The 72089-nt window shown below is 36.8% G+C and overlaps 1 pseudogene; it reads left to right on the forward strand.

Annotated features, from left to right (window-relative positions):
• Positions 1-21447: 21447 nt before the first annotated feature.
• On the forward strand, positions 21448-40985 carry LOC109269550 (probable ATP-dependent RNA helicase DDX10; annotated as a pseudogene).
• Positions 40986-72089: the final 31104 nt, after the last annotated feature.

A 72089-nucleotide genomic window follows, 5' to 3' on the forward strand; every position in this document is an offset into this window, starting at 1 on the left:
CTGAGCTGGGCACTCAGCTTTACTAATCCTTCCTTTGTCTCACTTCACTCATCTGTAAAATGAGAAGAATGATGGTAAGAAGAGGAAGTGTGATATTCCTGGGGATATAATGCACAGCATGGTGGCTGACTATAGTTAATAATACTGTGTTGCATATTTAAAAGTTGCTGAGAGAGTAGATCTTAAAAGTTCTCATGAGAAAAAAACATTGTCATTGTATAGTGACAGACATATTATTATAAGTGACTATATTTATTATGTTGATCATTTTGCAATACATACAAATATTGAATCATTATATTGTATACCTGAAACTAATATAACCATACCTCAATTTTTTTAAGTTTATTTATTTATTTTGAGAGAGAGAGAGAGAAAAGTGTGAGTGGGGGAGGCAGACAGAGAGGGAGAGAGAATCCCAAGCAGGCTCCACACTGTCAGCACAGACCCTGATGCTGGACTCCATCTCACAAACCATGAGATCATGACCTGAGCCAAAGTCAAGAGTCAGATGCTTAACCGACTGAGCCATCCAGGCACTCCTCAATTTTAAACAGAAGGAAGTGAGAATGGCCAGCGCTGTACAAAACCACCTGCATGCTGTACGGTGTTTTCAGGTTCAACGGTATAGACCCAGTCTCCAGAAGTTTACCTCCATTTACTCCCTGATGCTTATAATACTTCCATAGTAAACTTAAGGTTTTAGTACTTATTAGGATGTAATTCTCTCTAAGCAGGTAAGTTATTACTAGACACTGATAAATGAACCTTTAACTTTCATGAGAGGGATTTAGGGAAGGCTAAAACAAAAGGACTTGAGGCTTAGAGACTGAGAGAAAATGTAGGGCAACTGTTACTGACAATAGGAATAAGACAAAACACAGAAACAACACGCAAGAACCCTACAGTCTGGTGCAAGTTGAGGCTACCAAGACGAGTTTGCTAGACTAAAGGCAGAAATGGAAGCAGAAGAGTTTCAGTTGTGGCATAAAATCCCATAGTGAATAAATACCATGTGGTAGCTAAGCAGGTCACTATTTTCAGACAATTCTATTTGCTCCACTTACTCATTATTACAAATATTATTGTTGTGAATCTCCTGACACATAAAGGTTTTTTTTTTTTTTGACTCATGATTATTAAGTTAGATGGTTATTTTCTTCTCATATCTTCTCACATGCCCTCTTGAGTTGATGTATAATATAAACATATTTATCTCCTACACCTTTTTCCTCTGAGTTATATGGTGATTATTCTCTATCAGTTTAAGTTTTGGAGCTTCTGTATACTTCTGTCCTCCAGTCTTGATGATCCAGGATATTGGAGCCTCTATGATGGGCTCTGTAAATAAAATGTAGAGAAAAGGATACTAGATACCTGATAGTTTTGGTACCATATTGCACAAAACACTTTTATCAGATAGTAAATTATAGGGAGAATAATATTTTGCTTAAAAATTTGCTGAAATATCAATCCAAATCAATCCAATGAGTCCTTTCCCAATTTATACTCTCCATGGTCACTATTACTTTGGGGATCATGGTTGAGTAGAGCCTGGATAATAGCGTCCTATTCATTGCTCTCTCTAAACACTTAACTCCTCACTGTTGTCATTCAGTTCTACTCAAAATTCCCTAGAAATGCTGAGTTCTCTCCTGCCTAGCTTCTCCCACATGTAGTTTTTTTCAACTTGGATTAATTTCCCCATCCCCTCCTACCTAGCTAACTCCTGCGCACTATTCACAACTTGGTGTAGATAATATCAGAGGAACCCCCCCCCCTTGACTAATTTTCACCTTGTATTAGAGCTTCCTCTATATTTGTTTGCCTTCCCAGTTGGACAATACATTTCCATACAGTGATGAGTGTGTTAGCCATTATTATATCCCTGGCACCTAGCATGACACCTCATACCTAAAGTGCCCAATAAATCTCAAATTACAATGGATGAGGCACAGTAATGTTCTATGTCAAGTTACCTGTAGACACACACTATTGCTTATTTCATATGTTTCCCCTGTGAATTATAATCATTGTTAATCAATGCCATTCTACTCTGTAAGGTCTACATGTGAAGCCAAATTGTCCCTGCAAGGATATCAAGAGCTAGGCATTCAACGGGGAAAGTGTAATTCTGAATCCATGCTGTTAGATGTGCAGGTAGATTTTAAGTGGTATTCTTTAGATGACACTATACAGATTGATTGTTCAGGTAATGATCTTTTTTCCAGCTTTGTATATCAAACTGTTACTGACATACAACATATACAAGTTTACCATATACAACATGATTTGACAGATATATATATATTGTGAAATAGTTCTAACAATAAGGTTAGTTAACACCTCCATTCCATCACATAATTACCATTTTTTCTTTTCTTTTCTTTTATTATTTTTTAATGTTTTTATTTATTTTTGAGAGAGAGGAAGAGAGACAGAGCATGCGCAGGGGAGGACAGAGCGAGAGAGGGACATGCAGAATCTGAAGCAGGCTCCAGGCTCTGAGTTGATAGCATAGACTGATGCAGGGTTCAGACTCACAAGCCGTGAGATAATGACCTGAGCCTGTCAGACACTTAACCAACTGAGCCACCCAGACACCCCTAATTACCATTTTTTTAATGTGTGGTGAGAATATTAAAGATTGATTCCCTTAACAGCTTTGAAGTATATAATAAAATATTGCTAATTGTAGTCACTATGCTTTATGTTAGATTCCCTAAATTTGCTTTCTTATGGCTAGAACTTTTTACACTTTGACCAACATCTCCCCATTTTCCCTGACCCTGAAACTCTGGTACTACCATTCTACTTTATATTTCTAGGAGTTTGGCTTTTTAAGATTCCACTTGTAAGTGAGAACATACAGTGTTTGTCTTTCTCTGTCTGACTTATTTCACCTACTATAATGTCTTCAAGTTCCATCCGTGTTGTTGTAAAAGGTATGATTTCTTTATTTTCTTAAAAAAATTATATACTACTTATCTATTTATTTCTTCATCTGATGATGGATACTTAGGTTGTTTCCATGTCTTCCATGTCTTGGCTATTGGGAATAATGCTGCAATGAACATGAAATTTCAGATATCTCTTTGAGATGGTGATTTCATTTCTTTCAGATATATGCCCAGGATGGGGATTACTAGATTATACGGTAGTTCTAATCTTAAATTTTTGATAAAATTCCATAATGTTTTCCACTGTGGCCATACCAATTTACTATCACCAATAACGCACAAGGGGTTCCCTTTTCTCCACAGCTTCTCCAACATTTATCATCTCTTGAATTTTTGATAATAGTCTTACCAAAAAGTGTAAGGTAATAAATATCTCATTGTGGTTTTGTTTTGCATTTCCCAGATTATTAGTGATGTTGAGCATCTTTTCACGTACCAATTGGCCATTTGTATGTCTTCTTTGGAAAAATGTCTTTTAAAGTCTTCTGCCTACTTTTTAAAAAAAATTTTAAATTTTTATTTTCTGCTATTGAGTTGTAGTTTCTCATGTAGTTCTTATTAACCCCGTATCACATGTATGGTTTGCAAATATTTTTCCCCTTTCAAGATTAACTTTTCATTTTGCTGATTGCTTCTTTTGCTGTGTAGAAGTCATTTTAGTTTGATGTAGTCCTATTAGTTTATTTTTGCTTGAGCACTTCATGTCATATCCAAAAAGCCAACGCCAAGACAAATGTCAAGGATATCGTTCCTTATATTTTCCTCTAGAACGGTTATGGTTTCAAGTCTTACATTGAAGCCTTTAATACATATCAAGTTAATTATGAGAGTAATGTATAATCAGGGTCCAATGTCATTCTTTTACATGTGAACAGCCAGTTTTCCCTACACTGTTTATTGAAGAGACTATCCTTTCCCCACTGATTTTTCTGGGCTTCCTTGTCAAATTTTAGTTGACCATATATGCATAGGTTTATTTCTGGAGTCTTAATTCTGCTCTGTTGACCTCTATGTCTGTTTTTATATCAGTATCATATTCTTTACATTACTATAGCTTGTAATAAAATTTGAAATCAGGAATTATGATGCTTCTAATTTTGTTCTTCTCTCTCTGGATTGTTTTGGATATTTGAGGTCTTTTATGGTTCCATAAGAGTTTTAGGATGTTTTTAAATTTCTGTGAAAAATGCCATCAGGAATTGGCATGGTGCTGGGGTGAGGTGGTTCTGGGGACTGTGGTGAAGTTGGGTGCTCACATCACTCCCCTGCGATTGGGTAGGTGTCTCTGTACTGGGATGCTTGGGCTTGAAAGAGGGTGGGTTATGGGAATAATTTGAATCTATCTTTCTTACCCTCTTAAGTGTGTCTTGTCTTATTTCTGTGCTTTACTTGTATGCTGTAATCTTTCCCCTAGAATTTTTTTCTAGATAGTTCTTTTTTAAATTTTTAAATGAATGTTTATTCATTTTTGAAAGAGAGAGAACAGAGAGCATGAGTATGTGAGAGGCAGAGAGAGAGGGAGACACAACTTGAAGCAGGCTCCAGACTCTGAGCTGTCAGCACAGAGCCTGACGTGGGACTCGAACCCACAAATCTTGAGATCATGACCTGAGCTGAAGTCAGATGCTTGACCCACTAAACAACCCAGGAGCCCCTAGATAGTTCTTTAAACTGATGTTGAGGGGGTGGGTGTGACAGATGAGGGCTAAAACTCCTATGCTACCATTTTGCTAATGTCACTCTTTAGCCAACTCTTAAGGAAGAAAATATGCAAAATGTTATCAAGACTTATAAGCCTATTGCTATTAGTGATATTATTGATATGAGGAATGTAAAACGAAAGGGTCAAGATATGCAACATACATATTAAGACAATAAATACAGTAGTGCTTTCTGAAGAGTCAAGGAAAATGAAGTTTGATGAATGTGAAATTTTTCCACATCCTAATATTTAAATACTTTAAGATAGATTTAAGACTGAGACTTTGGGGGCGCCTGGGTGGCTCAGTCGGTTGGGCGACCGACTTCGGCTCAGGTCATGATCTCACAGTCCGTGAGTTTGAGCCCCGCGTCGGGCTCTGTGCTGACAGCTCAGAGCCTGAAGCCTGTTTCAGATTCTGTGTCTCCCTCTCTCTGACCCTCCCCCGTTCATGCTCTGTCTCTCTCTGTCTCAAAAATAAATAAACGTTAAAAAAAAATTAAAAAAAAAGAAGACTGAGACTTTGTGTTTTACAATGGGTAAAGACAATGTAGAACACCCATTATATAGCTATCTTTCTTTCAACTTATGGATGGAAAACAGAGTCATTGAGATCATTACGTTCTCTTGGGGAATGCAAAATCATCAGTGTGTGCTTCAGTGTTGATCACCAGCAAGTATAAGCATATTTGGGGTACTTGAAAAATGCATTTGTTTCACCAATTACAAATAGAATACTTAAGGGGAAAGTGTCTTTTCGAAATTATGCAACACATCCAAGATTTATTATCCTTCAAGACCATATATGAAGGAAAAAGACCCTATATGAGTGTATTTTTATATTTTTAATGATTAATGAGCTGTGACAAAGTAGTTTGAAGGAGGAGACAAAGTAGAGGTAGAGAAATGATCAATAATTTATGAGTAAAGAATAAATGTTCTGTTCAATAAGTATAGACTGGAATGGAAATTACAGAAGCGTATTCTAATTTTTGCTAACCATTGAGAAACTACTATACAAGAATATTTTCCATTTCTTACTTTAATTCCCCATTTGTAAATTTACCAAAATGTGACCTGGAGAAAAGCATCAGAACACAAATTAGGGTACTAGGTCTCAGCTCATCCACCAACCAGCCCTGGGAGACTAATCAAGCCCCTAAACCTCCCTAAGCTTCCGTTCCTTCATTCCTTTTAATTCAACGACTATTTCTTGAGAGTGTAGGGATGAGAATCTCAGATAACACAGAACACTTGCTGTCAAAAAATTTCTAGTCTATTTAAGGGACAGGTGAAGCAATTGTACAGCTACCCATAATGAGACTTTGATCAAACGGCCCATCATCTGCTACCATTGGTAAAAGTTTCCCTCATTATAATAATTCATGATGTGGACCCTCACATGCACCAAAGCAAGAACTCAGCTGGCAAACAGAATTGCTTTGAATCACTCCCATTGCCTCAGGAAAAATACATCACCTCTCCAATTCTCAGTCACCTGATCTATAAAATAGGCAGGAAGGTAACTATCTTAAGAACTAAAACAAACAAAAATCTGCATATAAAGTACACAGAACATTGGCACAAGAGATAGCAAATTTATTCTCTAAATACTGTACAGATTTGCTTGATGAAACTTATCAATCCAAAATAATGATTGAATCATCCAGTAAATTCTTGGTTCTGCTGATGACCCATCATGTGACATCAGGCATATTATTGTTTTCACAATAAGATGGTAATGTCATTTACCTTGCAGGATTGATAGAAGAGTTAAATGAGATAACACTTATTACTAACCACAATATCTAACCCATGGTAACTGTTCAAGAAAGGTATTTTATTATTATAAATATTAAAGTAATTTTGTTCCTCTTTTCCTTCTGTCATTCTTTTTTGAAAAATAACAGAAAACAATAAATGGTAGTTATTACTATTAATATTAGTAGTCTATTTATCAGCAGCACGGATTGTGGAAACTTCTTAAGGAAGGGACATGGACAACTTAACAGTAGTACTCATGATTAAGTAAGGTCATGAAAATGGTTATTATAACCTGTTGTAATCTAAACCTGAGAGCTGTTTGATTAGTTGACTTGTCCCTTTCTTACTGATGTACAATTTCTCACCCAACTGATGAGGATATTCAATCAGGAAAAGTATTCCTTTCCACGGAAAATGACCCCCTAGGATGGACAGAGTGTAGGTAACTAAATGAGAGACCTATAAATGGCAGTGGGGGGTGGGAAAGAGTCTGAAGATTTTGAAAAGCAGTAAGTAAAAAAAAAGTGACAGTTTGTGCTGGGTGGAGGAAAAGTAATACTGTCGTACAGTGAGGAAATAGAAAGTATTTCTGGGAAGTAAAGCCCCACTGATGATAGTAGGCAGCTGTGTGGAGCCTCGGAGACTATGAAGAGTGTCAAGACCATCAACATGAATAAATTGGAGGTCAGGGGATCATGCTGCTCATCAGTCAGTGTCACTGGTGATGAATGTTTCCAGGGGAAAGGTCAGTGGATGAGAGGTGACTGGAGTATTTGAGGGAACAGTGCTCCTCTGTTAAATAGGAGGCTCTTGGAATACTGACATGTGATCATTAAACCTGTCATGTCAGTAGGCAAGGGCCAAAATCAAATCAGAGGGAAGACTGCAAGAGTTTTAATAGGCTGAAAAAAATGGATCAAAATTATTAAATGTCTTTCTATTGAGCTATTTTATTTTTTGAGCTATTATTTTTAGATAATTCATGAGAAAATGCCAATTACCGTATTAGAACACACTCCTTTCTTCAAAAACAAGTACTCTATATCTAAACAATTGCAAAATAAGCCAACTTTTTGTTTTTCTGTACAATTTGTTTACATATCTCTGATGAATGTATGCTCGTAGAGCTGTCATCGGTGGATGTAATCTCAGGTCAAGAGCCCTGGGGACCAAACACAGTGCCAGAATTAAGGAAGGTTCATCTTTAAGCAGGTGCATATTATTTGTGTGAACTGGAATGACTTAATGTATAGAGTCGGTGTAGATTCATTAACTCATTTTTAGATCAAGTGCAAATACATGTATCAGGACAGGTCTGAGGATAAGCAGAATGAACTGGATGCACCCAGACCAGTTCTCAGCATTGTTATCCATATGTGTCAGTCCCTACTCCTTATTTTTTCTGAGGCATAGTTTCTAATCCTGAAAAATGGGGAGGGTAAACCCTATCTCAGATCTGCTATTATAATTAAATAAAATAATGTGCAAAAAATATTTGGTAAATTGAGAGACACATGTTAGGTTATCACTAAATGACAGTGTTTATGTGTGTTTATGTGTATAGGTCACAAAATTTGGCCTTATCCCATCTTAAATCCGAATACTGACTTCATGTGTAAAATTATTTCAGCAAATATCTGTTGAGTCTCAGGTACCATTTTCGTGCCAGATATGCAGCAGTGAGCCAAACTGCCAAAGTCCCAACCTCATAAAACTTACATTCTAGTGGGAGGGAAACAGAAGATAAAGAATACAAACTGGATGTGCAGGACGACGCTAATACATCAAGGTGGGCAATATGCACAGTGCCGTCAGGACAAAGATGGAAAGGACTATAAATTTAGAAATATATGGTCGGTGGTGATTTTAGAGGGAATGGCTGTTGTCCCTCACGAAGATGAGTGAGGGAGCCATGTGGGCAACAAGAGTAGAGCATTTTAGGCAGAGGAAGGAATCTGTAAAGTGTTGTGAGTCAGAACATGCGAGGAGAACAGTGTGGCTGAAGCAGAAGAGCAAGAGTGACTGTAGTGGGGAAAAGCCCAGAGATGTAGCCATGACTGGATTCCATGGGGCCTTGGAGGCCATTTGAGGGGCTTTGCTCTGAGCTCCGAGGGAGATGAGAACCACTGAAAGTTACAAACACAGAAATGACAGGAATTAACTGAATATTCCGGTTGCTCTTTTAAATATGTCTCCAATAATCTCTATTTGAAATTGCCACAATACCCAGTGGAGAAGTTGCTATTCTTGTTGCCATGATTCAGGCAAGGAAATGGAGGAGCAGAGAGATGAGGTCATTGACCAGTGCCACAGGGCTAGTGATAGCTGAGTTGGGTTTCCAGTCCGGGCATGTTCAGTGAACAACCTGGGCTTTTTCCATTTTCAGTTGTGTCGGTTCTATTCCTTGCCATGTCTAATCTACACCTTTGTTGGGTAATAATACTTTTATGTTCATTTCTTCTGTTTTGTAGTCTCTATTTTCAACTCATCTTCTCAGTTTAGCATGTCGTTGTGAAGCATGTATGTATGTATTTTAGATTAGAATCTTAACAAGTTCTAACCTTTTTAATAAACAAGTTGTAATCTTTAATACAACACTCCTTAAGAAGGCACACTTTTCCTTGGGTTGTCTGTTCTTTTATTTCTTCTAGACTGTGTTTTGTTTTGTTTTCTTTTGTTTTGTTTTGTTTTCTAATGTCATTTCCCTTTACTTTCCTCTCTTCTTGCCATCCCTCCCTCTATTCCTCTTTTCTTTTCATCCTCCTAATTTCCTTCCTTTTTTCCTGCCCTCCTTCCTTCTTCCCTCCCTCCCTCTCTCCTTCACTCCCTCCCTTCCTTCCTTCCTAATTTCCCAACTTTCTAACTTTCTAACTTTTTAACTTGCTGTCTCTTTTTATTTTCTGAAGTAAGTTAGGTATTTCTTATATATATTATGTAATTTATCCTACTACATTGTTGCTCACATCTGTCTTTCCTTTTTTTTATTCATCCTAACAGAGTCCTTCTAATTTGTGGTGGCTCACCTTCCCAAAGCATAGCCTCCAGCAACAAGTGCTTGGAAGCTTATTAGAAATGCACCACCTCAGGCTCTGCCCCAAGATCTGTATTTTTGCTGGATCTGTAGGTGATCTGCAGACACATTAACATCTTACAAGCACTTTCCCTGCATAATAGGAGATATGGCATAGGACTTATTATCCTTACTCACTGTCCACTGGTCTCTTAGGTAGAATATGCTTTTCAGATTCACATCTTCAGGAAAGTTTAATTGCAAATATAATCCTATAGCCATCATCAAGAAAAAATTGAACTGATGTCACTAAGATAACAGAATAGAAGTCCCCAGCCTGAGACCCCACAAAGATAGTAATTACACAGCTATTCATAAATAAAAATAGTTCTGGGAGAACTCAGGAGTCTGCAACACAGGGGAACAAAACACTGGGGAATGTCACACAAAATGGGAAGGAAGAATGCCATGATCTTATACAGAGAAAATGCTAAAGATTCCACCACATAACGTTTAGACCACATAGAGGAATTCAGTAGTTTCAGGGCACAAAATCAAGAAAAAAATCAGATGCATTTTTATAAATTAACAGTGAACAATCTTGAAAAGAAACAAAGAAACAATTCCATTTACAATAGCATCAAAAACAGTGGAATACTTAGAAAGTAAAAGACTTATACACTGGACACTATAAGACATTAATGAAAGAAATTAAAGAAGAAACAAATAAATGGGGGAAAGGTATATAGAGTTTAAACATTAAGAAGTTAGGAAAGATAGTCAATGTACATGAATCAAAAGAATTAATGAGGTTAAAATGTTTAACATATCCAAAGCCATCTGTAGATTCAATGCAATCCCTATTAAAATTCGAATGGAATTTTTCAAGAAATAGAAAATGTTATTCTAAAATTTGTATGGAACTTCAAAAGAGCCTGAATAGCCAAAACAATCCTGAGACAGAAGTACAAAGCTTCACACTTCCTGCACTTATATTACAAAGCTACATTAATCAGAACAGTGCATAGTGTCATAAAAACAAACACATTGACCAATGGAACAGAATTGAGAACCTAGTAATAAGTCCATGCATATATTGTTAGCTAATATTTGGCAAGGGAGGCTTGAATACTCAGTAGGGAAAAGATAATCTATAATAAGTAGTATTGAGGAACCTGGCTATTCACATGAAAAAGAATGAAATTGGACCCCTATCTTACACACTCAGAAAAGTTAACTTGAAATAGACTGAGGACTTAAACATAAGACCTGAAACCATAAAACTCATCTAAGAAAACATAGGACAAAGTTCCATGATATCAGTCTTAGTAATAATTTTTGCATATGACACCAAAAACATAAGCCTCAAAAGCTAAAATAAACAAATGGGATTACACATTAATAAACACAGCAAAAGAAGCAATCAACAAAATGTCAAGGCAACTCATGGACTGTGAGAAAACATTTGCAAATTATATATTTAATATTTAAAATATGTGAGATACTTGTGTTACATGGCCAAAAAGTAAATAATTGAATTAAAACAATGGGTAAAATACCTGAATAGACATTTTTCCAAAGACATACAAATGGCCAATAAGTATAGGTAAAGGCACTCAACATCACTAATCTCTGGGAATGCAAATCAAAACCACAGAGAGATACCAACTCGCATCTCTTGGAAAAGACAGATGACAAAAATGTTGGTAAGTCTGTGCTCTGATGGTGGGAATGTGAATTAGTATTGTCACTATGGAAAACAGTATATAAATTCCCCCCAAAACGTAAAAGTACAAGTGCAATGTAATTCGGCAATCCCACATCTGGATACTTATCCAAGGAAAATGAGAACAGGTTATCAAAAAGGTATCTGTTCCCACTATGTTCACTGAAGCATTATTCACAATACGTAAGACATGGAAACAACCTGAATGTCCACCAATAATGAAAGGATACAGAAAAGGTAGTGTATATGAATCATGGAATATTATCAGCCATTCAAAAACAAAAGAAGAAGGGGCGCCTGGGTGGCTCAGTCAGTTAAGCATCAGACTTTGGCTCAGGTCATGATCTCACAGTTGGTGAGTATGAGCCCCACGTCTGGCTCTGTGCTGACAGCTCGGAGCCTGGAACCTGCTTCAGATTCTGTCTCCCTCTCTTTCTGTCCCTCCTCCCACTCATGCTCTCTTTCTCAAAAATAAGTAAACATTTTTTTTAATTTATAAAAAATAATTAAAGGAAATTCTGACATTTGTAACAACATGGATAAAACTTAAGGGCATTATGCTAAGTGAAATCAATCAGATAGAGAGAGACACATACTGTGTGATTTCACTTGTATGGGGAATCTAAAAAAGCCAATTTCATACAAGCAGAGAGAATGGTCATTACCAGCAATTGGGAGGTGGAAGAGATGTTAGCCAAACCGTAAAAACACCAGGTTAAAGAAGGAATCAGTTCTAAGGATCTAACACACAGCATGGTGACTATGGTTAACAATACTGTATTTATGCTTGGAAGAGGCTATAAGAGTTCATCTTAAAGGTTCTCACTATTTGGGGCACCTGGGTAGCTCAGGCGGTTAAGCATCTGACTTGATAAAGTTATGATCTCACAGTTTTGTGAGTTAGAGCCCTGCATCCGACTCTGTGTTGACTCTTCACAGCCTGTTTGGGATTCTCTCTTCTCCCTCTTTCTCTTCCCCTCCCTTGCTCATGCTGTCTCTATCTCTCCTAAATAAATAAACAAACAAATAAATAAATAAATAAACCAAAAAAATAAAAATAGGGGTGCCTGGGTGGCTCGGTCAGTTAAGCATCTGACTTCAGCTCAGGTCACTATTTCACGGTTCGTGGGTTCAAGCCCCATGTCGGGCTCTGTGCTGACAGCTCAGAGCCTGGAGCCTGCTTCAGATTCTGTGTCTCCATCTGTCTCTGCCCCTCCCCTGCTCATGCTCTGGCTCTCTCTCTCTCTCTCTCTCTCTCTCTCTCAAAAATAAACATTACAAATTTTAAAAATAAATAAAAATAAAAATAAATGTTCTCACCATAACAACAATGAAATCGTAATTATGGGAGGTGAAAGATGTGTTGAATAACTTTATTGTTGCAAACATTTCTCAATATACACGTGTATCAAGTTGTCCCAGTGTGCACCTTAAACATATATCACACCATGTAATATTTCAATACTGCTGAAAAGGAAGAAGAAATTTATCTAAAAGTCTTGCTAAATAAAAGTGGAGCCATTTTCTACCCCCATTCTCTCATTCTTTACACATGGAAACGTGAATTTTATAAGCTGCAATCTACAGCTTTCACTATTTTTGGGAATCTTTCAGTTTTTGCTTCACTAATTATTTTTTCTGTAAATGTACATTTCAAGGATGCAATGAGCCACTGTTGTCTCCTTCCTTTAATCTTCCTTCCTATCCTGAGTTTTTAATTTTAATTTAATTTTTATTTTTTTAAGTTCATTTATTTATTTTGAGAGACAGAGAAGCAGAACATGCGAGTCGGGGAGGGGCAGAGAGAGAGGGAAAGAGGGTATCCCAAGAACACTCCGAGCTTCCGGCACAGAGCCTGACACAGGACTCGAACCCACAAACCGTGAGATCATGACCTGATCAAGAGTCAGGCGCTTAACTGACTGAGCCACCCAGGGGCCCCCTTTTTTTAAAAATATTTTTTAAAATAGAAGTCACTAAATATTCTCCTGAGAAGAGGTACTGATAGGAAGGAAGAATGCTGTACTCATTCTTTTTCAGAAAGTCTATCCAGTTCTTCAGTGTCTGAGACAAGGGCAGAAAAGGGAGGAGAAATAACATGTCTCCTTCCCCCTTCAGCCCAGTGGGTTTACTCCATTTCTGATGGCAAAATATGCATTGGAAACCAGCTGTGCTTCTTAGGTCATTGCTATAATTAGAAAATCTTTCCAGATTCTGGCAAAATCCGACACTGAGGATTAGTTTTCAGTGTTCTCATAAGACTCAGAGAAGTGAAAATACCTGCCCAAATTACTAAGTGATAGAGACAAGAACCAAGATGTTCACACACACACACACACACACACACACACCCATCTAATGCTTTTCTACTAACATGCTCTAACATTTTTTAAAAAATTTTTAATGTTTATTTATATTTGAGAGAGAGACAGAACATGAGCAGAGCAGTGGTAGAGAGGGAGCCACAGAATCTGAAGTAGGCTCCGGGCTCTGAGCTGTCAGCACAGAGCCTGCCACGGACTCAAACTCAAGGGGCGTGAGATCATGACCTGAGCTGAAGTTGAACACTTAGCCAACTGAGCCAGCCGATCCACCCAAGCACCTCTACATTTTTTAAGCAAAATCTGAGGAATACTAGCACAGGTACTCTCCAATGGCATTAGTATCACTCCATTCACACTTCACTGCATTTTCTTTTTTTTTTTTTTTTTTTTTTTTTTTTTGCAGCTAATGTGGCCCTATATCTTCTAATTACATTTCCAGGTCTCAGCCACCACAAATATCCACAGATCAACGTCTTTTCCTAAACCATGGCCTCCTTGTGGTTACATCTGGGGCCCTCTTCCTTCAGCCTCAGCTGTTTGCATCCTGCTGTGAGAGACTGAGTCCCTGGGTGCTAAACAGACACATGCCCAGGAAAAAGACGAGCACCTATCTCTGCTCCTGAAACCTTTAATTGGTCTGTTCATGTGGTTTATTCATATCAAAACAGAGAATAAGTTTGTTCATATCAGGACAGAGAATAAGGCGAATAAGTACCTCTCTTTGCAAAATAGTTGCATGTTTCACTTTTACCTCATGCCGTGGGAGTCCTAGACTTACAGAGTGTAAAGCAACATCCACCTTATAAACTCGGAGATGTTTGGTTTAATCTAAATTAGTTTAATTGCATTTGTTTTGTGTAAATTTTTAAAACCACAATAATATTATTCATAGATTTGAGTCCAATTGCTCTGTGTTTTCTAGGCCACTATTACCTGCTTTTTGCCATCCAGTATTTTACTGTGAGTCCTGCAAGTGTTATAGATTTTGAAACGTTCAAGGACTGGAAATAGCAAATGGGAACTTGGGGGGCATTATATCAACCAAATCATTATTTTACTTGGAAAATTTAACTTAGTCAAACCAAATAGTAATATAAGATGAAACCCATGTGTATTCAACTGCCAAAAAGTCTGTTTATTTTAAATGGCTTTTATTTCCTCTAATAACACTCCTGGAATATCACTTATAGCATATTCACTTTTTTAATTGTAGTATTTTTAGTTTTGGATGTCCTGAAGATATATGTGTGTGTGTGTGTGTATATATATATATATATATATATATACACACACACACACACACACACATACATACACACACACACACGTATATAAAACTAATTAGTCCTCAGTGCCTATTGATTAAATTCATTTACATTTCATAGTTCTAGAGAAAGGAAAAACATATTAGTGGAAAGTTATTCCAGAATACTACACGTAAAAAAATGAATAAAAATGAAAGAAAACAGGTTAAAATAACCAAATGCTCAATATAGACTCTTATTGCCAATCAATTTTAACATATTCTAGTATTAATCATCCTGTTTAAAACTATACCCACAGATATTTTTCTCCTTTTAGCAATTGCCTTTTATTGCCCCATTAATTTAACATGGTGAATATGTTAATATTCTTGACTTATCCTAGGCTTGTCCATAGTGTCTAAACTATCTTTGTAAAGGATCTTGTATGCAAAATTTATTTCTAAGAACTGTTTATAAATTTTGAAGTGCTTTGGGTCAGTTCAATAAGCATAATGTCATTAATTACTCCAGCAATAATTATGCAGTAGGAATTATATGCCAGGCATGTCTGAGACTCAGAAGAGTCAGAAATGAAATGGCAGTCAATTTGAGCTCATTGACAATGGAATGAGATAAGAATTTTGATGATATTGAGGTGGTAAGGCATAAATATTGCTACTATGCATAAAGCCCTGTGATACAAAGAAGCTTATTTGTTTGTTTGTTTGGCATGTTTGTTTGTTTGTTTGTTTGTTTGTTTATTTATACCTATGTGTAGCTTACAATCCCATAGGATACATTAAGTTTGTACCTTAGTTGAAGAAGACTAGATTTTTCCCCTAGTAGATCCTATCTTCCAGCCAGAGGGGAAGGAAGCCATATTACCAGCACCTGGCTAATCAATGGATATCTTTTTTGTTGTTTTTGCCTCAGTGTTGTCAGTATTTTTGAAGGAATTCTGGAAGAAAAGACTGGTAAACTGTTTAAAGGGAGAAAAACATGATTGATTAGTTTGTTGGCTGTATCTTTGTCAGAGATATAATTATCTTATTGCACTCTGGTGTGGTTACCCATAGGCTAAATTTAATCTCATGTTGAGGAGCTCTTTCTTTGAAGGCGTTTGGTATTTCTGGTATCAGTGTCATCAGCAAAAGATTTAGAGGCTGCATGCATTTTCTATGGCTGTTGTACCAAATTACCACAAACTTAGAGGCCTAAAAAGATAGAAACACATTGTCTTATAGTTCTAAAGCTGAGCTGTCTCAAATGGGTCTCACTGGGTGAAAATCAAGGTGTCATCAAGGCTGCTTTCCTTCCAAAGATTTTGAGGGATAATCTGGTCTTTACCTCCTTCAACTTCTAGAGACCAGCTGTATTCTTAGCTGATGTCCATTTCCCCCAATTTCAAAGTCAGGAGGTCAGCATTTCCAAATCCCTTACTGACTCTGATGTCTTCTTCTGCCTCCCTCTTCTATTTTGAAGGACCATCTTGTAATTACATTGAGCCTACCTAGATAATACAGAATAATCTCTTTAAGTCAGCTGATTAGTGAAACTAATCACATTTATATCCTTAATTCTCCACTGCCATATAACCTAACATATTCAGAGGTTCTGGAGATTAGAACATGAACATCTTTGGGAAGCCCTAATTCTGCCTACTATAAACGTTTGACCAAAAAACTCTCAGTCCCCTATTCTTGGCTATGAATTTCAACTGGTTTTGGTGGACTCTCAGATACGTGTATACAATCACCTTTCCTATGTCTAGGAGCCAAGTAAAAGGGTCACTTCCTGGATTATGAAGCAAAGAGGAGTTAGACTGATCTTGATTTTTCATTCCTGAACACTTAGCAAGGTTATCTACCTCCTTCCTCATGGTTCCGGTCATGTTGCAGTAGTAAGAGAACAGTTGTGAATCCAAATTTGAGCATTAGAAAAATAGCACCACACTGAAGCCAAAATGGGATTGATTTTTTAAGGAAAAATGTTCATTCTTGGGAACAACCTTTGAGACTACAGGGTACTGACATGCATCTACACTTGCCATCATTCATTGCTTGCTAGTATTAGAGACATTTGGCTGCATTTTGTAATATGGCAGCTTTCTTTACATGCAGTAGTCCAAAAATTAATCAAATGTGATATAAAAAGTAACTTAGTATAGAAAACCCCATAAAGTAATAACTTCAAAGCACTATGGAGTGAGAGTAATGAAACTTTGGAGCAAGAAAGAGACCCTGTGTGGAAATTTCTAGTGTTTCTCCATTCAGCTACACTCATGGATATCCTCACTTGATGTACTAACTTGCTGTCATGATCAACTGGCCATTGTTTCCAAATCCTCACTCCCTTCCATATATTAGAATTGTATATCCATGTCCTTTGTTATAGGACTATGTATTGTTTCCTGGTGTGAACAAAGTGTGTGTTGGTGCTTTGTTGATGTTGGACTTGGCCATTTTACCAATTAGTGGAATGTGGATGGAAATGACAGTATGTGTGCTATGTACCTATACCTTAAGAGGTACTGCATGTTTCTCCTTTTTCTCCTGGGCTCCTGAATTTTTTACAATATAGGTAATGCTCCAGATAGCATCTGGTCCAAGAAGAATAAATGACACATGGAACAGACCTATGCTCTACCCACAGCCTGCAATCCTGTACAAGCATGTAGTCATGTAAGCAAGAAAAATACAGGGTTCATCAGTCACTAAGATTTTTAAGTTGGTTGTTTTACTGTATTATGGAAGACGGTATCTGATTACCACAATATCCAAAATTGCACTAAACAAAAATTTCTCTTGATTGTATCATCATGTTTTCAGTAATGCAAATCAAAATGAATCATCCTTGATTCTACTATTTTTCTCAACTTCCATATATAATTAGTCAACTAGGTCCTATAAATTATCCCTATAATTTTTTTTCCATATTTGTCCCTTAGTTACTAATCATCTGCCACTGCTATCGTTCAGGTCAGCATCATTTCCCTGCTTGATAATAGCAGCAGCCTCCTAGCTAGACTGCCTTCATCTCAAGCATTCCAATCCATTCTTCACAATGATCAAGAGTCAGAAAGTGCCAGACCCCTGAATAGAATTTGTAAGTGTCTCTCTATTCCCTATACAATGAAGGTCAAACTCATTGTTGTGAAATGTGCAGTCCTTCATCATCAGATTTCTGCTTTTCTGATTACCATGTCATTCTTCCACATTATCCTATGCCCAACCCCAGTCGTCAAGTCCCTCAACATGTGATTTATCAGTCTCGTTTTTGTCTTTGTTCAAAAACAAAATTTCCTTTTTTAGAAATGTGCTTACTTGATGCATTCATAATCATCAATTAAGTATGCTCTAAGATAGAACAAGTCTTTTTTTTTTGTAAAATATTTCCTGACTCTCTTTGTCCAGACAAAATCAGATGTTGCATTCTTGACTCATATAGTCCATTGCACAGGTTATGACTATAGTACTTATTATACTAGAACTGACAGAACATCTAGAGCCACTGTGATGTACATGGTCCTAGTGACTTGAACAGGATCTGGTAGATTACTTTATGTACTCATTCCCTCATTCATTAAAACAAAATACAAATGAGAACTATGTATAATAGGTGATGCTTTAGGCATTGTGGATAAAACTGAATGAAGTCAACAAAGGACTCCTACCACCTCCATCACCATATAGTGTGCAAGCACAATATTAGACACATTACATATATTAGATGATTTCATTTTCTCAATCACTGAAAATTATGTAGCGTCCTTACTTTACATGTAAAGAAAGAGCCTGAAGCTTAGAGAATCTAAGAAGCAGGAAGTAGTGTGATTCCTCATTCAATTTAATTATTCTTTGTCCAATTTTTCTTTCTCACCTAATACAGGCCAGTAATGGAGCTCTGTGAATGCAGAAGTGGTTATAAAGACACGGTTCAATTATTCTTTGTTGTAAAACAACTGTAGGACATGGTGATGTAAAACTGTTATTTTTCCTTTGTCTCAGTTTTGTGAGAAAGGAATTCAGATGGTTGATCTCTCATCCACATAGTGACAATTATACCCAGAAGATCCACTTTAAATGACTTTTTTACTCAAGCTTGTTGCCTTGGTTCACCTTGACGTCTCTCTTCTCTTCTTTTGCTTCCCTTCTCTTTCCTTCTCTTCTCTTCTCTCCCTCTCTCCCTTTCTCTTCTTCTGACATATCTCAAACTCCAGGCTTCTAACCACTGCTTGGACTTTCTGAGAACATGATAATTTCTGGATAATAGCACATAAAATTGATTTCTTCCTGTCATGAATATCTCAGCTTCAATGTCAAGACCTCAGAGAGGTCTTTCATAACGACCGATCTAGGATAAGTCAGTCACTATCAATTATTTCACTCAGTAGTAATTCCTTGCAAAGAATTTATCAATGTCTTACATATTATTTATTAATTAATTTATTCCCCATAATTTCCACTTGTTTATTCATTATTTAGCTAGTAAATATCTATGGAGAACCCACAAAATATTAACCACTGTTGTAGAAGTTTAGCAAATATCAGTAGGAAAAACAGAGTATTAAGACCCTTGATGGCATGGTGTATCCCCTCTAGAATGTGTATTCCATAAGGAGAGCGGTCTAGTCTGTCTTATTCATAATTGTATATCCAGAACCTAGAAACATGTCTTACATGTAATAGATGCCCAATAAGCATTTCTGACTCACCAAATGAACAAAATTACAAGCTCAGATCAAAGGGAGAGGAGAAATCTTGGGATGATATGAGAAACACAGCATTATTTTTGGAAACTCATTATTATTTGAAGATCATAGGAGACCTCCTTGTGGAAGTGATATTGAAACTCAGAGTTGGAGGATGAGTTGAAGTAGTGACAACAGCATCGTCAGTAGAGATGGGTTTTTCACCAGAGGGATCTGCCTCTTAGTGACAGAAGTTAGACTTGAGATTCAGAAGAAAGGGGAGAATAATAAGAAGAAATATATAATTTTCTCTTTGGGGCTTTCACCATTAAAGCTTAGATCTATATTCATTTTTATATTAAAATAATTGTAACTTTATTTTGAACTCCTAGCTGTTGAAACCATACCTTATAATTACATAGGAAGAAGGTCTTCACGATCACCACAGTGCATTGACTTTTCAATAAAGGCTTTTTAAATTGTTGCTCCCAAATGCTAAACCTGTTTTTGAATTAAATTGAATCGTTATTTTCAAGGGACAATTCGTAATCTTCTTTTAATCATAGATTCAAGATGTATTGGAATTTTACTTAGGATCTTCAACAACTCTTTAACATTACCTGAAGGATGTGTGTTTCAAATCCCTTTTTGCCTCCAAGCTCTTTTCTCAATTACCATCTATCCACAGGCTCTTTATATGATTCTCATAAGTCCTGCATGGTCTCAATAATTCTAAGACTCCAGTTTCTTCCCTGACCTTGGGAAGTTTTCTGTTTTAAAGATACGACAACCACTTTGACTCTCTTTTTTCAGGATCAGAGAGAAAAGCACTATTTCAAGATTTTATCCATATTTAGTTTTGCCTTCTATAACATGTCACTGCGATTACTTTTAGTTTCAGAAATAAGTTAATGTATAAATTATGAAACCACCAAGAAATATAAATTTGATAAGTACTCAAACACTTGGATATGTTCATGAGAATGTAAATATTTAATAGTATAACAAAAAATCAGAAATTAAAACCAGAATTTAAACACAATAAAACTACATGCTATTACGTGTAATCTCAGATCTCTGCTCTTTGAAGAGCATTAGGTAAAGTCACAAGCCGATATTTCTGACGTTTTGTTTCATAACAAGAGTCTTATATTAAGATAGCACTGAACTCTTACTGCCCCTGTATTCTCATGGAGGATGGATAATTTGGTAAATTATGAAAAAGAAACTGGGTGGTCAGAACTCAACCCCCTAACCATTCGGTTTTAGAGTATGGTCTCCAATAAGCTTATATTTTGGTCCAGTTTTGTCCATAATGGTAAATTTACTGGTAAAAGTTCCTCCTTGGTGTATGTGTGTGTGTGGGGGGGGGGGGTCCTACCTATGACAAGGTAGGCGCTGATTCTGAGGAAAAGTCTTTTGTTACCATACAATGAGCCATTTTTTCCAGCAGCTCCACCAATTACGTGAATGATGTTTTTTATCTCCATATGATGAAGTCCTTTTTATATATCTTAACTTGTTCAGAAGTTGGATGGGAGATAGGAATATAATTTAATGAGATCCTTCAAATATCAGTGCTGTAGGACTAATGCAGGAAGCCTATGGGTGCATATGTTACTAAAGTTCCACAGAACTGAGCTCCGTGTTCTTGTTTTGGGGTTAAAAATGTTTGTGCTCTTGGGTAAATCATTTACACTCCATTGGCCTCTGTTTTTCAGTCACTAAACTGAGGGGGGATGAGCTTAGTTCATATATTTCAAACCCTACATTTTCCACAATCCCAAGAGGAAAAGTGGAGGAAAGCCAGGTAGGGAAGTCATTTTGGAGTTCCCACATCTGCTTTAATAAGGGCAGCCCTACTCTAGCAAATATTGAGCCTCCCAATAGGACTTTACAGCTAAATATTTGAAAACCATTCCACAAGGTGATTTCTATTATATCTTCCATTTCTAACACAGTGTGGCTCCGAGTAAAATTCACAGGCAGTGACTTAGTATAATAGGAATTATTCAGGCTTGGGAGCAAAGATGGACCTAAATTTGGATCTTGACTATAACATACACAGTGACGGTGGGCAAGATGCACAACAGAATTCTTGGATGCGTGGATAGCTAGCAAGATAGAGATATGCCATTCTTGTTTACATTAAATGGAGTAGCATGTGGGCAATCCCTGAGATCAAGGAGAGTTTTCAATAACGGCTAACTCATTCCTATTCTCTCCTTTCCATTTTCCAAAGGGAAAGCCTGTTCAATAATAACATCAAATATTTATACAGTATTTTAACCATTTTTACACATGCATTGTCTCATTTGACTCACATGGTTCTCCAGTGCAAGTCTACATTAATTTCCTCCTTTTTAAAGTGAGGAAACCAGCTTAGTGGTCTGCTCAAGTTCATTTAGCTAATAAATGGCAGCCTTGAGGTTTGAACCTGGGCTCTGCAATGCTGAATCCGTGCTAGCTCCCCCGGACTAATAAGGCAGCTCTGAATGAGTCATACATATTCAGTTTCATCTATCATCCTCACTTCTTCTGGTTCAACTCATCCATGTGACTCCTGTAAAATGAAATTGGCAATTGTTTATGGCACCGGTGGTGGGTTGCTATGTCAGCTCATCTACTGAGGCAGCCATTGTGAAATAACGTGTGCGGTGACCCCTCAGTGTGAAGTCTAGCACCTATGTCATACTTGTCATTGTTCAGCACTAATATCTGTCCCGCTACTCCTTAAGTACACTTTCCAAGTACTCACTTCAAGGTGTTTTCTCTCAAAGCAGTTCAACTTCCAGGTTTGGGAAAAATGCAGACTGATAAGCATGGCTTTCCATGTGTAAGCACAATACTTCATTTTTATTCCAGGTGAAATATTATTGAGAATAAAAACATTCCAAATGATTTGCATGAATCAGCTGTTAGTATCTGTTAAAGGATGCTGTCTGCATAATTACTGTTGATTTTGTTATAATCAACCAAATTCCATAGAACATCTAACCCAATTCTGCCATTTCCTGTAATTTCTGCCTATGGGACAGTAACTGTTTTTTAGGTGAAAAACAGAATAAGCAATGGGGCCCTGCTTACTGTAATGATATTTTTATTGCAAGTTTGCTGGGAATATAGTTCTTACAGTCTCTTTGAACTTACCCCCAGTAACATTAATTTCCCTCACCCTTCTTACTCTCTATTCTTTCTCGGACCACTCCTACAAAAACAACAAAGAGATAAAAACGATAAAAACAAGGCAAACAACAGCAGCACATACTCACAAGTCTAGCTGGCAAATGAATGAGGGTGAAATATGACCTATTACATTTTATACTGTGCTTTTCATTGACGCCTCTCTTCCTTGCATACCCCACATCTGGTCCTAAGTCAAATCCTGTCATCTTAATCTTAAAAAGATATCCAGAATTTGATCCTGTTCCACCATCTCCTGTTCACTGACCATATCCACTGTCATTGATTATTCCAATGGCCTTCTAACTGACTTTTCTACATTTTCTGTCAACAGAGTCTCGTGGCAATACAACAGATGAGGTGATTTTTAGTTAATGGAAACCAGATACCATCCTTTTGCTCTGAACCCTGCAATGACTGCCTGTCTCCCTCAGTCAAATAGCCAAAATCTTTGCAATGCCCTAAGAATTCTTGTGAATTTTGGCCCTTTGTTACTCTTTTTGCTACTCTCCCGGTGTTCCTTCTCTTCTAAACACACTGATTTCCTTGTTCCACAAACACATACCTGGCCTCAGACACCTCCTGCCTACGGTCTTTGCACATTCATTGTCTTTACTTGGAAAACCCATCTCTGAGATCTCAGTGGGACTCTATTCCTCCTCTCCCACAGGGCTTTAATCAAATGTTACCATTCCAGTGAGGCTTTCTATAACCCCTCTAAGATTTCTCTTGATGTTCCTTATCCCTTTTTCTTGTTTTATTTTTGTTCTGAGTCCTCACTACCACCAACATACTACATATTTTGTCCATGAATCCTGTATAATTTCTGCCTCTCACCTCTAGAAGATAAATTCCACAAAGACAGGACTGTATCTTATATTGTTCACTACTTTATCCCTAACACCTAAGCCAGTACCTGGTGCTTGGTAGGTAAATATCAGGTATTTGTTGAATGAGCAGCTTTTCCCACCATTCACTTTACAGATTGAGCCCTGATCAGTACAAAGAGGCCAGGTCTCTCTGTAATGCATACCCTTCAGTATCTAGAGTTTGATCACATGACTTCTGAAAATATCAGCTGTGTGACTTTGCACACACCATTCAGCTTTACACACCATTCAGCTTTTTAGTAAAATGAAAACATTCATATGGAAGTCATCTAGTAACTGTCCAATTTAAATGAGACACTGTGTAGGATAATTATTTTAAAATTTTGATATGAGTATTTATGTTGTTATCATTGTATAAAGTTTTATTGCATTAGCTATTCATGATAATTTTCTATTTTTATATTTTATATATATAAAATATATTTTATTTTATATATTTTCTATTTTTATTTTTAATTTTTTAATGTTTTTATTTATTTTTTTGAGAGAGAGAACTCAAGCAGGGGAAGGGCAGAGAGAGTGGGAGACACAGAATCTGAAGGAGGCTCCAGGATCTGAGCTGTCAGCACAGAGCCCAAGGTGGAGCTCGAACCCACAAACATTGAGACCATGACCTGAGCCAAAGTTGGATGCTTAACTGACTGAGCTACCCCGGCATCCCTATGATAATTTTCTGATACAGTGGTAAGGGTGATCCCCAAAAGCATGGAAAGACTTTTGATATGGGGTCAGGTTTGTTTTTTGGTTTTGGCTTTTTAGGAGTTACTTTTTACTAATCTTATTGATTTTAATGAACTTTTTTTTTCTTCCATTACTCCTCCTACCCACCTCTTACTGCACTCAGTAACAATTTACTTCCAGGTTTCAGCCAAAAAAGTTACTTCCTCCACAATATCTTCCCTGTCTTCCGCACAGATTAAATTGGATTTATATTTTATGTGTTTATATAGGATATAAGACTTTATCATTCTAAATTTCATAAATGCAAAAAAATTATTCAGTGTATATCTTCTCTAAGTACCACAAGGAAATGAACTAGATGTTTTGTTCCCATTCTATTTCCAGCATGCGGCACAATATATAATGTAGTAAGTTTGTTTGGCTAAGCAATAATGCATTTTTAGAAAAATTTCAATGTCAGTGATATATCTCAACTTTGAATCCTTATAATACATTTCACCTCTCCATAAGGGCATTATTTTTTCCTCTTATTAGACTTTTTGTTTATACAGCTTATCTCCTTGATTCTTATCGTCTAGATGTTTATCACCTTCATGTTATCCCCCATATATTTAGCAAGAGTCTACTAAAATAATATTTTGAGTATACTATGTATGATAGGCAATTCTAATTTGTTTAATTTTTTATATTTTTGTTTCATGTTGCATGTAGTAATTCATGTGGTATACCTACCCCGATCTATGTGTAGTTTCTCTAATATGAATCTCCATTTTATAGAAAAGGAATCTAAGTTACAGGAAAGTCAGATATCTTGCCACAGAAGTAGGAAATGCAGGGCCAGAATTTTAAGTAAAATGGTGAATTTCCAGAACTTATATTCTGCCAGAAACATAGAGAAATGAGTTAGAAAGTTCCCCAGATGCTGAAGAAATAAGTATTTAGTGGTATGGAAAAATATAACTTCATTGATAATTTTGATATAGTTGTTACTAATGATTAGACTGCCCACTGAATATGATGAAAGTCTTGACACTCAGTAAATTCTAGAAAAAAAAAAACTTTTTAAAAATAAATAATGCTTTGGTTTTAGTACATAGGTTATCAGAACTATATGTACTCTCTCCACCACACACACACACACACACACACACACACACACACACACATTCACAGATGTTTGTGTGGGTTTTTCACCCTGTTGACTAAAACTCACATATGTGTATGTGGGTGTATGAAAAAGAAAAATACAGGGTGTCTGGGTGGCTCAGTCAGTTAAGCATCAACTTCAGTTCGTGGATCATGAGTTCGAGCCCACATTGGGCTCTGTGCTGACAGCTCAGAGCCTGGAGCCTGCTTTGGATTATGTGTTTCCTTCTCCCTGCCCCTCTCCGGTCCGGGCTCTGTCTCTCTCTCCTTCAAAAGTAAATAAACCTTAAAAAAATTAAAGAAAAAAAAAGAAAAAGAAAAATGCAGCCCCAGGGTCACTTTGAAACAGAATGACATAGTTTGTGAGGTACAGTAAAATAAAACAAAATATAATAAAATAAATGTGCTATGTTCCACTTTGAGAAGCCACCTAAAGAGGAAAAGTATTGTATCTTTCTTCAGCTGTAAGAGATTCTGTGTGTGTATCGACTGTCCTGCCAGCTACATCCTGGCCCCTCTATTCTTGCCCTCCATGTTTGACAGCAGCCGATGAGCAGAATGGAAGTTTATAATGAATCTGTCTGCACGAGAATTGCAGTGCTCTTTGCTACTGTTATTGCAGCCAAGGTCTAGACTTCCTGGCTGTGAGCTGGCTTCTTCAGTTTGATTGTCCAAAGAATGCCAACACACATCCACAGAGAAGGTAGAATGGCCAGATACAGAGAGGATGACAAAGCTTTATTAGTTTTGCTTCTCTCAGAAGAAAAAGGGAATGGTTCAGCAGCTTCTCAAGAAGAAAGTGCCTGTGAAGGAAATCAAAACCAATCCAGATAAACTTATAGATGTTTAGGAAAAATAAATTTGGAATTGTTTTTAGAAAAAGATAAAGATTTAAAAGAGAAGGCTCAAATGGGGCGCCTGGGTGGCTCAGTCGGTTAAGTGTCTGACTTCAGCTCAGGTCATGATCTCACGGTTCGTGGGTTTGAGCCCCGCGTCATGCTCTGTGCTGACAGCTCAGAGCCTGGGGCCTGCTTCAGATTCTGTGTCTTCCTCTCTCTCTCTGCCCCTCCTATGCTCACACTATGTCAATCTCTCTCAAAAAAAATAAACATTAAAAAAAATTTTTTAGAAAAATAACAGAGAAGGCTCGAAGATGTTTTGTCCCCCACATACATTCAGCATATCTGATGAAGAATAAAGAAGTATTTGATGTGGAAAAGTTATCTATACCTGAATATGGCTTATCTCTTGGTCTTGCTGTGGCACCACAGGTAAGATTTCTTCACAAAATGCAGGAAAAAAAAAAACACCAAAGAATTGTTAGTTAAGATAACAAAGTAGTTGTGCCAACAACTTCCTCCCTCACCAGTGACGAAGTGGAAGAATGTAGAGCTCACTTCATTGAGAAAATGTCCATCATTCAGAAAGGGGGTAAAGGACTAGAAGGGTAAAAGTACAGACTGGCTAATGGTATTAGGGACAAAGAGGAAGAATCGAAAGTAGATGAGGAAGAAATGGAAGAGCAACTGGGAAAAGCAAAAGGTTGTCAACCTTCATCCGTTGCTAACATTGACAAGACAGAGAAGATCAAGGAAGATCCTATGCAGTTCCCGGACAGAGATGAGGAGGAGGAAGAGATATGATGCTGATTTCTTCAAGGTGAAATGGCACAATGTTTGGGTTGGACCTTAAAGAGCATGAAGCAGCACAGAAGAAAGCAGCTTCTAAATCCAGTGTCAAGGAAAGAGTGGCCAAGTTTGCAGAAGCAAGTTGTAATGACGAGAAAATTATATATTTATATATACATAAATGATTATATAAAGTTAAAGATTATAAAAAGTTACACAAATGTATTTGTTTATTCAATGTACATTCACTTACATTATTTCCTGGGGAACTTACATGTGTAAATGACTTAGTTCACAATAGCTTCTTAACTCTGTGTGTAGTGTCTGCCATGTATCTCAAGAGAGTTGTTAAATTTCTATAGTCAAAAACGTAAATGCAGCATGAAGAGTCTGTATTTCATAGAAATATGGAGCTGGAAAGAACTTTAAAATATAGGTGGTCTCTTCTCAGCTCAGAGAATGGAGGCACAGAAAGGTTAAGGGACCTCGCCAGCATGACACAGAGCACTGATTCCCAGAGGAGTGTTCGGACCATGTTACTTCTCCATTAATTCTCCTGTGAATCATTTTACAGCCTGAAGACTCCCTGTGCAATAAAAGTTTATTAGCCATGTGTCAGGAACTTTGCTAGGTGCTGGAGTTACAGCGATTTATGAGACATAGCCTGTGCCCTAAAGGACATCACAGTCTAATGGTAAAGGTAGGCACAAAACATGCTACAGAATCTAATAAGTGAAATGCATACAGAAGAGAAACACATAGCCCAGCCTAGCGGGGTCACAGCAGAGATATTAGAGTGACCTCCAATCTGAGTCTTTAAATGATAAGTGGGAGTAGAATTTTTCCAGGCAGGTTGTGGAGACAGGGGTAGGAAAAGGTCCATGCATAGGAAAGGATTAGCTAGGAGATACACATAAGAAAAAGCAGTGTGCTATGTTGGAAAGAGGGTGAGGTATAGACAAAATATAAGCATTTCATTGCTGCTGGAGTATGAAAGGTGAAGAGGAAGTTAGCAGGCAGTAAGTCTGCATGAGTAGGTCCAAACCTTGAAATGCCTAGGAGGCCATATTTAGAAAATGTGGAGTGATTGGAGAATTTTCAATAGGAGTGTCATGTTGGGTTTGTATTTATGGGACCTTGGTCCCGGCATGCTCTAAGTAGTCAAGGAAAGCAGAGAGATTAGCTAGGAAGTTGGTACACTAATTCAGTTTTGAGATTTCAGAGACATAAATTAGGGCAGAGAAATTGAGATGCGGGCAGAGGAGACAGATGTAGAGAGATATAGATAGATAGGAATTGTGAAAGGTTTCTTACATAATGAGAGTTTCTAGAAGAGCAAGTTTTGATCTTCAAACTGACCCCAAAGGAGAGAGAAAGTAGGCTTTCTTATAGTTCACCAAGATGTAGGGTAGAAGGGGACACTGGGCAAGAGCAGGAAAGCTGTTCACAACCAAACATTAAACATGGAGCCACACCCTTGATTTACAAATGGATTGCCTTGCCTTCAGTGGCCAAGCATTCCATGATAAATAAATAAGATAAAAGGCTAGAAATGGCAGAGCTAAGGTGTTTATGGTCTTTAAGCTTAAACTATTCACACATAGATTCCAGTGACCAGGAGTCGCAAAACCAGGAAATCAAGGTGGCAAAGGGGCAAGCCATCTAGGGCTCAAGAAAGATTTCCATTTCAGAGGGGCAGTGGAGCACTCAACCCAGAAACTAAACCACGAAGGTACAAATCCAGCCAAAGGAAGAAACATAAGAAGGTAAGATCCGAATGCCAAACCTGCTGCTGATCAGAGGTTCACAAGTCCTCAGGAATTTGGCCAGACTAAGCCTGCAGGTGAAGGTTATTATCGACTGCATCTGGGAGATGCCAGAGTCATGTCACATTTTCAAGAGCTTGCAGCCTAGTTAGTCGAGAGGGAAAGAATTCCTGTGAGTCATACACGGCACACCTTACCTGTAGAAGACAACCAAGGCCATGATCGGAATGAAGACCAGAATGATCAAAGTTCAAATTTTAAGACCTCATGCCAAGTTTATAAACCTACATGTTCTATCCTTTTGGTTAATCCAAAGAGGAAAGAGGAGAGATTTTTCAGTTCTTTAGGACAAGCAGCCTGTCTAAGAAGGCTTGAGAAGAAGATAAAGATTCTCACTGGGTTTTGTGACTGACTACCTGGATGCAGTTGAAATTTTGCTATTCAAAGAGAGCTGAGATAATCACACAAGTAGAATTTAGTCTTCTGTTAAATTCTTTACTTCTTTTTTTTCAGAAGTCACAACCTGATCCATTAAGCTCCTGCTTTCATTTAGTGGTTCTCTCTCTAAGCTGACATCCCATAACACAGGGATATTTTCCAAATATATTTATGCCATCAGTTGAAAAGAATTCCCACCATTAACACACTGTCAAAGACATCATCACCGAAACTGCTAAGTGTTTATACAGAGTCATGGAATCTCAGCAGTTTATTCGAGAGCCTATTGTGCACATTCGTGCCTCAAATATCTCAGCCTTAAGTGGGTCCTTATTAACAGTAGATCTAATAATGCTACTATATTCTGGAGGGAAAAATGAAGGCTGATTAGGCTGGCTTTTCAGTAATGGAGAACCAGTGTCATAATAGAAGGCAGAGGAGTTTGAAAACATGACAAAATTTTCTGAAAGCTGGATGATATATAAAACATTTGATTTATCATCTCTGAACAGCCAAGAGTAGGAACTTCTAAATAGGGTGTTTTGAAACTCTCCTTTTTTAGCACAGTGGTTAAAATCATAGGCATTGGAGCCAGAAAGCTTGGGTTCAAATCCTGGTTCTGGCACTTTCCTGATCTGTCACTCATCCATAAAAACAATAGGAATTAATAGCTGGACTTACCTCACAAGGTGGTGGGGAAGAAATCAACATTCACAAGATGCTTAGAGCAGAGCTCAGATTATAACAGCATTGTACAAACAACATTAGATGAGCACAGGGTATTATTTTTCTTGGGAGTTGATTCTGATAGGTCATTCCCTCACCTTTCTGTCTGAGGACTGATAATTAGAGTGTCAGACATTTCACTGTTTACTCATGTGCTCAAATCATGGCAAAAGCTATACTGTGAGTACAATAAATCCTCTCAATTGTTGCCACATTACTGTAGTTTTAATTCTTCAGTTAATTCTCTAAATTGGCTCAAATTCTCTATCATCCTTGTCATTTTCACCTAATTCCATAATTAATTCTTGATGGGATTTGGTTCCCAATGCTATTTGAGTTCTAAAACAGTCAGGGATTGGAAAGCAGCAGGGTAATTGCCTTGACAGCGTTTTGCTTGGTTTTGTGAACCTTGTTTTGGATATATTCTAGAAAGAAGGATCCAAGATTTGTGGAATTCAAAATCTCATCTTGGCAGCAATAGCATTTGACTTTGCACAGATTGTTAAAGAGGTGAGGTACTTTGCTCAGCAGGTGAGAAAATTATTTCTGTTAGCCATTATGACTGTCATGATTTGGGGAAGCAATTCAGAAAACCACTTTTATAATACTGAAAGGTTTCCTTGACTTTCACTAAAAGAATGGGGGAGCATTAGCAAAATTAATTTAGTCAAAGCAAAGCGATAACCAATGTAATCATCATTTTGCAGATGCATTATTCATTCAGTCATTAATTCAACAATTATTTATTGGGTGTTTTCTGTGTGTCTCTTACTGTTTTGGTATCACAATAAAATGGTGAATAAAACCTGGGACTGGCATCCATATGCCATAGTCTAATAAATTTTAGAAATGTGGCTTTGAATATTAATTCTAAGTATCTACGAGTATAATTGAGAAAGCATTTTTCTTGCTATTACCTCTAATCAGTCCCAGTATTCTTGTGTACACAATAAAACAAATGTACTTGGATTACATTTTAAACTCAGAAGTTTAGAAATAAAGATGATTCTGGGAGAAACTTCCTCAACCACTGGATATATCCCTGTGGTTAATTGTTCAGTCTCAGTGCCATGTGTAAGAGGGATCATTATTTCACTCAGTGGTTCATAACTGTTCTAGACTGTAAGATCTTACAGGGACCATTTTTATTGGTCTTCATATTCCCAGTGCCTAGAAGAACATCTGGAATAATGGTTCTTAGTTCTGGCATTTTTCATTCTTTCATCTTTTATATAGCCATATTAATATGGTTGTCTGGACTTACTGTGGGCCTACTAATGAAGAATCTTCCAAGGTATGGACATGTCTATTTTAAAATAGCCAAGAGAGGTTTCAGATGCTCAGTTAGGCTTGAGGGTTGGGTCCCACCAGTATAGAACTATTAACTGAATGAATGAGTGAGTGAGTGAGTGAACGAATGAAAAATGTCATCACAAATGTGTACAGAAATCATGTTACATATTTCGTTGATATGTACACCCAAATTTTAAACTTTCCTGCAACAGAATTGAAAGTGATTTAAATAAACAACTGTCCATGCCAGTCTTCCATTCGCAATTATCCAATTTGTCAATACCATATATGTCTTACGTCCATTAACTTCTGTATTTCCAAAGGAGAGCTGTACCCATTAGAGACTAGAAAGCTTTCGCTAGGCTGACTCACAAATTAGAGGGAAGGTTCACAAGATGTGAACTAGTTGATTTTTCAGGCGAGCAGGGTGAGTAAGGAGAAAAGTCATTCAAATACCTGGGACCTGAAGGTCCAAATCTTCCTAGAAGTCAGAGATGCTAAGAGTGAAGAGCAGCTGGTGTTCAGCAAGCAGCCCACAAGTTGCAAGGGAAAGTAATGACTCAAGGCAAGTACCTGCACTAATATTTTGTCCCAGAGTCCTCTTTCAGTATCTAGTAACTTTCCACAGGAAAGTTAACACTTAAATATAGGATCTTAAGGAAGAGCTAGTAACGTTATGAATTCTGTTAGATTTACACAAATCTTAAATGAAGTCATGATTCCTTTGCACACTTTTGCACATTTAGGATATGCCTAGAATGTGTTTTTCTTTAAATGCTAGTAATACTGAGAAAACATATGGATAAGAATAAGCTTTGCCAACAATTTTAAGCTCTGAATAATTGCAGTGCAAGAAGTGATTAATTACTAAGTGTTTTAATACTAATTCAATTAACTCCATTCATTTTCCTCACCACACTGTCTTTAATTAGTTGATTTGCCATTAAAAACAGCACATTTGTGACAAGAATTGTACAGGAAAAGAAAAGGAACATGCTGTCATTTGAATTCAAATGCTAATTTACAACCAGAGCCTAGGGAAAGAAATACATTTTGTTTACAAAAAAATCAAAAAGGAAGAAAGACAAACAAAAAACTCACTGCTAGGCAATAGTAAACATATATTCATCTAACTATAAATATCTTCTATAATATAAAGCTTTTAGAATGAATTGTCAGTTAGGAACAACATTTCAGGAATTGGTTCTACAATTCAATCAAATTTAATATAATTTTAATGTTTTTCAAAAGCATTTTTTCTTCCAATGTTTTTACTGCAGAATACAAACATGTTAATCTAATTGCTTGTGACACCACTAATTCCCAAGATTGGATCATTTGATTTTCAGGATAGGTGAGAATCAGATTTCTAGCAGAAAGAACCATCATTATATTGGAACTTAATTGAATACTTGACCTCAACCTGATCTGCAAAGTTATTAATGGGCTAGCATTTATGTAAATTGATATTGCTTTATCATCTTCTTCTTTCCATTTATGTAAAGGGCATTGTGCATAGAATGCCTGGAAGGATGAGTTACATTAAATAATAACAAGGAATATTTTATTCATTTATAGCTTACCTTTCTGGATTACAGATCGTTTAGTATCATAGCAAGTATGCTTTCTCTATTATAACATTCTCAATGCAGCAGCATGTTCATTAAATACCATTGTTAAAGCATATGACATTGTTTTGTAATCTCTGTAGATAGATGCCATTTTAGTGGTGTAAATGTGAGTTGTTATGTGGTAAAAGAGAAATGACACAGAAGCCAGTATTTATTCAGAAAGGTGGAAATGGCAGACATCATTTTCCAATCTGATTTTAATCAAGAAATTAAAATAGTATCTAGTCGTATTTGAAAAGTACTATATCAACAGGATAACACCTGTTGGTCTGTCACTTTGGCTTGCAATTGTGGTATTAAAATGTTTTCATTAAGAATTTATATTTTCATAAAGGACAAAACATAATAGTAAAACACCAATTGACAGCAGTTTATTTCAATTAACATAAGCAATATCAACAATATTTAACTTCAAAAACAGATATAAAAACACGTTCACTTAAAAATTGTTAGTCTTTGAAAACATTCCTCAAAGAAAAACTGTTATCAGCTCTTATAATTCTACTTGTTTTCTAGGGACAAGATTAAAGGCTATAGCACCAAGATACTTCAGAAGAAGGGGTCTTGCGAAGATTTAATCACTATTCCACCTGGTTCCCTCTATGTGCTGAAAATTGATACTTAGTTTATGGCCTAGCAAAGATGAAGTTTGGAGATGAGTGATAAATTTGATTTTATCACTTGATTTTATCACCTGTCCCACTTCTTTTCTAAATGTTTTTAATGCTTATCTATTTTTGAGAGAGAGAAAGAGCATGAGCAGGGGAGGGGCTGAGAGAGAGAGAGAGAGAGAGAGACATACTACCTGAAGCAGGCCCCAGGCTCTGAACTGTCAGCACAGAGCTTGACACAGGCTAGAACTCACAAGCTGTGAGATCATGACCTGAGCCAAAGTCGGACCCTTAACTGACTGAGCCACCCAGGTGCCCCTCCTCTCCCACTTTTTGTAGCCCCTTTTTTCTCCTTCCTTCTTTTCTGATTTCAACATGCCACATGTCGTTATAGTCCTTGCTTTCCAAGGCACCAACCACCGTAGCTTGCAAGGCCTGATGCAATCCATTTCCCACAATGGGAATAGAGTTGAATTTGCCAGGATCTGCTTCGGGCCTAGAGTGAGTATTGAGACAAGATAGGGTAATGTGTCAATGACAATTGGGGTGGGCGTGCTGGCAATGCCAGCAACAGTTTTATACGAGAAATCACTCACTCCTAACCCCCATGATAATTCATTGAACCTGAATCCACCACTGTTGAATTTAGATCCTACATAGTGGTCAAAGGACCATCCGTGGGAAAGTTAAAACAACAATGACACTCCATTTGGCATTATGAGAATTACATTTGCCTCATGGATCTCTGTAATATATAGCATAGTGGTTTACAGGGAAAACTTTGGAACCAGACATATCTGAATCTGACTACCAGCTTCAATGCTTATTAACTATGTAAACTTGGGCAAAAACACAAAGCGATTAAACCTCCGGTTTCTCATGGAAGCATAATAGTACTTTTCAGAGAGGACTGTAGAATAGATTCCATTAAATAATGGCTATTCGGCACTTAACACACCATCATGCCCATGGTAAATGTTCAGTAAATGTTAGCTATTTGTTATTATTATTATTATTATTATTAGAGTCATCAACGATGGTGAGCAATAACAGTGTTCATCAAGCAGCCTCCCACATCTCCAGCTTCCACTGCAATTTGTTGGGACCATGTGATTACTACTGGCAAATGAAATGTGAGGGACAATGGTGTGCATCACCTCCAGACTGAGGCAATTAAGAGGTAGTGTGCTTCCTTCACCTCTCTCTCATTCCCTGCTACTGTGACCTTGGAGACTACATATTCCAGATAATATAGCTACAAGGTAGAATAGTTCCAGCAATTTAGATTGAACTTTATATGAGTGGGAAATAAATCACAGACATAGACATGCTAGGGCTATTTTATTTTATTTTGTTTTAATTTACCATAACATAGCCTAGACCAAACTATCAAATACAGGTATTTTGAGATAAAGATGATAAATCTAATTGCCCCCATTTTATAGTAGGAGATACTAAGGCTCAAAGATTTAAAACAATTTCCCTAAGCTTCCAAAGATAATTAGTGATGTTACCAGGATTCGCTTTCAAATGTTTCCATCCTGTGGAATGTTTACTATAATCTAGAGAACTCGGATTATGATCACCATAATAAAAGAACATTTATGATGAAGATCTGAATCTATGCAAAGCCTCTCAGTCAGCCAGCATAGCATTAACAATCTCTAGACTTACCCTCACCAAAGTAGGTGCTTATAGAATAAGAATAGCACTGTATATTAAACTCTAGTATTCATTGTAAGAAAGGTATTTTTATTATAGTAGGTGTCACTTGATGGTAGGTTAATTATTAAAATATCATCTGCTTCACTGGAAAAAAGAAATCCTTGGATTGATTTTCCAGGCATCTAGTGTTTCACAGGCTCAGCTTGTCACCTTGAAATTTCAGAGATGTTGAACATAGATCACTCTTTTCCCTCTAGAAATACAATTCAGTAATTCAGGGCAAATAAACTAAAATTTGCTTATCTTATTCCTAGGAAAATTGTGGCTTTTGGAATCCTCACTCTTTCTTTGACCTCAAATGGATTTAATCGCCATTATAAAACTAATAAATTAAACTGAGTGCCAAAATTGTTACTGAGTTGACTGATATCATTGATGTGTCATCGCTGTTCCCCACCCTCCCCCACCAAACTCCCTTCCTAATTTGCCAGGTGGAACAAACACGATCAGGCTTACATCTTGCCTATTATTTCAAGGAAATTACTTGCATTCTGAATACTTTCCACTGTTAATAGGTTTTCTTTTTTTTTTAGACAAATTGGTATTCATTATGTTTCCTTTGGAAAAAAAAATGCATTCAAGTTTCTTAAAGTTCCAAAAAAACACCTTTAGCTGGTTTTATTTTCTTTCTCAATATGTACTCAGAGCCCATTCTAACAGAGTTCATACAAAAGCATTTGCTTTTTTGTGCCAATTCTAAAGAGCAATAATGTTTTGAAAGAGAAAACTTTGCTTTTAACAATTTCAGCTGAGTTTTTAACAGTTTTTGAGTAAATGAATTATACAATGCACACTGGATATTTCAACAGACCTAGGATCTAGTTTTAGTTCTTCCAGTAACTAGCTATTTGAAAATAGAAAACTCGCTTACTCGTATTGAGCTTTAATTTAAAATCCAGTGGTGTGGGAAGACAAAGCTCTCTAAGGTCACTTCCATCTCTACCTCTGCACACCGATGTATATACATGGTGCTTTCAATTTAATCTCACCTGGATTTGTGCAATATATTCCTAGCTAATCCTCTGTAGTTAATCTTTTATCCACCACCCACCAAACATTTCTCTTCCCTGTAGTCACTCATTGTTCGATAGCTTCATAAAGTTACAATTTCCATATGATAAAAGTTCTCCACAGTAATTGTGTAATTCAACAATTGTTAGTAAATTCATAGAGTATTTTGCAATCACCACAATTTAGAATGTTTCTATAAACCCCCAATCTCTCTTGTACCTGTGTATGTTTAGTCCTGACTCTCACTAACAATGTGAGACAATGGCTGATCTGCTATGCGTCATTACAAATTTGCATTTTCTGGGCATTTCACCAAATTCAGTTATACGATATGCAGTCTTTTGTGTTTGGCTTCTTCCCTTCGCATAATAGTTTAAGTTTCTACCATATTATAGTATGTATCAGTAGTTCATTCCTTTTTATTGATAAATAGCATTACTTTATAGGGATACTACCACATTTTGTCTATCCATATACCAGATGGTGGAAATTTGGATTGTTTCCAAATTTTGGCTATTATGAATAATGTTGCTATGAACATTTGTGTACACATTGTTTTGGGAGCATAGGTTTTCTTTTCTTCGGGGAAGATTATTAGGTGTGGAATAGCTGGATCTTATGGAAATAGTAACTACTTAAGAAATTGCCAACTGGTTTTACTAAGGGTTGCATCATTTTACATTCTAAGCAGCAATGTACAAAAGATTCAGTTCTTCCGCATCCTGTTCAAATCTTGGTATTGTCTCTCTTTTTGGTGATAGTCATTGTAGTTGGTGTGTGGTGGTACCTCACTGTGGTTTCAATTTGTGTCTCTCTAATAGCTGATATTGTTGAGCATTTTCATGTGCTTACTAGCTTTCAATAGTGAAGTCTTGAGTGAAATGTCCATTCAAAATTTTGCCTATTTCAATCAGGTGGATGGTCTACTTATGATTAAATTGAGAGAGTTCTTTATATATTGTGGATACAAACCTTTTACAGTTATATGACTTATAGATATTTTCTTTTAGTTTGTGCATTTTCTTACTGGTATATTTGAGGCACAAAAGTTTTTAGTTTTGAAGAAGTCCAATTTGTAGAATTTTTCTCTTACCATGGTCATATCTTAGGATTCACTGAGCAACCTAAGGTCACAAAGATTATCCTACATTTTCTTTTAGAAGTTTTATAGTTTCAGCTCTTACATTCAGGTATCCAATCAATTTTGAGTTAATGTTTCGCATATGGTGTGAGTTAAGGATCTAAGTTTCTCTCCTCCTTTTTCTCCTTCTCTCTTCCCCTCCTCCTCCTTTCCTTCCTCCTCCTCCTTCTTTTTGCATAGAGATTTGCAATTGTCTCAGCATCATTTGGACTCACAATTGTGTTTCATTATTCTCTATACCTATCTTTGTGCCAGTATATTACCTTGATTACTGTGCTTTTATATAGTATGCCTTGAGATCAGATAGTGCACATTCTCCAGCTTTCTTCTCTTTCAGAAGAGTTATGACTGCTCTTAGTTCTCTGAATTTCCATATAAAGTTTAGTTATCAATTTCCATTTGAAGAGACTACTGGGATTTTTAAAGAGAATGCATGGAATTTATAGATCAATCTGAAAAGAATCATCTTTTAACAAATATTGAGTCTTCCAGTCCAGGAAATGAAATGCCTTTTCATTTATTTTAAATCATCTTTAATTTCTCTCAGTGATGTGTTGTAGTTTTCAGTGCATCTTGCATTTTATCTTCTATTATAACTAAGAGTTTTATTATTTTTGATGCTATTATAACAAGAACTGTTTTGCTTATCTACCTCAAGTTTTTCAGTGCTAGTGTATAGCAAGAAATTTATAGGAACCATCCTTATCCCCATGGATTCTTTAGGATTTTTTTTCAGAACATCAATATCATATAAACATTTTACTTCTCCTTTTCCAATATGAATCTCTCTGTCTCTCTCCCTCTCACTCTCTGTTATTGCCTTATCACACTGATTAGAACCTTAATTAACAATGTTCAGTAACATTGACAAACCAGACATCTTCCCTTTATTCCAAATATTAGAAAAAACATATTGTCTTTCAACAATAATTTTGATGTTACCTGTGAAGATGCCCTGTAACAAGTTGAGTAAGTGCTCTTCTGTTCCAATTTTGAGGGGAGTTTTTATCATAAATGAGTGTTGCAATTTTTAAAATGTTCTTTCTGCAACTATTGAGATAATCATGTTGATTTTTGTCCTTTATTCTACTAATAAGGTGTATAATATACATGGATTTTGGGTTATTCAACCAACCTTGCGTTCCTGGAATAAGCTTCACTTGGCTGTGGCATCTAATCCTTCCGTAGATTGCTGGACTTGGTGTGATAACTCTTGATATGGAATTTTTGTGCATATATTCATAATGAATATTAGTATGTAGTATTCTTTTCTTGTGAACTTTTAGTTATCAGGCTAACACCTGAGTCATAGTTTTGAGTTAGGTAGTGTGCCCTTCTTCTGTAAGAGTTCTTGAAAGATTGTCATTTATTCTTTAAATATCTGAATAGAATTTTCCAGTGCAACCATCTGGGCCCGGGCTTTTCTTTGAGGGAGATTTTTAATTAGTTATTCAATCTGTTGTTGAATCCCACTAACAGATTTTTAGTTTCAGTTACTGTACTTTTCCTTTCTTAAATTTTAATTTAGTTCTTAATTTTAATTTATAATTCTTTTTTTTTTACCATATCTATTTTTGATTTATTGTTGTCATGCTTTCCTTTAAATCCTGAAATATGCTTTTCTTTAGTTCTTTGAACACATTTATATTTGCCTTTAGGTCTTTGTCTGCCAAGTGCAACATCTGAGATCCCCTCAGTGACAGTTTGTATTGACTGTTTTTTTCTGGTCCAGGCCACACATCTTTGTTTCTTTGCATATCTCAACATTTTTTGTTGGAAACTGGACATTTTAGATAAGGTAGTTGTAACAACTCTGATTTTTTGTGGGGTTTTTTCCCCCACAAGGACTGTTGGTGGTTTTTGTTTGTGATTTCATTTCATTTCTTTTCTTATCTTCATTTAATAGTTTCTTGGACTAAATCTATGAAATCTGTCTCCTCTTCAGTTTGTAGTTATTGATATCTTTGCTCAGTTCATTTTTATTATTCTTGGTTTTTCTTTTAATTTATTTCTTAAAATACACCCAGTGTTAGCATACTTTAGTCATCAACTAATAATTGGACAGAAGTTATGCTCACCCACGTCAAGTCGGTAAGATTTTGGTGTGCTGCATATGAGATATATCTGCATATGTGGAAAAGTTCATTAAAATTCAGATCATTATCACAACTACTCTAGATTTTACTTTCCACTGAGCCCTTTTTAGTTTTCTATGTGCATGTGAGCATCTTCAGATTTGGTCAGAAGTGTGGTTGGTAGGTCTTTTCTTTCTCAGACTCAGTCAAGCCTCAAGCATGTTCCTATATACTTGGTTCAACGATTACCACATTGGGCCAATAGAACCCTTGGTTTTCCCTGTGATTAAGAGTGGGCATCACCACCACTATGAACTGAAATAGTGCCTTTTGATGGCAGCAGAAGCTATTTTTCCTCATGTCTTGCCATGCTTTGGTAGAACTTTTATATCTACTGTCTTGTGGGGGTGTGGATGGGTAGGAAACAGCCTTGAGCCAGAATATCACAGAGTCCCACTCTTCTGGTGAGAAGTTCAGAAGTTTTTTTTGGTTTTTTTGTTTTTTGTTTTTTTAAACAAAATACTTCTCATACTATTTTATGCCTTTGGTTTTATTAATTTCCAAATCACTGAAAAGATTTATTTTTTGCTTTATTTCTGTGTGTGTGTGTGTGTGTGTGTGTGTGTGTGTTATTTTTGCAAAATATGGGGGAGGATTTGCCTACCTTTCTACCCAATTGTAGTCTGAAGCCACTTAATTTTGTTATATATATATTTTTTCTATATATTTATATTTATTTATATATTCATGTTTCTCTGCTTAAAACACATTAGTGGCCTCCCCTTTTCCTTAAGATAATACCTTTCACAATCTTAATATTTAGTACCCCATCAATTGCATCTCTATGGCAATATTTCACTCCATGCGTCCCCTTCTCCCTATGGTCTACCACAGCGGCTTTATTTGATGCTCTGTGTCCCTCCTGCCATATTGCCTTCATAGTTGGTGTTTCCTGCCTGGAGCACCTTCTCCCCCTTTCCCCCACTCCAAAGCTAACTCTTTTTTCCCTCAGATTTTACCTCAGACATCATTTTATTATCTTTCCAGCTAGATTAATTGTCCTATTAAAAATTCTTAAGCAGCAAATAATTCTAAACCTTAGTATTTACCGCATTATTTTCTCTTTATTTATTGCAGGCTGAGAAATAATCTGTTTTGCTTTCCATCATATTCTCGGTGCCTGACAGGATGCCTGGCATTCATTAAAATAAACAGCTGAAGGATCATTTTCTTAAACATTTGTTAAATATGGGGTCTGATTATCCTGAGCTGGTAAATAAAGTTTGACATATAATTTCTTTACATCCACTATGAACCAGACACCTTGGCAGGCATGTAGAATACAAACATGAATTAGATGCGTTAACATCACTTTTGCACATATTAATTCGAATGGGCATTTTCTGCTTTAACTTTATTCCAGTAAAAATACTATCCCTTGAACTAGGCCAGGTAATATTTCTCTCCACAATTGAATGTGACATAGGCAAAGCAGTTTATGCAAAATATCATTGGACACAATGAATTAATGTTTTGAAGTTAAATTTTAATGTTTCACTGATTTCTGTATTTAACGTATAAAATTGTTTCTCTTTCCAGGTTGTAAAAGAGATAGAAGTATGAGAAAATTATACTAGTTTTATAAAGTAAATATTTAAATAACATTATGCTAAAGGTAATGCAATCAATGACAGAAGTCCACAGGTAAAATTTTCTCATAAAATTGTACTTTACCTGACTTATATGTGAGCAACATAGAAACAGCTGATTTTATAATGTTTTTGCTGTCAGAAGAAAAAGAAGTAGAGAAGCAGAAGGTAGAAGAGAAAGGGCAGAAAGAAATGGGAGGGAATGAAGAAAAAGAATTGTTGTACGCGTAGACACTATGGAAAAGTATCCTGTGGTTCCCGCCTGCTCATTGCTGTGTCATTTTCCGTGTCTTCCTGGAAACAGTATGTTCCTCTGCCATTGGCAGCCCTGGCCACGTGATCTGCTGTAACCAAAGGATTATAACCAGAAGTGATGTATATCCAGAGCATGTTTTGCCAGTTCTTTTGTCTTTCTCCTTTGCCACAAGAATCGCACGTTTTGGAAAGGGGCCTTTCCATTAGCCTGAATCCTAAAATGAGAAAATGTGCGGAGCAGAGCCCCCATGTAACCCACAGCCATTATTTGAAATGGGGAAATAAACCACTGTTTTTGAAATCCTCAACGAGTTTGGGGTTATGGCAGTCATACCTAGGAAATGAGGACCAAAACAAGCATTGTAAATTGTTGAGAGCTTTTCGAGGGAAAAAATAGAGAATTCTGGATTTCTGCTTTTTAAATGCCATTTTATTGCAGTGAAAATAAGCCATGTTAACCTGATACACGTTTCCAAATGTTTGTGCACACAGAAACTACATAGAATAGTGAAACAAGTTAAAATAACAGCCACTCCAAAGAATCAATTATTGTTTTCCCCAGGAGCCATTGAAGGAAGTTAGTTTCCCAAAGTCGCTTTGATAAAAGTGATACTCCACAGGCATTACCCCAGGCTTGGATATGAGCTTCCTGCACTAAGGTTTCCAAATGTGGAGGGTAACAGTGTTTGAACTTCAGAAGATAGAAGGAAAAGACACTGATCCTGGGGACTCACAGAAGACTAGATACCCAAAAACTGTTAAATGGGGGGGGGTGTCTTAGTATTGTTTTTGTTTAAACAACTTACTACAAATTTAAGAGCAAGACACCTTCTTAGGTAGCTCTCAACTTACTTTATTTTACTAATTTCACACATCGTGATTTTATTTTATTTTCACATATTGTGATTTTATTTTAATTTATTTTACTAAAATTTTAACTTAATTTTATTTTCTTAGTTGTAATAACTAAAGGGCATGGTCTGAGAAGTCCATTTTCATGAGTTCTTGTTCCCAAAGGAGGAATGTAGAGAAGGGACACAGGGCTTGATGCGTTTCAAGGCTTTTTTTTAAAGGACATTTATTGGAAAATGGTGATACAAAACCATGGAAGCCAGGTTGAATGTTGTTACTGACCACTGCAGAGGCAGAAATTTCATAAGGGATTCAGGAAGAAGCCAAAACCTTAAGTGACCATTTAGGCATTTTTCTCATGTGAGGATATACGGGTCTTTCCCTGACAGGAAATTACCTGCAAGCGAAGCATTTTCATGGTGCACAATTTCTACGTGCATCTCAGACAGCCTTTCCCGTGTCATTTTCTTTCTTCTTACACTGTCATTATAGAATATAGACTTCCTAGGGACAGACATTGCCTTTGTCATTCATTCATTTATTCAACATTGTGGTTTTGTTTTGTTTTGTTTCTCATTTATTTTTTCTTTTTAAAAATTCAGTTCTGCGCTTGCGGTCTAACAGAGACATGTTGGGTAAATACAACGTTATAATAAAATCTGGAGAGGGCTCTGATAGGAGTACATGAGTAGGACGGAGGAGGTGTGCTTGCCTCAGCCAGTGTGCGGGGTAAGTGGTTAAAAAGTGAGCCCCTGTGGCGCCTGGGTGGCGCAGTCGGTTAAGCGTCCGACTTCAGCCAGGTCACGATCTCGCGGTCCGTGAGTTCGAGCCCCGCGTCGGGCTCTGGGCTGATGGCTCGGAGCCTGGAGCCTGTTTCCGATTCTGTGTCTCCCTCTCTCTCTGCCCCTCCCCCGTTCATGCTCTGTCTCTCTCTGTCCCAAAAATAAATAAAAAAATGTTAAAAAAAAAAAAAAAGTGAGCCCCTCTTAGAAAACAATTGGAGCTGGTAGGTGAAGGAAGGAAAAAGAAAGTTCCCTGTTCCCAGGAAAGGGACACTGAGAGGACCAGGGGCAAGACTGGAAACTGCAAGTCACTCCACTGAACTGGAAACTAGCACTTTGAACTTGCTTTATTTTCGTGTGATTCAAATCTTCCACTCATCAAACCATTTTGGAATTTCCATTGCGGTGCCCTTCTTCGTGCTCTCATTTCTAATTCATTTACTAGAACTGACTGCTTGGGTTGGGAGAATTGGTGGTGAGATACACACACAGGTGAACACTTTTTTTTTTTTTTTTTTTTACTGTCATTGGTTAAGTATTTTGTCTTGTTATAAAGTAGTCCCAAGAGTAGCTAATGTTCAATGTGTATGTTTCCTGAAGATAGACTACAGTGGCAATTTTTAGCTTTTCCTGGAAACAACTCCTTTATTTAAGTAACTTTATCCACTCCCTGCACCAACGCCTTAGTTTAACTTAGCTCTCTACCTCCTGACTTATTTTTATTCACCCCCTGGCTTGTTTTTCTAGCTCTGGTCTCTCCATCAACTTATTCAAAGTCAACTTGATCATGTCACTTCCTGGCTCAAAGAATCTTTCTTTATTCCCTCTGTGTCTGGCAACTTCTGGATTCTAGTCCTCCTTAATCAACCTTTTACTTACCTGTTTTCTCTGTTTCCCATTCCTCTCCCCAAAGCCAGACTCTTCTCTCCAATCTGTCCTCTTGGCTTCCTTCATCCATTTTTCTTTCCCATCCCTTTTTCAGACAAGTTTTACTCATCTTTCAAAGCTCTATTCAATTCATTCATCTGCTTTAAAGTTTCCTTGTCAACACAGAGAACACCGCTTCAAGCTGAAGACTTGTTCTCTGAATTTTTTCTGTGCTTTCAGTCAATTCCATGAGACTTATTGCTGAAAGAGATTGTTGTTTTGTATAAATCAATTCTGTCCTTTAAATGTTGGTATTGTCTTCTCAACTAGATTGTAACATCCTTAGGGACGGGAACTGTAGCCCATAGTGTTCTGTGTTCCACACCAGCCTCCCTGTCTAGTGAGCACAGAGGAAACTCAGCAGATGCAGATTGTAGCAGAAGCACTTTTCTTATTTCCGTTCTTCACTTAATTAAAGACTTCAAATTTGTATTTTAAGTAACTGATAAATCATCTTTTAAAGTTGCCTCTTACCTGCTTGCTTCACAAATGCATACAAACACAAAACAAACACATTTAAAATTTAAGGTTTATGATGTATCTCAATTTCAAGAACTTGAATTATTTATGTTGGTCCGTTTATTTATTTATTTATCTATTTATTTATTTATTTATTTATTTATTTATTTATTTATTTATTTATGATTTTTTACCTTTATTTATTTTTGAGAGAGAGAAAGCACGAGCAGAGGAGGGGCAGAGAGAGATGAAGAAAGAGAATCCCAAGCAGGCTCTGCACCATCGGCATGCAGCTCCGGGTGGGACTCCATCCTACAGACCACAAGATCATGACCTGAGCTGAAGAGTCAGACACTCAACTGACTGAGCCACCCAGGCACTCCTATTTCTTTCTTTCTTTTTAAATGCTTATTTGTTTATTTTGAGAGAGAGAAAGCACATGTGGGAGTGTGAACTGGGGAGGGGTGGGGGGGTGAAAGAGAGAGAGGAGGGAGAGAGAGAGAGAGAGAGAGAGAGAGAGAGAGAGAGAGAATCTCAAGCAGGCTCTACACTGTCAGCACAGAGTCAGAGGCGTGGCTTAATCCCACAAACCACGAGACTATGACTTGAGCTGAAATCAACATTCAGATGCTCAAACAACTAACTGAACCATCCAGGCACCTCAGTGTTGGTCCTTTTAATACCTATGAATATTCATGTATTTCAGTTTTGTTACCTTTTTATGGCATCGGCGTGGTATCATGTAAGAAATTTGAAGGATGTCCTTCATAGAAGTGTGCGTGTGTGAGTGTATGTGTGTTTCTGTGTGTACTTGAAATTGCTAAATGCTAAATTGCTAAAATGATGGTCAATGATGGTCACTACTACTAATTACTCCAGTTTGCGTTTCCTAAGAGCAAGATATTATCCTACGTACACACAACATATATATTAAATCCGTAAATTAACACTGATAACAATACCACTTTGTAAGCCACAGATCCCATTTACACTTTGTCCTTATCCAAATAATGACCTTTATAATAAAAATGAGCAAAACATCCTTTCATTCCCTTTTTATTCTGATCAAGATCTCATTCAAGATTTTACTTTGAATTTAGTTGCTGTGCCCTTTAATCGCCCTTAATCTAGAAAAATTGCTACTTTATTTATATATACTGCCCTTAATAGTTTTAACCAATTAGGGCAGATATTCTACAATGCCCTCCACTTTAGGTTTTCCAGCTATTTCCTCATAAATAGATTCAGGTTACACATTTTTGGCAGAAACACCATAGAAGTGATGTTCCATTCTCATCACAGTATATCAAGAGGCACATGAGGTTTATTTGTCCCATCAATGGTAATATTAACCCTAAGTAGGGTACTGTCTGCCAGATTTCTCCACTGTGAAGTGAATTAGTAAATACTTTGTTGCCCCAGGTATTAGAACTGCTAGAATTGCTACAATTTTTTCACTCCAATTGCATGATTGTTATAAACATCTATGTATCTCCTTCCTTCACACTCCAATGCACAGAAACTCCCACAATACCTAAAAAAAAAAAATTTTAAGTAGTTTTAAAATTTGATACGTTATCTACCTAATTAGTTGCCATATGTTTATCTTATTTTAACTTTTGAACAACATATATGTTCTTTCTTTCTTTAATGTTATGCCTCATGAAACCAATGATCATGTATATTGTTTTTGCTAAGTAGGTTCCATACCCAACGTGGGGCTTGAACTCACGACCCCGAGACCAAGGGTTAGTTGCTCTACCGACTGAGCCAGCCAGGCACCCCTAATGATCATATTTTAAAATTATATATCTTACAGCACCTAAGACAGTGTCTAACTTTTAATAAATGTCTAATTGTATACATTGATTCACTTAAATTGGAATACTTGCAATCTTCAAATGCAAGGACCTTGATTTCCTAATGAAACAGTTAATATCCACCTTACTATTTCCACTGTATATTTGACATTTAAATACATACTACTTGATTAGTATTCCACTTGTGTCAAAGAATGATGCATATTTTCACAATAAGCCCCTTTTCTAACTTGATTTCTCAAGCTTTTCTACACACTTTCAAGATTTTTCAGCGTCCAGTGTCCATTCTAACACATTATACTTTTCCTGTATTATCATAAATTGCCATTTTATTAACAATCTCATTTATTCATTTAGTTAATTGGAATAAATTAGGTTCAAGTCTAAGCTATCACTTACTAGTAACATTATCTTAGGTAGATGGATTTACCTACCTAAGCCTCTACTTCCTCCTCTATAAAGTAAGGTCTATATTGTGGATAACCCAGAGTACAAAGTAGATAGCAGAAAAAAGAAGCAGCTTTATAGTACTTCCTCCAACAGGAAGCTTATGCTTCCATTGTACAATTGCCATTCATATAAGAAACCAATGCACCACCAAAACTATTTCAATCTTTGTGTGGAGATGAAATGGCCTATTTTATCATCAGAGATACAAAACCAAGCTTGTAATATGCAAAATAAAAATGTCATCATTTCTGCCTGTAATAATAATGTGTTATAAATACAGCAGCTAAACTAAAAAAACCACAGCAACAAAAAGAGTTATAAAACTAATAATAAAAATAACAACATGAGAAAGGAAGTACAGGCCATGTTTCTTGGAAATGTGAATCAAATATAATGGGGAAATGTATAGAAATAACCAAGAAAGATTTAGAAAGTCAGTAAATGTCAGCAATATAAATATTTTTTAAAAAGATATAGGTATAGGTAGAGTGTAGTACCATACATAGGTATTTAGTGGTAAACTGGAGAAAAGTCACATTTAAATACATTTTCTAAAGACTCCACAGTCAAGATAAACTGCCCACATGTCCAATTGCAAAACACAAAATTTGTAAGATATTCATAAATTTATAATGAAAATAATTTTGAGCAAATAAAGTGGAAAAAGAGTGATTTTAATAAAATTAAATTGATGTCTTCTGCAAGACTTCTTAAGAACATTCTTTCTTAAGCACATTACTTTCATTTGAATGAGACTTGACAATTTTAAGCAATTTTTATAAGGATCTCACACACACACACACACACACACACACACACACACACACACACACTTTATACCTAATACAGAAAAACAATGAGAAAAGAAAAAATGGGTCACACAAACCTAGATCAGCACAGAAACCTGACAAAGGAAAATATCTTAATCATTTTAGGCTAATAGATTTAGCAAATAAATAGCTAGTTTAGATATGAAATAATCATTACAAACACAAGTTCTACAATATTTATAGTTTTCAACGTGCAAACATAGTTAAGGCATAGTAAACTCTCTGCAAGAGTTTACTATGCAATATTATGACTTTAGACATTCTGAACTAATGCATTCCATTGGTTTTGTATAGCTCCAGTATTTTTTAAAGCCAGAATATTTCATAAATTACATAGATTGGAAAAGATTGGAAAAACAGACATACATAGGGTAACATCTGTGGCAGACTGAATGTATTACCTGCCCTAATTCTCCAACTACTTTTGTGACCATTCTTTCTGCTAGGTAACTTTTATTGATCTCTAGCTCTGACTCCGAGATCAGCCATGTGATTTATTTTGGCCAATGATATAGCAAATGCGACAAAGCAGAAACTTGAAGAACTGTGTGATAGGGATTGTTCACTCTTGCTTTTCTGCTATGGCCAGAATATTCCTGGATTACCCTGCAGATAACAGAACTGAGTCACTGCAATCAAGCCAGCCAAGGCCAGCTTAGACCAACCAAAAGTCAGTCAATCCTGGGACATGTGAGTGAGCTCAACCAAGGTCAGAGGTGCCTCACAGCCGATCTCTATCTAACCACAGACACAGGAGCAGGCCCAACAAAGCTCAGCAGGTCTAGATCAACTGAACTCTGCCAACTCATTTGTGTGACACTGAAGGGCTTTGATCATTTTATACATGGTATTTCTTTGGTAATACATAACGAATAGACTGAATAATTCATTATCTGAACCAGGAAACATTGACAAAAGGAAGGAGAGGCTGTGTATTATAGTAAATGGACTCTGTACCACACAAATCTGGAGGAATGTTTGCTTCACTTAAAATCAATCTCTGAGTCTCTTGAAAATTAGAGTCAAGGATACCATATCTCAGTTACAGATTTCCTAGCTAATGGACAATATTAAATAAATGTAGTCCATATATACAGCCTGTTGGCGATCAAGTTTTAAGCATAACACTAATTCATATTCCATACTTACTCATATTACAAAAGGGCTGAGAGAACTATGTCAATTTGTGCAACTGGCCAATAGTAAAAACAAATACATGACTTAAACAATGGTAAATGACTCCTGATATGTGGCCCCAGTATGGAAGATGATAGGAAAGGGTTTGTCCTAAGCTAAATCGGACAATACATTCCCTACATAAAAAGAGCAACCACTTTGCTTCTGTTGCTTGTTTCCAGGTACAATGTAAACACAGTGTTGCTGGACATTTTATTGTAATCTTAAAAGTAGTTTTACAAAAACACTGCTAAGTTGTGGGGTTTTTTAAACGATAAATGTTGCAATTAAAAAACAAAATATCTGTGTAATCCACACACTAAGCATGTATATAAGTCAAATTTGTCTCATTGGCTACCACTTTGAGACCTCAGACCTCTTACCAAGAGAAATGGCTAAGTAGAATAGTTGCGAGGTGCGATTTTCTAAAAAAAAAAAACCAAAATATTTCACTTTGGTGTTTGTTGTATGGTACTACATTTAAAACAGTACCTTCTACGGAGATTCTGTCATCTAACTATTCTGATCTTTTGATTGGAATAAGTATCAAATAGTAGAAATACCAGATATCCAGTCACAAGATATAGATCCTTATATTACTCATCTACTATGTGACAACATTAGCACAAATATTATGTTTTAAAACAACACGCATTTATTATTTTATAGTTTTTATAAATGAGGAGTCTTGAAACAGCATAGCTATGATTCTACTGGAATCAAGACATTGACCAGGGCACTGGTCTTATGTGAGGCTTGACTGGAGGAGGAACCACTTTCAAGCTCACTCAGATTGTTGGCATAATTCAGTTCCTTGCATGTGTAGGACCAAGGGTTACAGGCTCTTGCTGGCTGTCAATCAGTGGCTGCCTTAGCTCTAGAACTGTTCCCAATTCCTTGCCACCTGGGAATACTCAAGATGGTCCACTTGATTCTTCAAATCTAGCAAAGGAAAGAAAGTCTCCAGGAAGACAGATGCCACAATATCATGTACAAAATCATGTACATCTAATCACACACATCCTGTCATCTTTGTTGTGTTCTATTGGTTAGAGACAAGTCACAGGTCATGCCCATACTTAAGGTGAGGGGACAGGACAAGGGCTTGAACATCAATAGGTGAGAATCATGGATGTTTGTCTACCATACTTTGTCATCCTAGAGTTTGTCTACCACACTTCTCCAAATAAGAATGAGGCATATTAAGGTAATATGTTCTCTCTAAAACTCACCAAAACCAGAGTTTCATTTACTTAATAGAAACATAGTTCAGAGAAAGTAATGGCATGGTGATTTGATAGCTGCTTCAACATGTGGTCATTCATACAGATGGCTTTCTGCTTGTTGCATTAACTTGTTCAGGTTTCCTGCATGAAGCTTTAAGTGATGTGTCTCAAGGATTCTAGACTATTTTAGGACTTATACATATTTTTATTATAAGGAGAATTTTGTTATATTCATAATCTTCATAAATGTCTTTTATAGACTCTCTTAAAAATGTAGTATTTTATGCAATATTATCTACTGGGGCAACTGAAGACCAAAAAGGCATCTCGTTTTGTCCTGTGTACCAGGTGGTACCAAAACCCCTATTGAGAGACAGGGAACTCTAAGAGCCCAATGTCTAACTCATTGACCAGCTGCCATGATTTTGAAGATTAGATGTAAAATGGGTAAAATGTTTAAATAGCAGTCTACATTTCAGAACATATTGAAATTTCATCCCCTGCTAATTAACCATGGATGGAAGTTACTATTTGGCTTCCATTGAGCAAATGCAGCAAACTGTTGTCTGCTGGAATGAAATACAAATGTAGCCTATTGGTTCCTGTAACTTCTTCCACTGCAAAATTAACCTTCCCTCCTATCTTTCATTTATAAGGTGGAAACTCATTACTTTTAAAAATTCAATGGAAACATACAAGCCTCTTTGGGAATAGCCTGACTCTTAAAAACTAAACCAAAATACACAGGTAATAAAAGCAAGCCTTGTTGCTATAGAAAAATTGCTCAAATAAGAATTTTGGTGTATTATTGTTTTCCAGCGAACCAATTATGGAGGGTAAAATTGGAACCTAAGTGAATAGCTATTTCATGTTGCTGTAAGTGAACTGCAAGAGTTCTCCATTTCAAAGTCACTTGACATAAAACTTACACATTCCAGACTTCTGAAACTTTCCACCTACTTATATCGCTGCCACTTACACATATCGTTAATCCATCAATAACTCTCAGGGTTACAACAGCCGAATGGAAAAATGGCCAGCGTTCCCCTATTTCATAAATCTCAGGGTGCTTGTGATTCTTGAAAATACTGAACATATTTTTATTTGCTGTTTCAGAATGATTAAAATAATTTAGAAACAGATACTCTTAACTGGTGAGTGATTTAGTCTGGAGTTAGAATTAATATTCCACATTTTCTCATTTTTGGACAGAGAACTATTTACTAAGAGCATTTCAAGCAAGAGGAATTAATATACTTCTTCTGTTGACTTTCCACCTTAATATTAAAAAGGAGAGCATTTATTAGGGAAAATATGATTTCACATTTACTCTAGATAGTTTTGTATAGTGAAAGTTTCATGGTTCATTTTATCAAGGCTTATTTTTCCCTAGTACATGTTGAGTCGTTTATATCACAAAGACTGGGTTATTAATTTTTTTCAGTAAATCTGTCCCCAAAGAAAAACAAAGCAAGTTCCTATACACTGACAATATGAAAATGTAAATACTTGAAAATCAAAATTAATTTTAATTATATTAGTTATGTTAATTTAGAGTTCTTGAGGGTGTGTAACTTGAACAATTAAGAACAAATATTCTGCGACTAAGGAAAATTATAGGGAGAAGCAAAAAACAAAAAATAACCTTGAAGAAAACTTAAAGAAAAAGAACATATTTCTAAAGAAGAGATACAGCAAGAGATCTTGATTTTACTATCACTTTTTTGAAGAAATGAGCAAATAAATCTGAAAAAAAAAAAAGGCCATTAAAAGAAAAGGGAGAAATGGCAAATCATGGCAATTGAAATAATTTCATTGTAATTTGAAAATAACCACTGCAAAGAAAGTAGAGACAAGTAGGACATCTAGAAAAGTCTCAACTATGGGTTGCTATTAAAAAAGTGAAATAGGGGCGCCTGGGTGGCTCAGTCAGTTAAGCGTCCGACTTCGGCTCAGGTCATGATCTCACAGTCCGTGGGTTCGAGCCCCACATCGGGCTCTGTGCTGACAGCTCAGAGCCTGAAGCCTGTTTCAGATTCTGTGTCTCCCTTTCTCTGTGACCCTCCCCCGTTCATGCTCTGTCTCTCTCTGCCTCAAAAATAAATAAACGTTAAAAAAAATTTTTTTTAAATAAAATAAAAAAATAAAAAAGTGAAATAAGTACGAAAGAAAACAAATAAATGGAACCTAGGGTGTGGGCTCTTGTTAATAAAGGCCTGTTCCCCAGGGAGCTTTCAATGACCTCTTGCTCCAACTATAACTCTCTGCTAATTAAAAGCTTTTGCTCCCATGCAGTTGTCTCTAAGTTCCTTAACCTTTGCTGCAGCATTGAAATTGGGTGTTCAATTTCATTGTTTGGAGCCCAAGTAGATATAAAAGACCCTTAGCTTCCTATACCCATGTATGTTCAACACCTCTCTAGTGTGAAACCCTGGAACAATTCACCTGGCAAACACAAGATCTTGAAATCCTTCTGAAAATAAGTGAAAATTGTCAGAAACAAACTTACTAGTGAGTTATCCAGAGGTTTTGTTCATAAAAGTGCTTCGATAGATGAGGCACTAGAGTTTTTCAATTTATGTATGGGCATTGTCAAATTGGTGTGGCAATAAAAATGCCCATGGTTTCCAAACCATCTATAATCATGGTTGATATTTGGAAATACCTTCATTTGACACTTTCATTTCCAAGCGTTACTTTCACACACGTATTTTTGTACCATGTTTTGATAATAGACAATATACAGAGCTCATTTGCCATGTCATCTCTATAGGCAACAGGGAGCTGTGTTAAGTATTTCAAATTCTAGCTGAGACTTTTGTATAGGAGAGTTTTGATACATTTACATTATCATCATATTGGATATATTGGTCTTAATTTAATTTAATTTTTTCTTATTTATTTTATGCTTCCTTTGTGTCCTACCAATTTTTGTTACTTGCTCTTCAATTTCTTTTCCCCTTTACCCTTTTTATGTTTGCACTCATACCAAAGTGGCTAATAGTTACTGAGCCCTTATTATGTGTTGGGCACTAGAGTAAATATTTAGCTCACAATAAATCATCTATTCACAAATCCTGCAAAATAAGTAACTCTTCTTCCCCAATTTACAAATGCAGGACTGATTTGTAACCTACTGTAGTTCAGAAAGTGTAAGGAACAGCAATTGGACTGGAATTCAGGCCTGTTGGATCTAGGAGCTTGTGTCTTAAACATTACAATGCAATATGTCTAATCATCAATGCAGAGTGAAGAAAAGGCTAGCAAAGACAGAGAACACACACCTGGAAGACCCAAAAAGAAATGAGGCTGGGGTGGGGGGGGAGGGCGGGGCAGTGGGCGGTGAATGCTGTCTTTTCTCTCCTAATTTGAAATACTATTCTATTATGTATATCTTCCACATGGATAGATTTAACTATTTCTCCATTTGTCATTTGGTTTACTTCCCTTCATTGTGTTTCTTTTCATTACACTCGTAGTAATTTTAAACCACTTTATTTTTAATTTCAACCTTTGATCATATTTTTAATTGATATGCCACATTAAATGAATTTTAAAATAGTCACCTATAACCTTTGCTAATATTTATTTTTTGATCTTTAAAAGAAATATCGAATATCCTTAACGTTTGTTTAACTATATGATGCATAAGGATTAACTAAAAAATAAATTGCACTATGAATTTTTACAAAATAATTTGTCTCTGACTAATATATGTGATGTATATACATATATACAAATATTTATGTGTATACATACATATACATTCCATGGATCTACTTCTTGAGTCTACCAATAGTTCTATTAATTTGTCTGTCAAAAATCTGGTACTCCCAGATACCTGGGTGGTTCTTGGTTGAGAATCCCACTCTTGGTCATGATCCCAGGGTTGTGGGATCAAGCCCTGCATCAGGCTCTGCCCTGAGTGTGGAGCCTGCTTAAAACTCTCTCTCTATCTTTATCTCTATCATCTCTATCTCTATCTCTCTCTCTATCTTTATCTCTATCATCTCTATCTCTATCTATCTCTATCTCTATCTCTATCTGTCTCCCCGCCCTCTGCCCTTCTCCTCCACTTGTGTTTGCATGCTCTCTCTCTCTCTTTCTCTCTCTCTCTCTCTCTCAGATAAAAAAGATAGGGGCTTCTGGGTGGCTCAGTCAGTTAAGCATGCAGCTCTTGATTTCGGCTCAAGTCGTGATCTCATGGTTCATGGGTTCCAGCCCCACATCGGGACTCTCTCTCCCTCACTCTCTGCCCCTCCCCTTCTCAGCTGTGTCTCTCAAAATAAATAAATGAACATTAAAAAAACCTAAAAAAATAATAATAATCTGATACTCCCATCATACTGACTTTAATTATCTTTATAATACCTTTTAAGAATGGTTAAAAAGTCTGTGTTATACTCCATTTTAACAGTTTTCCCGGATATTCCAGATTATGTACTCTTCTAGATGCACTCTGGAATATTAATTTGGAGAATCACTTTATAAATATTATTACAAATAGCATCTTTAGTGGAACTTTAGGCCCATTACTTTCAGAAACATTAAAACACATATTTGACATATTAACAGAATTGTACAAACCTAAAGATTAATTTAGGAAGAGTGTATGACTAAGATTTATTTTTCTTTAATGAGAAACGTATTGGATTCATAGATGGTTACTTGGAATCAATAAGTATGATCATTTCTTCTCATTTGCACTATTGATATTAATTTCATAATATCAGATCTTCTTTACATGCCTCAGGATAAATATGTATAGTCTACTTCTCTTTTAATGTACAAATATATTTGATTTATCGACTTGCTATTTAATATTTGCATTTGTACTTACCTGTGATATTGTCTATTTTTTTTTTCTTCTATTTGGAAAATTTTTGTCACTGGTGTTACCTAGACTTAAAAATGAATTGGGACAAGTGCTTCCTTCCCTAAAGGAAAAGTGGAAGAACTTAAGAGAAATTATAACAGGGACTCTGACATAGATTAGAGCACCCTGTAAGAGGATGTGATATTTAAAACATGACTTGAAAAATGCATAGAATCTACTCAGACAAGAGATGAAGAGCATTAAAGAAAATCTCCTGGCAAAAAATTCAGCATGTGTAGAAAACTTGAGGAAGCCAAAACTTTGTCAAAGTCAAGAAAATGCTAATAGGCCAGTTCTGTTAGAGGGTAGGAGATGAGGTTCCAGGACCACTCAGATTTGGAGTCAGAAAGAGGAGTGGGATCATAATGTAAAGGAAGCCAAGTAGGAAACGTATCTGGGCACTGTCACAGACACAGTCTTGAATGCTATTGCGAAGTACGTTCATAGGGATATTGTAGATGCGTTGGGAATGTTTTGTTTAAACAAGAACTTCTACTGGATCACATTCTGTAATTTATTGATCTAGCATCTCAACAAGCATGTAAAGAAAGATGATATTTCCACCTGTTTTCTCTGCTGTCCATAGTGTTCATGTCATCTTAAGGCTGGATCCTCTCTTGCCAGTGGAAAACAGAGTTACATGAGTTTATATCCCCTAAAAGAGACTTTTCCTTTTTTTCAGATATTTTCCAGAAGTCTCCCACAAACATCTTTTTTATGTTCCATTAACTATACCTGCTTTTTTCTGCACGAGCAAGGGAAGCGGGAATAACTTTAGACCAATCATGATGATGCTGAGGATGGGATCAGCATCACCTATGGCATGTGGCTGGGTGGTGAAGAGTTATGTGCCTGGGAGAGCTAAGATTCTGTTAGAAAGCAAGAAGGGAATGAGATGCTTTAAAGGAAACCAGCAATGCACACCACAGCATTAATGTAAAATGAAGACTGAAAACTGTGTGTTTGATTCAGCAACCAGGCCATTTGTGATCACAGCAAGTTTCAGCAAACAAGGGGCCAGACTGGAATGCATGGAAGAGGGAATGAGTAGTGAGGAACTAGAGTGAGAGAGTTAACGACATTTTCAACAGATTTTGCCAAGGATACAATAGTGAGATAGAAATGGAGGAAAGGAGGCCTAGGAAGGGCAAACATTAGGGCCGGGAAGACAGAGGTGGGATCTAGACCAAATGTGGAAGTCTGGCCACTAGCAGGATTCATGGGTACCTTCCATGGCAAGGTAGTGGTGAGAATATGCATTGAGATGCAGGACTATTTCGAATCTCTGTGGGAACATGCAACTATTACTATGTGGTGCAAGAATGTTATTTTATGAAGTGCAAGGTAGGGTCATTAACAGAGAATGAAAAAGGCAAAAGAGGTCAGAGTCTGAGGAAAGCAGGGAAAGGATCAAATGGTCAATGGAGAGCAGAAAAAGTTCTTGCCAGGGAAGGCAGATAAGGAATCCAGATGGTGTTGAATGCACAGTTGGGATTGTGTGCAATGGTTTTCCGTGTTTTGAGCATTTGGTTTTGCTTTCTCTATCTTTTTTTTTCTTCAGGGGTAGGGATATGTTATCAAGAAAGTATGTTGTTTGTGTGTGTGTTTGTGTGTGTGTGTGTAGTTGTGTGTGTTTTTAATAATTGTACATGTGTGTACCACTGTGTGGTTTCTAAATCCCCGGAAAAATATTTTTCACTTTCTTAGACATGCCAGCCAACGAGGCTAGACATACATTTATTTTCCTAAAAATTTTCTCCTTAAAACATTCGTTTGAAGAGTACAATTTGGACAAAAACACTTTATATTATTTTGTGGATATTTGCTTTTCCATTAATAACTAAATATGATACTTGATTTTTATGTTTTGTTCATTTGTTCTTCATTTTACCTGGTGCAAGATTTCTTTTCATTCCACTTACATTGTTCTTTCTTTAGAAAAGCTTTAATATGCTATCACTACTATATTTCGATTTATTCTTCTGTTCTATCAATCATTAGTAAGACTTTCCTGACATATGTTATTATGGAAGAAGCTGTAAGAGAGTGGAAACAATCACAGTTATTAGACTGTAGTTCAAACCCAGCATTCCTTATACATGACTAAAGTCTATGCCTTAAACCAGTGTTTTTCAGAGTTTGGGTGTGTCAGAATCACTTGGAACACTTATTAAAATACAATGGCTGGATCCCTTCCACACTTTCTGATTCAGTAGGTTTCAGGTTAGGGCTGAGAATTTACATTTCTAACAAGCTCCCAGGGGTTACTGATACTGCAGATTTGGGGGCCACACTTTTAATGCTTTAAACCATTAAATTGTCTTGCTTCATCAAATTAGAGTAAAGCAATAAAGAGAGGAACTGTGTTGGCAGCATTAAAAACATTTGCACTGAATAAATTCCAAAGGATTTTTAATTCTTCTGCATTTGGGATATGGTTATTTGAGGGAAGCTTTACAGAGGGGGTTATGTTTCAAGCTGAGCCTTGAGGAAGATGCATGGCTTTCTAATGTCACAAACTATTAAACACTGGAGTGGTCTGCCTTTGAAGGCGGAGAGATACTGGTCCATGGCGATGTCGAAGAAGACATGGGATAAACTACTGAGATGGATGTTATTGGTAAAACATAATCAGATATCAGATGTGTTGGACCAGACATCATTCAAGGCCCTTTTCAATGTTGCTGTGCCCTGCTCTGAAGAAACAGGAAGACTTAAGTGTTAAGTAAATGGACTAGAGTCAGACAGGTCGGGATTCAAATCCCAACTCCACAGTTGATTGGCTCTTTGAGGCTGGGAAGAGCATTTAATTGTTCTCAGTCGCCTCCTGTTACTTTGCTAAGGCTGCCTAACAAGGTGTCACAACCTGGGAACTTAAACAGAAACATCTTACCTCACAGTTCTGGAGGCTAGATGTCTGAGATCAAGGTGCTGGTGGGGCTGTGCTCCCTCAGAGGTAAGGGAAGTATCTGTCCAATGTTTCTAGCCTCTGGTAGTTCCTTGGCTTGCAGCAACCTGCATGATTTTTCCTTGTATGTCTGTCTATGTCCAAATTTCCCCAATCATATTTGGTAAGGGACCCACTCCACTCTAATATGATCTTATTTTTATTATTTACAGCTGCAATGACCCTATTTCCAATTAAGCTCACATTCTGAGGGAGGCTAAGGCTTCAACACATGAATGTTGGGGGTATACAATTCAACTTATAACACCCTTCTTACTCTCTTGTAAAAGAGGGTTGAAGTTATCTAACAGGGTTGTTGTGGAAATTAAATGAAAAATGTGTGTAAAGTTTTATCTCACAGTAGCTTTTCAATATATTTTATTATTGTTATTATTATTATTATTATTATTATTACTGTAAAAATGTATCCACTCGTGTCTAATGTTTTAGAAGTAGTCGTCTTTTTCCTGCCTACCATCTGTATTAAAAGTCATAGCATCATCCATAATTCCTTCTAATATACTAAAGATATAGAATTTTTGAAAGATGTACTGGAAAAAAAAAAGATGGCTTACCATTGTTCATTTGTGATTTATTCTGCCTTGCCTATGGAAGGGATTGGATATTTTGAGTCATTTCTATCTAAGCAGAGCACCAACGCCTGTAGGTGGCCCATTCAGATAGAACATCTTCAGGGCAAAGGGCGACTCTCTCTTTATACTAGACCAGCACTTGGTTCTTTTTCTTCCTCTTTTTTTATGTACTTATTTAATTTTTGCCCTGTTTGCTGCCAAAGATGTCCTGGATGATGAGACCCTGTGCTGGGCATGTGACCGACAGGAAAAAAATCAATGCTGAGAGCAGATTCTAACAGTTGAATGGGCAGCATGCAGGTGGTAATGACTTTCAGTCACAATTTGTGTGAGGCCCAATGCCATGCTTCAGCGTGCTAGTCCATTACCAATGTTCCCATGCTCTCAGTCCACTACTAATTTAACTCCCAAAGCTCCCTTTCACTCTCTCCTGTTTGCTCTTGTTCTCTTTCTTATTAAATTACACTGACTTTGGTTAGGGCCTGAATAGAAGTTTCGTGCAGCACAAGGCAAAATAATGTTGCTGTTCCAATACCACCTGCATCATAGGCATTTGGATTGAAGAAAGACTTGACATTCCATAGGCAGGAATGCATTTTTATTATACATGCAATATTTTGGTCAACTTTCTAAGGTACCTTGTCTTGTATCCCCTACTCAACGTAAGGACAGGCAGAAGGATATATAGGGAATACTGTGTGTTTATTTCTATGAATTGTATAAAGTACCCCCTCCTTACCTACCACCTTCTATAATGAGAGGGGTAGAATTAATTTGACCTGAAAGAGAAAGAGAAATTACCTACATTAGTACAGAGGCACAGGTGCCTGGATGGCTCAGCCGGTTAAGTGTACGACTTCAGCTCAGGTCACGATCTCACGATTTGTGGGTTCAAGCCCCGCGTTGGGCTCTGTGCTCACAGCTCGAAGCCTGGAGCCTGCTTCTGATTCTGTGTCTTCCTCTCTCTCTGGCCCTCCCCTGCTCTCTCTCTGTCTCTCAAAATGAAATAAGTGTAAATTTTTTTTAAATATGGAGGCACATTTATATATATATATATATATATATATATATATATGCACATTTTTATTAGAGTTAGGGGGAAAATTAGGGGGAAAACAATCAGTCCAAGTATTTATCCAGAAAGTAACTACCCCTTATTAAGTATCTATACTGTATAAATGTTAATCTTCCCTCCAAACACTGCAAGTTTATGTATTATTCATATTTCTCAAATTAAAAAACAGAGATTTAATAAATATAAGTGACAACTTATAGTTATATCACCGTTAAGTAGACAATTTGACATTGCATCTTGAACTCCTAGATGGGTTCCCTAAAGCCTCTGCTCTACAGAGGTTCTGCTCATATAACCTAAAATCTCTACTTCGGTCGCATTGTAGATGTGCAGAACATATGGTGTATTTAGTTGTATCTAGTCATAGGGCTTTCCCGGCAGGGCAAAGTTGCCATCAATAAAGACCTAGAGTGCTTTTCTTAGTATCTGCTCCTTTACCTCACCCTTTTGTCTGGACAAACTAGAGAAAGGCAGATCCAGGTGGGATTGCTGGATCCTGTGTTAGTGTGTAACAAGCTAAGAAGGCAAGTATTCATTATAGCTTCCAATTTAGTACTTCCAACAGAGCCCAGAATATCCATATCCAAGTCAATTTTAACCTGTTTCCAGCTCAGCTACCCGGCCTCCTACAGTTGGCTAGAAACATACTTATGCTCATTTAATTTATGTATACGTGTACATGTACACACACACACGTATATTTATAATCTCCATAATAACTTTATATTTTTGTCAATCAGACTTTTAGTCATATTCTATCCCAAATTTGGGCATTTTGAGGAGCCCAATACTTTAACATCTACATCTTATATTTTATCTGGAAAATTACTATCACATAATTTTTATCGTGATGGCATTTGATTGTGTCCTACCCTCCTCTACTGTTTCTAGATATATGGTCATTGAAATTACAGCACCTCAGCTAAATAATAATAGGAAGTGGATTATCAAAACCCTCCTTTTCCTTATGAAATTTAGCAATTACATGTTTGTAAAATTTGTCCAATGTAAATTGAATTTACATAAACATTTTTACTCTTAGGATTCAGTGCTCGTCTACCCTCCTGTTGCCACTTGCTTTTACTAGATAGTGTTGAATCAAATGAAGGCCTGTGGATGAGAAGGGGCTATTGGCACCAGTTACATTTTGCTAGTCGACAAAGGACCTGGAGCATCCTGGGAAGACTGAGAGCATTAGGAAACCCAATGAGTGAGGAAATGCTGACTATCTAATTTCTTCCATCAGCCCTTCTGAACAGGGGCTCGATGAGAGAATTACATCCTGAATCTCTAAGTGGCATCTGTATTGCCTAAGGAGTTTCCTTCTCTCCTACACATCTAAGTATGATGCCATCTAAGAAACATCCTTGAGTGAATTGAGACAATAGGCACCAGAATCATTTTCTGAATTGTGCAGGTTAGATGAGGAATCCCAACTGAGGAGGTGAGGAAAGATATAGTGTATGTCTATTAACCTGTCACTCTCAAAAAATATATGGAGACAAGATCATTTGAGCAGCAAACACTGACCTGCAATTTAGGGGCAAGTGGAGAGAATCCATTTCTTCCAATCTAAACTAGGTTTTGTTTTTTCTCATGCTCTCATATAGTTTCTTTGTTTCTTTGTTTGTTTGTTTGTTTGTTTGTTTAAATTCAAGTTAGTTAGCAGACAGTGTAGTATTAGTTTCAGGAGTAGAACCTAGGGATTCATCACTTACATACAACACCCAGTGCGCATCCCAATAAGTGCTCTCCTTAATGCCCATCACACATTTAGCCCGTCCCCCCACCCACCTCCCCTCCAGCAACCTTCAGTTTGTTCTCTATATTTAAGAGTCTCTTATGGTTTGCCTCCCTCACTCTTTTTATCTTATTTTTCCTTCCCTTTCCCTACGTTCATCTGTTTTGTTTCTTAAATTCCAAATGAGTGAAATTGTCTTTCTCTGACTGACTTATTTCGCTTAGCATCATACACTCCAGTTCCACGCATGTTGTCGCAAATGGCAAGATTTCATTCTTTTTGATCACCGGGTAATCTTCCATTGTAAATTTATACCACATCTTCTTTACCCATGCATTAGTCGATGGACATTTGAGACTTTTACTCCTAGGAAGGTCAGTTAATAGGTTTTCCCATTCTGCATACTGTCTTTTCTCCTATTAAATAAAGAAATGCCCACATAGATGTATTATCATATAAATGTGGCCAATAAAGGTGGTATACTGGGCCCATTGGTCACTATCAGTGATGCTGAGGTTATTGTGATATAAATATATATATATATATATATATATATATATATATATATATATAAAGAGAAAAGAGAACTTTGGTAGGCAAAGACTTTACAGGTGAAAAATTATCATAAAACAACATAGCATTTTTTTGGAGCTACAGATTGAGATGTACCCAGAACAGATTGCTTTCTCATGATGAGAAAAGGTCAGAATTGTGACAGTTCTGATTATTTCCTTTTTGTGCCACAGCAGATTTACAAGTTTTATTAGGGTAAGTGTGATAAATAGCAAAACAATAGGAACAATTGATCCTAGGTTTGGAGAAGAAGACATATCATTTCAAGTTTCTAAATCATCTTTATTAACCACTTGACCTTAGACAAATCCCTCAATTCCTCTGAGCCTCAGCTTCTAGAACTATAAATTATGAACCCTTGATCTCAAGGATTATGGTAAAAGTCAAGAGATGAGATATAAACCGGTCCTATGTATGTTCTAAAAAACAATAATGAAGTCTACCAAGAATTGCTGAGTAAAGTGAGAGTATTTTAATTTATTTGTATTTTATGATTTACAGACATGTTATGCATTTCTCTACTTGATCTTCACCAAAAGGCCAGGAAGCAATTTTTTTTATCTGTTTCTCAAAACACCACCTCGACAGAAGCTGAGGAACATCATGTGATATGCCAGAGGTCAGAAAACAAACACATAATTGAGCCTGGACCCCTCTTGTCTGCCTGATTCTAAAGTCCACTTTTTATCGTTTCTACCCTATATATTCCATTAGTCTTCTAATTTTATCATGCCTCCATCGATTGAACTTCTGCTAAGCACTGGCATCAGAAAGTAGACTGTGAGGGCCACCAACTAAAATACAGAGTGAAGAACGAAGGCAGAATCTTGGAACCACAATGTTCTGTCAAAGTCATCGGGTGAACTCCTTGCCTATGTAAAGCTCACCAAACCATTCCAGACACATTGTCAGGGATGGAATTAACTGCTCTAACTCCTCTGCTTAACCGTGCTTGCTACCCCCAGAGTTCCTCCTTACATCATTTGAACTCCCTCCAGCTGCAATTTATGCCCTTCTTCTCTTATTCTTGCCTCATCAGAGAAGGAGAACAGCTGGTCACCATCCTCTCTATAATCACACTTGGGATAATGAAGGCGGTTATGGAGTCACTCTTCAACAATTTCAGTCCAGGTCTTGCTACACAGACCTATTTACTGGAGGAACTGACAAAGATGGCAAGTGGAGGAAAATACATTTAAAACATATTCACACCTAGTAAAATACTGAGTAGGAAAACTGATTTAGGAGCGAATATTGTTCCTCATTATTTTCCCGTGGCTCGTGTTCTGCAATTGTTTAAAATCTGAAGCCCATTCCATAATGGCTAATGATATGATTTTTCATACAATTTGGGTCTGGCTTTATCTGAGTTTGAGATAATTAAGTCAGGAAATCCAAGGTGGAAAAAAAAGGGGGGGGGGCGAGTTGGACAGGGGCCAGCAGGATATTTGATCCAAGGCACATGTGTCTGAAATTAAATTTGGGAGTTAGACTGTGCTATCCTTAAATCAAGACAGCAAATGAAGGGGAACCTTCTGTGTGCTAAGAAAAGGGAATATGTAGGCTGCTGCCTTGTGGGAATTGCAGCGAACAGGGATAATTCCCAGAAACTACCCAGATTGACGGAGCGGCTGTTTGGCACACTAGAGTGAGGGAACGAGAATGGAAGGCTCCCTATAATTACCTTGTCCAAGTTCCTGAGAGATCACCTGTGTGCCCAGTGGATTTAGGCAGGTACAGCTGCAGGAGTGTGCAGGAAATAAGACATTGCTTAAATGGCGTGATTTTTAAGGAGAGCAAGCCCTCCGGTTAGAAATCATTTGGATGCATATTGTTTCATTCATTCTAGATTTAGTTTTTGATACTTTAAAAGAGTTGATGCATCTCAGCATCCTCACTTGAAAAGTATTATTCTCCATTAGCAAACAAGTCAGCTAATGTCATCCTGAAAGCATGATTCTGCAAGAATAGGAATGACATGCCAGCTCCATTTGTGACTCCAGACAAGGTGGGAGAATGGTCAGACAATTCATTCATTCACTTATTCATTCACCCAATCAGCCATCAGTAAAATGGGAATAAACACAGTATCCACCTCTGGCTAGGCTTTATAAGATCTTGAGCTTGCCTACTTATATAATCTCATCTCCTCCTACCTCCCCTTTCATTATGTTTCAGGCATACTGATTTTTGCTGTCTCTTGGTCAAGCCAAGCTCATTCCTTGGTGCATCTGGACTGTTTTCCTCTGTGTTCCCTCCCCCTAGATCTTTCCATGGCTGTATCTTCATGAACATTCAAATATCACCTTGCTTTTCTTCCCTGACCATGGATCTAAACGTGTTATGTTGACACTTTCATTCCTTTATTATTATTTTCTATCTTGTTACTCCATTTTTATTTTATTTTTTCATGGAATTTGTTTTTTAACTTTTGCAATACAAGTACCTATAACAGTGTTTGGCACATCTATGGACTCATTAAATATTAGTTTACCTCAGGTATTTATGTGTTTATTATTTTCCCCTTCCCACTAGAGTGTACTTTTCATGAAGACAGAACTCTTTTATTTTTTCACGTTCACTGCAGCTTACCCAACATTAGAGCAGTGCTTGGAAGAAAGTAACACCTCAATAATTATTTGCTAAATCTTGTTTGTGGTAGGCATTCACATGTGAACAATGTAAGTGCAGTGTAGAACGGTAGATGGTGTGATTTTTCTCTTGTTTTTTCTTTTGTTTAAATGTCTTTTATTCTCATGCATCTAAGATAGGGAGCCTCAAGCTCACAGAGATGGAAGTAGATTCACCATTCTACGTTCATGTTGAGGAGTAGCTGACTGTACAAGTCAGCCCTGACTACTGCAGCCCAGGTAACCCTCTTTCTTCTTGAACTATTTCACCACCACTAGTATAAACAAGACGTGGTTCACTAGAGGTAGAAATAGAGGCTATACTTGAAGTCAGTGCTAGAGAAGCAGTTATAAATATGCAAAAGGTTCTGAAACGTTGGAGGAGGAGTCAGAGGAGGATGCAGGTGAAGTATGTGAAGTCAGAGTCAAAGGAATGTTAGTAGCAATGTTGTCGGTGACATATAATAAAAACCCGCCAAGACCTGCAGCTATAGGAAGCAAATAAATTCAAAAGGAGAGATCAAATTGATTTTGGCAGATAAAGCCTTCTGGAATATAATCCCTCTTAAAGATCCAGAAGTTCCTTTACCAGCCCTTCTTTGTCTATCTAAAAGGAGCCAGATGTTTCTGACATGTAGACTCTATTATCTAATTAGATGTGGTTGCTTATTTTACAAAAGTTAGTCTTCTGAATATTAAGCAACTACAAAATCAGAGTCAAACATAGTTAAAGAAAATAAAAATTATATGTACTATATATATAATGCATATATATAATTATATATGTATATAAAACACTGTGTCATCTGTAATATTATTATCACAAGTTATCATTATACAGAAAAATATTTCTTTAATGTCAATCTCCACCATTAGACTGCAAAAATGTCAGGGACATATTTTAATCACTATTTATTCCTTGACTAACTAAAGTTGATTCAGCAAATATTTATTGAGTGTTTTGTATGACAGTTTACCATGATAATTGGGTAAACACAGTCTCTGTGCCACAGAGTTTGTGTTTTTGTTGAAGGAGGTAAAATGAAATAATACAGGATGATATTAGTTATTGATAAGTGTCTCATAGAAACTAAGAAGCCCTGACATGATCATGACTGGGCAAATGACAGTGACACCACTGAAGATAAGATTGAGATTTGGCCTCAGCAGAATTTAAGTTGAGACTTAAAGGTTGAAAAGAAACCAGAAAGACTGCTCCAATCCTGAAGACAAGGGCAAATACACTCTAAAGCACAAATGAGCTTGACCTGGTCAAGCAACTGTAAGGAGAACTTGACTGCAGCCTAGTGAGCAAAGAAAAAAAACAGTAGCAGATGACATTAGAGAGGTGGCCAAAGAAAAAGTCATGCTCAGTTTTGTAAGCTATTATTAGGAAGTTTGGATTTTATTCTAAGCACACTGGGAGTTTTTGAGCAAGGGAGAATTTTATATGATTCACATTTTTCAAAAGATTCATCTAATTAAAATAGAAGACATTATAGGAAGGTCAGATGGAAAGACCAGTTTTGGAGGTGACCAGGTAAGGGATAAGAATGGTTTTAACTTGGAGATGCAGAGAAGATGGAGATAATACCTGTGGAACATGCGGAGAGGTTAGATGTAGGAATATGGCTAACTACTAGGTTTTGACTTGAGCATCTGGTTTGATGGTGATGTCATTTATTTATATGCTAAAGACTGACTTGAGTGAGAAACAGGTTGTGACTTGAGAGAAACAGTTATTAATAGCATTCTTAATAAATTTCAGAGTTCACTGTATATAGTTATCTTCATATGTATATGAAGCTGAGAGCAAGATTGGGCCAGACATATATAATTGGGAGCCCTAAGTGTGTAGTTAATATTTAAAGCCATTGACTTGGAGATGGCACCCACAGAGAAAGTGGAAAGATTGAAGATAGTAAAACCTAGAACCAATATTGAGAAAAACAAATATTTGGAGGTCAGATAAAAATAAGGAACATATAAAAATTTATAACCAGGAATTACCAATTGGATAAAAGGAGAGCTGTAAGAATGTGGGATCAAAGAAACTGAGAGAATCTTTCAAAAACAGGAGTATTTACTTCCATTGAATAAGCTAAAAATGTGTAAAAGACTGAGGACAGATATTATGGGGTTTTTGTTAGTTTTCAGGTCATTGTTGTCTTGATAAGTACATTTCAATAGATCGGTGAACACCTAGATACATCTGAATCAAAGTACTGAATGTTAAAGACAAATAAGCAATCCTAAAAGTGCTCAGAGAGAAACGATTGATTTGCTTGAAAATAAATGAAGGATGATTAATTATACTTAGAGCTGAATTTTCAGAAGCAGCATTAGAATCCTGAATTCAAAGAATAATATCTACAAAGTTAGTAGAGAATCCAACTGTAGTGAAACTATCACTTAAGAACAAGGGCTAACCACCCACCCACTAGTATAGCTACTATAATTAACAAGTTTTGGTAAGGATATGGAGAAATAAAAACATTTGTGTACTGTTGGTGGAAATGCACAATGGAAACAGTATAGTGGTTCGCCTAAAAATTAAAAACGGAATCATCATATGATCTAACAATTTCATTTTTGGGTATATACCCAGGAAAACTGAAAGCAGGAACTCAAATAGATATTTGTATATCCATGTTCATAACAGCATTATATGCAATGGCCCAAAGTTGGAAACAATCTTAGGTGTCCATCCACAGATGGATAGATAAATAAAATATTGTATGTATATAACACATTTTGTTTATACATCCTCTTATATATATTTTTTACCACAATTAAAATTTTTAAAAATAATTTTGACCCTTCTGGACCTCCAGGATCCAGGATCCCCAAGGGTCTACAGGCCAAACTTTAAGAACTTCCAGTATAAAATATTCCTAATATGAAATATTAAATCCAATGTTGACCCTAATACTTATGTGACACAATCATGTGCAATGGACTCTCCCATGTGTTTTCAACATTCTATTCCTTTAAACATTCATAACAACTTGATAATGTGCCATTGTTCCACCCTTCTCCCCATTTCATAAACCCCTCATCTTCTGGGAATACAACCCATGCTGTATGTAAAATAAAGCATGGTAGCCTGTAAGTAAGTTCGCCAGACTGACCATAAGCAGAACTGAAAGAACCTTGTCTAACCCTCTTGAGCTAACTGGTATCAAAATCTTTCCTAATGATTAATACCTTCCTTTTATCAGCCCTTAAAATTTTAATTTGTCCATTTCCCTTCATTTAAAAAAATTTTAATGTTCATTTATTTTTGAGAAAGAAAGAGAAACAGAGCACAAGTTGGGGAGGGGCAGAGAGAGAGGAAGACACAGAATTCAATGCAGGCTCCTGGTTCCGAGCTGTCAGCAGAGAGTCTGATGTGTGGCTTGAACCATGAACCTTGAGATCATGACCTGAGCCAAAATTGGAGGCTTAACCTACTGAGCCACCCAGCGTCCCTACCTTAATTGTGCTGTAGGCATGGCATCAGGGTCTTTGTTGTTTGTTGGCATTACCCTTCCATTGCTCTAAGAACTCATCACTTCTTTGTAATACCACTGAGTCTTCACTCCTTCCCTGCTCAGATTGGTCCGTTTGTTTTTTTTGTTTTGTGTTTGTTTTTGGGTGTTTTTTTTTTTTTTTTTTTGGTATCACTTCCAGTGGTCACACTTGTGGAAGCTGAAAAAACACCCACACACCATCTTTATATTACAATTCCTCTAAGAATAGCCTGGTCTTTTTTTTTTATAAGTATTGCTAATGTTTAAAAATACTTATTTATTTCCCTCTTTCATGTTTTCCTTTAATTTTTTAATGTTTATTTATTTTTAAGACACAGAGAGGGACAGAGTATGAGTGGGGGAGGGGAAGAGAAAGAGGAAGACACAGAAGCTGAAGCAGGCTCCAGGCTCTGAGCTGTCAGCACAGAACCCAATGTAGAGCTTGAACTCATGAGCCATGAGATCATGACCCAAGCTAAAGCAGAACACTCAACCGACTGTGCCCCCGGGGATCCTAAAGTCTGGGTGGGAAGACAACTGGGGGGTGGCTTTAAACATCCTGACCAGATGAATGTGAACACTACCATGTCTATTCTAGATGGCACACAGAGTAAAATATATAAGCTTGATATTTTACAAATACTCAAGGATGAAATTTTTAAGATCTTTTAACGTTTTTCTTTTTTTTTTTTTTGAAGAGAGGGGCAGAGGGAGAATCTCAAGCAGGCTCCACACTCAGTGTGTAGCCCAACTCAGGGCTTGATCCCACAACCCTGGGATCATGACCTGAGCCGAAATCAAGAGTCAGGCTCTCAACTGACTGAGCCACACAAGTGCCCCATCAAGGATGGAATCTTCTGCGGTTTTAGTGCAATATCTTACAGATGTGGACATTTAATAACATTGAGCTCCTAGTGCTGTATAGATTCTAAAAGACTTGCTCAGTTTTGCTCAAAGTACTGTCCTCAACCCACTGCATCACCTGCGTGAACATCATCATTTGTTAAAAATAGAAATTTTTGGCTATAATTTTCCAGAGATACGGATTGAATAGATCTGAGGTGGAGTTCATAAACTTACCTTTTTAAAAGTCTCCTCATGCCATCCTTAGGTGGAATTTTTAGTACTTTGAGTACAACTGATCCAGAGGATAAAGGATATGACTTTTGCAGGTCATAATGACACTAGAAACTCTCATTTACCAGGAAGCATTCTATGTGTATGAAAATGCAGTCTTGCTAGGTGGCAGAATCAGGTGAAGTGAGGCACACTTCCTCTGTCTTTTAGCTGCATACAAAATGCCTAAATTATCGGATATCTGTAATAGAAAAATGAGAATGTTTTTGAATTGTCTCTTCTAGTGCTTTGAATCAACCTATCTGCAAGATTCTGTGAGTTGACTCTAAGGCACTTAATAAACATATGTTGATTAACCAATCACCAACAGTTGTGCAGGAGCTTTCTAAATTATTTCCAAAATATTGGCTACAAGGAGGTTTAATAGTAGATGGGAAATATCCCAAGAATCAGGGCCCATTGTGATGGAAAGCTGATCTCTCAAGTATCAAAAGACACTGTGACCACTCCAATGACTTTTGGCCACAAGAAGGAAACATTAATTGTGGCTACAGGGAAGCTTCCCACCCTTCCAGCCTGCCAACAGAGGGATACACGAACACTTCATTCCCAGTGGAGTTCAAGACAATGGAGCCACAGTGGTTTTTCCAGAAAGGGTTAGAAAACTCTCATTAAAGTGAAATCATGTTGAAATGTTGAAATGCTCTTGGGGAGGTGAACTAAAGTAAATAGAAAAATGAAACAAATCTGTGAAATAGACAAAATAGCAACCACCACCACCTTTGAGGTGTCAATTTGTAAAATGTGAGTCATGGTAAATATAACCAGTCTCTATTTTTCTCCGTTAGCCGTACCCTATCATTCTAGTAGATTAATAGTAAAATTATAGTTGACCAAAGAAACCTGGTTATTGGAGGCTTCTCACTTCCATTTTCTAATCTGCATTATATTCTGTTACAGAAGCAAGGTCATTGAGTTATTGGGCTGAGGGCAGGCAAACACTATTGATAATCTTCTCTTTGAGCATTTGAGGATTGACAGTTTTCAAACAGAATCCCACAGTCTACTGAATGATGACAGTGTCCTCATAGCTCTAATTAAATATAACACATTTTAGTTATAACTGAAAATAGTAAGGACAATGGCACTTACACCAAAATTGTGCAATCTAAGGTTATATATGCATTTACTTTGTACTAGTGCATAAGTTCTGGAACCAGACTGCCATGGTTCATATCCAGTCTCTTCCACCTATTAAATGTGAGGGAAAGTCACTTAACCTCTCTGTGTTTCAGTTTCCTCATCTGTAAAATCTGGATAATATTACGTACCACATAGGGTGATGGTGAGGATGTAATGAATTGATACATGTAAATCTCTTAAATGGTGCTTGCCCTATAGCAAGAGTGATATGTGTTCGTTATTATTACATGATTGCCCATCAGAAAGATGCTCACATCCCCACCAAGGGCCTAGGTTCAAAACGGTGTAGGCTACATCTTCTGTAAGAATTCAAAAGAGGGGAAGAATCACTGTGGGCCTCAATAATAATAGTCTCCACTCTCAACTTTGCGGTAGCCATCAATGAAATGAGGAAGAAAGTACCTGCCCTGCCAGCATCTCAGAGAAATTTTGATAATTAAATGAAATGGTGATTGGGAAGAGTTTTATGAATTTATAAAACATGGTAACTATGTAATTTAGAAGCATTATTATTATTGTCATTTTGTAAGAAGCCTCAAGGAGTTGGAAGACTTTGAAGGAGGAGCTACAAAAGGAATTTTCCTCCTGCAGGTGGTGGCAAGGTGCCCAAATGCACCCCAGTCGTCTGCACTGTATCAGTGAACAGGCTGAAACTCACTCTTTTTTTTTTAATTTTTGTAATTCACTCTTTTTTGTAATTCTTTTTATTTTGTAATATACTCTTCTTTGATGATAAAAATCAAAGAAGAACAAGAGGGAGAAAGAGAACTCAGCCGCCCAAATATGAATCAAAATTATTTTCACTGACTCTACTGCCAGCATCCAGGATATGAAACTGTCATCTGTTGGATTCCTGAGCTGCCTGTCAAATCCCTTAGGATTGTGGGAGCTAGTCCTCTATTTCACTAGGAGCCTCTGAGTGTTACAGTGTAGTAGGTTGCCTAGTAATTCCTGCATTCTTCTCCTCCTAAAATATCTCAAATGTCAAAGGAAAACAGCATTTTAATACAATTCCCTCTAACAAAAAAGAAAGTGATTATGTATATGATGTATGTGTGATATTTCTTTTTGATAAAACTTAACTCCCATTGTTTCTTTCGGTGTAAGTTTTTATTTGTCATAAATGTAGTGCAGTTAGGTATTGAGTTCCCTTGGGTTTTTTTATATCATCAGGTTCTGATTAAAAGCATTAAGTTGTGAGGTGCCTGGGTGGCTCGGTCGGTGAAGTGTCTGACTTCAGCTTGGGTCGTGATCTCAAGGTGTGTGGGTTTAAGCCCCACGTTGGGCTCTGTACTGATAGCTCAGAGCCTGGAACCTGCTTTGGATTCTGTGTCTCCCTCTCTCTCTGCCCCTGCCCCGCTCATTCTCTCTCTCTCTCTCTCTCTCTCTCTCTCTCTTTCTTTTTCTCTCCCTCTCTCTCTCTCTCAAAAATAAACATTAGTAAAATAAAATAAATAAAAACATTAAGTTGTTTACAAAACATATGAATATATGGGAGGAAGGAAAAAAGGGAGAGGGAAACAAACCATTGAGACTCTTAAAATAGAGAATAAACTGAGGATTGATGGAGAAAGGTGGGTGGGGGATGGGCTAGATGGGTAACGAGTATTAGGAGGGCATTTCTTGGGATGAACACTGGATATCATATGGAAGTCACGAATCACTGAATTCTACTCCTGAAACTGATATTATACTGTATTTTAACTAACTAGAATTTAGTTCATTCTTAACTAAAATTAAAAAAAAAAATTTAAAGAAAGGGGGAAAAGCATTAAGTTCTTTTATTAAATGAAAAATTTAATCACACATTTTAGGGTTGCTAATTGAAAGCCCTTTCCAGACTCATAGATGAGCCAATGCATTGGAGGAAGAGTAAGAAACTGAGGTGAAACCCCAAGTAGAGATTGCTTTGAATAGAAACTTTGTAACTCCCCTGGCACTGTTTTATTGAGCCATCCTCACAGGTGTGATCTGGAACCATTGTTTTTAATAACTTCAACAGCTATTTTAAAGAACCTTACTTACTCTTCTGAGAAGTTTTGGAATGACATGTGGGTATCATTGCTTTCTGCTA

Source organism: Panthera pardus, unplaced genomic scaffold (genome assembly GCF_024362965.1).
Source record: "Panthera pardus isolate Hobbes unplaced genomic scaffold, ASM2436296v1 HiC_scaffold_13, whole genome shotgun sequence".
Classification (NCBI taxonomy): Eukaryota; Metazoa; Chordata; class Mammalia; order Carnivora; family Felidae; genus Panthera; species Panthera pardus.